This window comes from Grampus griseus, assembly GCF_964374135.1.
Source record: "Grampus griseus genome assembly, chromosome: 5".
In the NCBI taxonomy this organism is placed as follows: domain Eukaryota; kingdom Metazoa; phylum Chordata; class Mammalia; order Artiodactyla; family Delphinidae; genus Grampus; species Grampus griseus.
Window position 1 is genome coordinate 37,262,244 of NC_138998.1, and position 72,089 is coordinate 37,334,332.

The following is a 72,089-nucleotide window of genomic DNA, read 5'->3' on the forward strand; positions in this document are numbered from 1 at the left end:
CACAACATTGTAAATCAACTATACTTCAATTAAAAAAAAAGCTACTTGAGAAATGGAAGAATCAGTGTACCGACGTTGGTCTCCCACAGAACCACCCAGAAGGGGTACATTGCTCATTTGGAATTTCTAATCCTTATGTGTGATTTGTAAAAACAGTTCCATTAATTCATAACTTGACACCTCAGCCCACCATGCTGCTGATGGCTGCCTTATGCCTGGCTCTGCAGGGACAGCTGCCTCTGAGGTTCTGGGGTCCCAGGAGCACACACCCCTCAAACCTCTCAGATCTAAAGGTCAAACCTCTGCTGGGAGAGAAGCCAGACTCTTCCCAGATTAGCTACTTTCAGGAAGAGCATCCAAAGGAGAGCCTCTGATATTCTTTGCAACTCATTTTAGTCTTGGCAGGGCTGGTCATCTGTAGCTGAAAGTGTAGTGGTTCATGCAAAGAACCTCAGTGCGAGAGGATCAAAAGACTAGATTCTAGTCTTAGCGCTACACCAGCTAGCCTTTTCAATGTCATTTCTTCTCTCTGGCTGCTGAGCTGGTGATTCTCCATTGATCTCCACCTAGCTTTGCTCTCTGCCCTTCTCTGCCCTCCTGTGGTCCCTGGGAGCTGACTCCTCTGGTGGCTTTCTAACCCTCTGGCTTCTTGTTTGGTTTGGCAAAAGAGAATCACCTGTAGAACATCAGAGAGTGCAAAGAAAGAGGTTGGGGTATTAATCCTACACATTTTCCCTGTCTCTCTCCCTCCCTCTCTCCCTCTCTCTCTCTCTCTCTCTCTCTCTCTGTCTCCCCCCCTCCCTCTCTCCCTCCCTCCCTCCCTCTCTCCCTGTCTCTCTCCCTCCCCCCCCCTCTTTCTCTGCCTCTGTCTCTCTCCCTGTTTCCCTCAGGGGCAGTGGTTTGCCAGAAGCTGTGCTTCTCTATGCTCGCTGCTCCCATTAGATAACTCCATCCACAGCTTCCGTTCTTGCCAGGTTCCAGTAACAGCGCCCTGTTTTGCCCCTTAAGCCAAGGAATGGTTAAAGCTCCCCATTGTTGTTAGTCCCAGAGTGCTTCAACACCCCTACTGTGCCCAGACCTCTGAAATAGTTCCTTAAGCCTTCTACGTCCTGTGGGGTCATGTCTGATGGGGTTGTCTAATGCGTGTATAATAAAGGGTTCAGACAATTTGAACCTCAAGGTCCCTTTAAGCGCTTCTGTTCCTTGACCACACTGTTTGCTGATTGAAGCAGGGTAATTTTACAACCACAGACTTGCTCAAAGAACAGTAAACCTGCTTTTCTAAGGAGGCCTTGACACTCAATTTTATTATTTTTAAAGTCAACCTAAGATGGCTTAGTCAGTAGTCATCATCAGTTCTAGGAAAACGCTTATTCAAAATATTTGTCTTGGAGTTGGCAAATAGACCCCAAAGTGACTTCTTTCTGTCCAGGTCTTATTTAAGAACCTCAGGATTAAAAAGCCTATCATTAATTAGGGCACCTTTTCTTTTGCCTGATTCATGAAGTCCACCTTGGCGCAGTCATGTCCCTGCTGACCTGTCTGCAGATTTGTCAGTCTGTCTCTCTGGCCCGCATCCATCTGGCCTATCTAATTGTAACCGCTGGGATGTAACTGGATACCAATGGCGTTCTCCTTCTTGAGTAATCGCATCAATGAGTTATATTAGCTGTCATATTAAAGTAGCTCTCTGCTAACCTCTGGTAATATGAGATCATAGTCACCATTAGCCTTTTTTTTCAGTTGGGTAATACCATCTCCCTAATGTTTTTGCCTTCTTAATCCAAACGAATAAAATCCAAGAAAAAGAACAACAATCTAAGGGAGTTTGGGAGTGAGTCAATATTTCATTTCTGTAGGTATTTTTTTTTCTCAAAATGCAAAAACAAACATGTTAAACAGAGATCTCATGGAGCACCCAGAATGGTGATTTCCTGCGAAAGTGATCACACATTTTTTTAGGAAGTATGGAAGGGTGATGTGGGCTTTGGGAACATCAAACTTAACTTGGAAATAACTGGGGTGGGATAGGGGAATAGGTATAATCATTCTGTCAATTTTACCATCTTGGGCCCTTCTCCAACAATATTAGAGCAGAATTAAAATAAATAGCAACAGCTTACTTAACTGCCATATTTTATTACTCATCCAGGATGAAAAAGTAAGTGGTTTCCAGTTTTTCATCTCTTGCAACATGGATTCAAAGTGGTTTTACTGGATTTTGAAGGTGTTTATAAAAATGCTTGGGATTTCTTTTTTTTTTCCTATTTAAAATGGATCAAATATACTTTGCTTTCAATGTCTCGTGACTCCAGTATATTTCTCGATGAGTGTGATTTGAAAATAACAAACACCGAGTTCATAAGCTGATGTCACCTGTCATCAATTCAAATTCTCAAACCTTGTTAAACTGAGACTTGCTACTTGGCATTGTCATGGCCCTGGACCATTTTTCTATACTTGCCCTGAAGGCAAGAAGATGGGAAACAGGAAAATCAAGCTGCGAACATAGATGGGAAGTGAAAAGAATTTGAGAGGACTTTGGTGTACAAAATTCAGAGTAGCAGTCCTCCGTTTATATGCACACTCACCTTCCCTCCCTGTGTGGCTCCAGCTATGGAGAAATGCTTAACAGTTTTAAGGAAGGGAAACAAACAGAATTATCCAGTTCAGTGAACATGCATCAAATCAAAAAGTTATAAATTTTGGTAGTTCTTTTCCTTTACTCTTTTTTCCTTTTCCTTCCTTCTGTCCTTCCCTCCTTTTCCTTTCTTTCTTTCTTTCCTTTCTTTCTCTTGCTCTTTCTTCCCTTCCTCCCTCCTTCCCTCCCTTCATTTTTATTCAGTAAAGTGGCCAATGCCAGAAAAATTAAAAACAACAGAGTTATATAAACAGTAACATTGAGATACAATTCAACTCCTTAAAAATATATTGATCAGATACTAATGACAGCATCTTAGATATTATCCCCTATTTTAAATGTTGAGAAAATGGTGACTATGTTTGGCATGACCTGCCTCTAGTATGTCCCTTTAGTATAAATACACTGATTGAATTTCTGCTTTTTTGGCAAACCACTTCTGCTGCTTTTAGCAGCAGCTGCTGTTCCTACCATGACTACACTTTGCTACTATCACCCCTGCTCTGCCTTTCTTGGTGGAAAGTCGGTTTGGTAAATTGCCAACTCCAGAGATAATTTCTATAGTAATAGGATGCCCAGGGCCATGGAATTACACATAGGATCGTCAACTTCTGTCTAAATTGAACAACTGTGATAACTATAGTAAAATAAAGTCTTCATAATTAAATGCTTAAGAACAGAGCCAAGCAGAGAAATGGAGGCGGCCAGAAATCTCCCTAATGAATGAAATTCTAATCACTTAATGTAGTTTTCTTACTTTCAGCAATCTATTTGTTATAAGCAGGACAAGGAAGTAATTCCTATTTTAGTCTTTTTATATTTGATAATATCTTTCTAACCACGTGCTTGAATATACCAAGCTGTTGTTTAAATTCCTAGTTTGAACCCAAGTGGGGTTTAGTGCCATTACAATGCGTATACTCATGGCATCATAGGATTGCAAGTGGTCTGAAGCAATCATTTGGCCCAAGAAAATGGGAAACTTCTAGAACAGAAACTCTTCCAGGTTTTTCTTGAAGGCCTCCAGGATTTGAGATTCCATAATCTCCCTCAGTGATGTACTCCAGCGTCACATGATCCTGGGACACATTACATCTTTTCTAACTTAAAGAGGGATCTATTTTTTTCCAAGAAATTGAAGACAATAACTTCATCTTAGCAGACATCATCTTCTCCTTTTTTCCTTAATGAGAAAGACTGATGAGATGATCTACAAATCCCTCTGCCTCAAAGATTCAGATTCCCTTGCACCGATATTTTGGCTTCTCTTGAAAAGCAAACAACCCTCTACTTGAAGATAGAAGGAGGAGCCTATCACATTGAAGGAGCCACTAATGTTCACTGAATGAATGAATGAACAATGCATCCATGCCTCTTCTAAACCCTGTGCTCTTGACCAAGTAATTAAATTTCTCTCCATTTTCTTCATGTTACTAATTTTTTGTCATAAAAACTAGGGAACTAAGGATGCATAGTAGAAAAAAAATGCATAGCCAAATGGGACCTAACCAAACTTATAAGCTTTTGCACAGCAAAGGAAACCATAAACAAAATGAAAAGACAACCTACGGAATGGGAGAAAATATTTGCAAATGAATCAACAGACAAAGGATTAATCTCCAAAATATATAAACAGCTCATGCAGCTCAATATTAAAGAAACAAGCAACCCAATCCAAAAACCGGGCAGAAGACCTAAACAGACAATTCTCCAAAGAAGACATACAGATGGCCAACAGGCACATAAAAAGATACTCAACATTGCTAATGATTAGAGAAATGCAGTGTTTGTTTTTCTCTTTCTGACTTACTTCACTCTGTATGACAGACTCTAGGCCTATCCACCTCACTACAAATAACTCAATTTCGTTTCTTTTTATGGCTGAGTAATATTCCATTGTATATATGTGCCACATCTTCTTTATCCATTCTTCTGTTGATGGACGCCTAGGTTGCTTCCATGTTCTGGCTATTGTAAATAGTGCTGCAATAAACATTGTGATACATGTCTTTTTTTGAATTAAGGTTTTCTCAGGGTATATGCCCAGTAGTGGGATTGCTGGGTCATATGGTAGTTCTATTTGTAGTTTTTTAAGGAACCTCCATACTATTCTCCACAGTGGCTGTATCAATTTACATTCCCACCAACAGTGCAAGAGGGTTCCCTTTTCTCCACACCCTCTCCAGCATTTATTGTTTGTAGATTTTTTGATGATGGCCATTCTGACTGGTGTGAGGTGATACCTCATTGTAGTTTTGATTTGCATTTCTCTAATGATTAGTGATGTTGAGCATCCTTTCATGTGTTTGATGGCAATCTGTATATCTTCTTTGGAGAAATGTCTATTTAGATCTTCTGCCCATTTTTGGATTGGGTTGTTTGATTTTTTAATATTGAGCTACTTGTATATTTTGGAGATTAATCCTTTGTCAGTTGCTTCATTTGCAAATATTTTCTCCCATTCTGACGTTTGTCTTTTCATCTTGTTTAAGATTTCCTTTGCTGTGCAAAAGGTTTTAAGTTTCATTAGGTCCCATTTGTTTATTTTTGTTTTTATTTCCCTTTGCAAATCAAAACTACAATCACCTCACAGCAGTCAGAATGGCCATCATCAAAAAGTTTCAAATAATAAATGCTGGAGAGGGTGTGGAAATAAAGGAACCTTTTTACACTGTTGGTGGGAATGTAAATTGGTGTTATGACTATGGAGAACAGTATGGAGGTTCCTTAAAAAACTAAAAATAGAGTTACCATATGACCCAGCAATCCCACTTCTGGGCATATATGAGAAAAGACAAAAACTATAATTCAAAAAGATACATGCATCCCAATGTTCATAGTGGCACCGTTCACAATAGCCAAGACATGGAAGCAACCTAAGTGTCCATCAACAGATAAATGTATAAAGAAGATGTGGTACACATATACAATGGACTATTAGTCATAAAAAAGAATGAAATAATGCCATTTGCAGCAACACAGATTATCATACTAAGTGAAGTAAGTCAGACAGAAAAAAAACCAAATATTATATGGTATCACTTATATGTGGAATCTAAAAAAAAATGGTACAAATGAACTTACTTACAAAACAGAAACAGATTCAGACGTAGAAAACAAACTTATGGTTACCAAAGGGAAAGCAGGGGGAGGGATAAATTAGGTGTATGGGATTAACAGATACACATTACTATATATAAAATAGATAAACAACAAGGATTTACTATATACCACAAGGAACTATATTCAATATCTTGTAATAACCTATAATGGAAAAGAATAAAAAAAGAATATAAATATATACAGATATCAGATATAGATATCCAAATCACTTTGCTGTATAACTGAAACTAACACAATATTGTAAATCAACTACATTTCCATTAAAAAAGAAAGAAAATGGGCTTCCACACCACATTGATAAAGTATACAAATTGGAACAAGTTGCTTAACCTCTTTGCAGCTCTTTTTCTTTGTAATATGGACTAAAGAAGCTGACCTCAGAATTGTTGTATAACGTATGTAAAGAGCCTGTTGCAAGTTGAAAAAACACAACAATTTTTTTTCCTATTCTCTAAAAGTCCTAAGTTACTCCATTCTTTTTAAAGGAGAGCATGGATGAGACTGCTATTTGCCTATCCCAATCTACATCCTTTCCTTCACTTCCCTCTAATAGAAAGGCCCTAATTTTGAGCTGGCCCAGCTAAAGATGACATTTGCTAGCCTCTCTTGCAGCTATATATAGCCATATGAAAAAGTTCTGCCAATAAATATAAGCCAAAGTGTCATGTGTCTGCTTTCAGAATGTCTCCTCAAAAGGAGAATGAGCCTCTTCCTTCCTTCCTTCCTTCCTTCCTCCCTTCTTTCCTTCCTTCCTTCTATCTGTTGCTTGGAACATGTATGTATAGCTGGAGCTTCTGCTTCCATCTTCAATTCCAGGGATGCAAGTCACACAGTAGGGATGGCAGAACAGAAAGCTGAAAGGGGTTTGGGTGACTCTTTGAGGTTCTATGAAGGCCTCACCTGCCTACATTCAGACTTCTTTTGTTGAAGAAATAAACTACCTGTTTAACTCATTGTTACTTGAACACTTTCTATTATATGCAGCCAGGCCCAGAAGATAACCTCAAGGGGATAAAATATATATTAAACTTTAATCTTAGCTAACAAATAATTAGTGTATATTCCTTAACCACTTATATATTATGTTTCCTTTCATCTCTGTTATCATGTTGACTCAGACTACAGTAAAACTACAGTGATGGTTCACACAACTTGCAATGTTTATATTTTTCCTTTAGTATTTATAATTAGCCTATGTTACCTTTTATGCTTGTTTTGGCCTCTTCTCCAACAGGTCAAGGTCATTTCCATTTGAATTAATTTTTTTCAGAGGTATTAATAATATTACTAATTCATAAAAATTTAGAAAACAATATGGCAGAGTTGAATGGCCTAGGATTTGTAGTTTGAAGGCTTAGACCAATCTCGGTACTAGCATCATTAATTGTGTGACCTTGAACAAGTCATTTAACCTCTCTGAGCCTCTGTTTTATCCACAACAAACAGGGTTAATAATAATCCTGTTTTACTGACTTACTGGAGTTAGTGAGAATCAGGTAGGAGAATATATTTGAAAGTACTCTGTAAGATAAAGCACCATAGGGATGTTGCTTGTTATGAATACTATCAGAAGATACACACTGTAAGATTCTTTATGCATACAGATATTATTATAGATAGAATTATCAGAGAGATAATTTTAACGATTCCAACATATGGTGGTTTCCAATCTCTTCTTTTTAGGGTAAAATAAATCTTCGATTTGAGATGTTACTGTAAAATATAAATGAATCAGAATAATGGTCATAGGCTATAATTTTTTTTTTTTTTTTTGGTTTAGAGTTGTTTAGGTACAGAAGGAATAAATATTTAAAATCTTGAATTCCAAGAAATGAATCTGAGGATCTTTGTACTCTTGGTTCTCTCTGGCTCCTTTCTTCCCTTACCACACTGGTATGGAACAGTGGAATCTGATCCATTGTCCTTGAAGAGCACAACAGAAAGGTCAAAGTCATTCTTTTATAGCTTGCCAATCTTTTGGGACAAAACTGAAAGGGTCAGTAAAAATCAAGGTAACTTACATCTGTTACTTCTTCATTGTCCAGGTGGACAATCATAGCAAGAATTATTCAAGCTCAATTTTCTCTTCAAAAGCTGTATTGATCGCTGCCTAATGTTTTCTGATGGTCCAAGGATCTTATGTTAACTCCCCAAATGAACTGGGAACACCCATTTGATTTTTACCAGTTAGGTGAAAATTCCAGTTACAAAGAAGGCTCTGATAATGAATATGCTTCAGTGGAAGAAATGAACTTAAAACCATACGTATTTATCTTGCACATTATGATTTTACTGACTCTGGTGCAACGATGCACCCTTTTAGGGTGATCACACATCTTGGTTTGCCTGGGACAGTCCTAGTTTATGTCTGCTCTCTCAGCATAATTATTAATAGTATCCCTTTTAGTTTCGAAAGCACTCTGATTTGGATGATAAATTATATGCTTACCCTATTTTAGAGACATTTTATTGTCCTGGTTGACTAATAATGGGATGTCCTTATAAATTCTAAGCAGGCATCATTCTTTTGTAAATAATCTGCCCTGCTGTGGAGCCTTTAAAACAACATCTCTGATAATCCATGTTTCCTTAGACCCATGAGCAAGACCACCTGACACTCTCCTTCAGAAAGAAAGGCTTTAAAATATCACCATTTCTGAACAGCTATATCAGGGGTTGACAAACCTTTTGTAAAGGACCAGATAGTAAATATTTCAGTCTTTTTGGGCCGTACAGTCTCTGTCTCAACTACTCAACTCTGCTGCTGTAGCATGAAAACATCCAGACAGTATGTAAGCCAATGGGCGTGGCTGTGATCCAACAAAACTGCATTTACAAAAATAAGAGGAAAGGATTTGGCCCATGGCGTGCCGACCCCACGCTAGTGTTCTAATATTTTCTCTTGACAACTGACAAAATGGAATTTATACTTTCCAGATTTCTTTTCAAGTGTTAAAAGGAGCAAAAGACAGACAGTTGGCCCTAGTTAGATTGTAACTAATATCATGGAAAGATGCTCTCATTTCTTACAAACAAAGCTCCCAAGCTTTCTGTCATCGACACATCTTGTTCAATCAAAAGAGTCACAGTGCACATTCAATCTAAAGAAGTACAATGAAGATGCTCCCTCTTTAAATGAGTCAACACAAATGTGTATCCTTCAAAGGCTATGGAATTGACGGGCAGCTATATTTGATTGTTTAGGTGTTTTAAACATTGTTTGTTTCCAACATCTATGACGAAGCAGTTTCAGGAAATTTTTATTTTATTTTGCACCTCCTTGTGTTTTCATATTATGGGGACAAGGTGTAAATCTACCTTTGAGAGAGACATCTGAAATGCTTAGAAAAACAAGCTTGCATCTGTAAAAGAGGAATTAGAGAGGGAGAGAATTGAATACATGCTAGTAGTTAAAACACAAGAGAAAAGTCCATTGCCCTTTAAATTGAAACAGAAGGAAAGACATGAAGGAAAGCCTCGAGTAAAATTAAATAAATGCTGAAAGTATACCCAGAAACACATCAAAGCATGGAATTGTTTTCTTGCTATGTTGAGAATTGTGATAATATGGTATGGTTCACTGTGTGTGTGTGTGTGTGTGTGTGTGTGTGTGTGTGAACAGGAATTAAAAATAGACAGCAACAAAATGTTAAGACCAAGATATTGGACATACTAAGCAAAGAAATGTATTCAGTCAAAGTAAATAGACAAAGTGTGACATGCTTTAAATGATGATGAGTTGATGAATTCTTTGCTGTCTGACCTGGAATATCAAGCCCCAATCAAAAATGAATGGACTGTCTCTCCTGGAGAGGTAGACACTAGTTGCAGCCTGGGGAAAGAGGAAACATAAAAGCAGATCTAGATTTGCCTTGCAATGACAGCTGCATATTAATCTAAAGAATTTCTAAAAAATCAAAAAGGCATTTTTCAGCAAAATACACCCCTAGAGCCTCAATCATAAAGCAGGGGAATAAACTTGAAACAGGATTGATTTCATCTTAAAGGGAATATTTCTTTGAACTGCTACCAACTGTAGTTGTCTTATTTGGTTTTCAATCCTATAACAAAATTGTGCCATATTGTGTCAAATAAGAAGATAATATAACAGCTTTAAACAAATTTTGTAATTATGGGTTCAATCAAAAGTGCATCAAATTTGTGTGTATTTGGGAAGTTATGCCATTGAATACTAAGTAGCTCTAAATATCAACCTTCATTTTTCACTTCAGTTTTAAGACCTTGACTCTTAAAGGGTTAGATTTCCCCAACAGAAGTTAGAGACTGGAAGAGATCCTGTGCATTTTAGTAGTTTGCTATTCTCTTAAGAAAATGCCAGGAGTGCCCTGGCAGAGACTGAAGATATTTAGGCATGAATGAGATGTCTGTGGTCTAATGCTCTTTAATCAGCCCCTAAGTACAGTTCTAACCATTGGGCATCTTCACGTTTCACTGGGACATTGTTTCCAGGTTCATGAAAAACTGGGTTTCTTGTGCTAAGAGAAGGCCTGATAATTGAATCCAATTTGTTTTGATTTTTATAGAACTATCTTTCCAGCATTTGGTGTCCTTTGAACGAAGAGGAAAAGAGATGAATAGGTTAGAAAGGCCTTATAGATTTTCAATGTGTCAGGCAGGCCTGAGTTCAGGTTCTGACTGTCTAGTTCTTACAAACTTGGGCAGGCTTCAGTTTCCACATCTGTAAATTGGGGGAAATTTTAGTACCTCTTTTCTAGGTTGTTGTATTATCTAAGATAATGTATACAAAATAAACAGCCTCAAGTCAGGCACATAATAATGGCTCAATAAAATAGAGCTGTTGATAAAGACCCTGAAGTCATAATTAACTGAAACTGTGTGGGTTTCTGAGTAAGATTGGCAGGAAATAAGTATGGAAGATATTCTCTTTAAGGCGATTTTCTTTTACCAGCACCAAGAGCAGGATTAATATCTTTGACTGGGCTTGAGAAGGCAGTGGATATGAGCACAGAGAATCAGATGACTCCATACCCTTCTATGCTCTTCTTTCCAGAACTTTCTTTTGTCACTGAGCTGTTGCACTTAAATATTTTCACTGAAGTCTCTTGGTATAAATTGGGTGTGTGCTTTCAATGCACAAGTTTAGAAAGTAGTACTGTATCAATGTACTTTTTCCTCCCTGTGCTAAAATGTTTCCATGGAAGAAAGTAAATTTTGGAGCTTTCTATTTTCTTTTTTCTGTTTATCAAAAAAGTTCCCTGCCTGCAAAGTTGCTGGCAAAGTTATCCTTTGTCTCTTAAGACTTGATTCATCTTAAACAAATCTTTTTAAGGAATGCACTGTAGCATAAAGAAAAGGTGCCTGACATTCATCACATGAGCATTACATGAACCTTCAGGAATAAAAAAAATCACTCAAAACTGCCCAGGGAAGGGACTTCCCTGGTGGCGCAGTGGTTAAGAATCTGCCTGCTAATGCACGGGACACGGATTCGAGCCCAGGTCTGGGAAGATCTCACAGGCCGCGGAGCAACTAAGCCCATGTACCACAACTACCGAACTTGCACTCTAGAGCCTGCGTGCCACAACTACTGAGCCTGTGTGCCACAACTACTGAAGCCCACGCGCCTAGAGCCTGGTCTCCGCAACAAGAGAAGCCACTACAGTGAGAAGCCCGCGCACCGCAACGAAGAGTAGCCCCCACTTGCCGCAACTAGAGAAAGCCCGCGTGCAGCAGCGAAGACCCAATGCAGCCAAAAATAAATAAATAAATTTATAAAAAATAAATAAATCAAGTGCGTGCCCCCATTTTATGGATGAGGACACTGAGAATCAGAGAACTGAGTAATCAGTCCAAGGTCATCTAACAACCAAGTGGCAGAACTGGAATTTGAACCCAGAGTTTACATCCCTTCTACCAGAGTCAAGTGCATCTATTCCATCTTGCAAAATAACAGTGTCTAAGGCTAAGTCTTTCCCTTGAGCTCCACTGGAAAAGCTGTGTTCCTGGAGTGGTGGGAACAGGAGAAGAAAAGAGCTTCTTTGAAGCAGTGCAAGTTCTTGGGCCCCATCCCAGACCTACTGAATCAGAAACTCTGGGGAGGGGCCAGCAGGCTGTGTTTTAACAGGCACTCCAAGGGATCCTGATGAGTGCTAAAGTTTGAGAACCACCACTCTATAGCTCTAGACAACCTGTCTTCAAAATAAGGTGCAAGCCACCTCCTTACTGTTTGCCCTGCCTTTTCAATCATGGCCAACAACTGAGCCCACCCTAGAAGGGCAGAGATGAGAAGAATTCTGTGAATGTTGAAAGTGTTTCCACATAGAACCCAATGTTAGCTTTCAGCTTCTCCAAAAAGTAGTACAAAACACACTTTGTCCATTCCTGACAACAGCATGGAAGCCTTTTAATTAGTCCACCCTAGAGGAAATAGAGATGAGCTCGTTAAGTAATTACTCTGATTACCGGTGGGCAGGGGTGTGCATTGTTTTCTGATGCATTTGTTTGCAATGAGCAGTGCTACCAAACTGAAGGCTTCTTACAGAGGGTGTTAACATAAAAGGACTCCAACAAGCTGTGTGAGGGAGAGGGAGGTGGCGTTGATGGCAGGAACAGTCACAGAGCCACACACACACACACACACACACACACACACACACACACACACACACACACACACACACACACACACACACACACACACACACACACACACACACATACCAGTTCACACTGTGCAGATTGATCAATGGCCTGTATCCCAGGAAAGTGAGCATTAATATTCCTGATACTCCCTAAAAGTTCAAAAGATATATTAAAGCCTGGTGCCTTCCTCCAAGTTCCCATTGCATGGGGTTAAATGTCTACATTTTAGTGAAGGTGACCCAGCCAGTGACAAGATGTAGAGATCCAGGTTATAGGAATATAAGAAATTGAAGTGAATACTGTTCGTAGAAATGTCTCATCTTACAACTCTGGGCATCTCATCCTAGCACACATTCAACTCTGGTAAGGAGTCTGAGTAATAGTACCCACACTCTCACAGCTGGAAAGGAATGCTGAGACTCTCCTCCAACTGCCTCTTCAATTAAAGAACTCTCTCTTCAATAACTCTGTTCCAGAATCATTCAGTATCATTTTTCTTTTTTTTGAATTAATTTTCATTGGCATACAGTTGCTTTACAATGGTGTGTTAGTTTCTGCTGTACAGCAAAGTGAATCAGCTATATGTATACATATATCCCCTCTTCTTTGGATCAGTGTCATTTTTCTGAAGCCACGCAAATAGAACCAGGGGAATTCTAAATAAACTGGCTTGGTAGGATTCTTTGTGAAAACTGGGCCCAGCAGGCCAAGGTCAAAGCCTAGCTGAGAAGCGGAACCTGACTAAAGTTTGGTCCAGGAAGGAATCCTTGTCATTTGTCACTGTAGCCTAGATTCTCTGTGCCACTGGGTTAGGAAACATTTCTTTTCTTTTGAACCCTGTAATCGTTTGTAAGAACTGCTATAACACAATACCACAGACTGGGGGGCTTAAACAACAGAAATTTATTTTTTCACAGTTCTGGAAGCTAGAAGCCCAAGATCAAAGTGTTGGCAGATGTGGTTTCTTCCGAAGCCTCTCTCCTTGGCTTGCAGATGGTCGTTTGTTGCTGCATCCTCACATGGCCTTTCCTCTGTGCACGTGCACCCCTGGTAACTTTCTCTGTGTCCAAATCTCTTCTCTTTATAAGGGCACCAGTCAGATTGGATTAGGGCCAAATGCCCTCATTTAAATTTAATTTGGGCCTGTACAGGCCCAATCTCCAAATAAGTCACATTTGATGTACTGGGTGTTAGGGCTTTAACATATGAATTTGGAGGGACAGAATTCACCCCACAACAAGCCCCAATTTTGCTCTCTTTCATTTTCCCAGACCGGCCCTAGTTCTGCTAATATTCCCCAGAATGTACTGAATGCTTTCCTGCTCATGCCGGTCCACCAAAGGTGGGACCTTCTTCTGATGTGGTCTGACCAGTGCTGAGGACCACACAACTCTTACTCCCCTTCTTCCAAACTCTGTTCTTCCATGGGCACGAGCTTAATGCCTGTGTCACTCAACTGGCTCTTCATGACCCTAGAACTTCTTTGGGGTGACTTTGCTGTTAAGTTAAATCTCCCTCATTCAGTTGATTTTCTGAACCCAAACACAGAAGTTTATATTTATGTTTGTTTCTGTTTATGACTTATTATCATTATATTTCCTTTTATTGTTTTTGACTTCCTGTTTGTGGCTTTAAAGTAGCTTTTGAATCTTAATGATGTCATCCTGTATCCTTAGTAGTCCTCTCAGCTGTACGCCCACTGCTGGTTTCATGAGGTTGCCTTCTCTGCATTTATCTAAGTTGTTGGGAGATATGCTTAACAGGAAGGTCCAACTAGGTCACACTTGGACAGCCCCCTGCAGGTTGACATCTGTCCATCAACTCAGGAGTGTAATAAACACCGGTGAACTCACCACCCTGCCCTGTATCCAGCCCACATTTGTCGTCAGGAGTTGCTTTTCCCCTGGGCCAAAGAAGCCCACGCCCGCACCCTCTCCATCTTGTTCTTGGGTTATTGTGCCAATGGTCAGCCCGCTAGGACTTGAGCCACGTCTTCTTGGCTGCTAGAGATTTGATTTTTCTGTTGGCTCTGACTTAAGGACTCCGTATGTTCTGGATCCTGGCAGCTCAGCAATTACTCAGCTGGATCTGCACCAGCAGAGCTTGCCCAAGGGGAACCCAAAGAGGGCACCCCTGGGTAACCCTGAAGCTTGGGTAAGCCTCAGTTCTGACAATAGGCTGAGCATTCTGAAGGGATTTCCCTTCATCAGGGGTCCTTGGTACTGTATTGTGGCCATTCTTAGATCCACGTAAATAGAATAAAAAACAGTCTCAATTTAATCTGCCACTCCAGCCCCTGCAAGGACACAGCTGGTGAGGGTGTGCTGACTTTATTCACAAGCCAGTCCCTTCTCTCCAGCCTTGCAATAATTTTGTTGTCTTTGTTATTCTATATCCTGCGGTGATTTCCCTGAGTGCAGTGAGTGATTAATTTAGCTGGTGTCACAGGCTACAACATGTTGATATAAAGGGAAAAAGAACGAGAAAAAGAAAAGTGTGGAAGGGGTGAAAGGCTACTGCAGCAAACACACACAGGACCCAAGCTCCAGCCCTCGTACAAGATGCTCCAATGGCCAAAATGACCCCACGACATTGTTTTTGTGAACAGGAGTACGAACTTCTGAATGGTTGAGTTCCGAAATTCAAAGCCTGAAACTCTCCCAGGGCTCTCTCACTTCCCACATTGCCTCTGAAACATCAATAGCTTCAGGAAATAATGAAAAGCAAATCAGAAATAAAATCAGAACTTGAAAACCCCTGGTTCTCTATGAAAAGGGCTTCTACTGTTCAAATTCTAGTTTACAAGAGAGTGAGATTTGGGATCTTGTGTTGAAAACAAACTCCAGATTTTTCTGCAGTTTTGATACCCAGTTTAACCCTTTATCCTTCTTGGCTCATGAAGCTTAAAGGACTAATGTGACTGCTGATTTGAGACCTTGTACTGTTTACCAGCCCTAGGTGGAAGCTTGTCTGTACATATGGTTGTTGATATTGGTGAGGGAGTTTATCAAGTGATAATTGTTTCTATACACAACATAAGGTAGTTATGGCGTAACTGTGAATAATACAGTTTTCCCCATGGTGACCCCACTCCTCCCTTGCCATTTTGTAACCTGGCTTTTAAACATTGGGTTAAGAAGTAACTTAAGAGAGAATAAATTTTTGTTTTCACACTAAGCCCAGATTTTGACATTTTTATCCTTAAAATAATTTTAAAAGAAATAGCAGTGATAATTTTCATTAAAAGTGATACAACTTCATTAAAGAAAACATAGAAAATATCTTAGAAAAAGTCACCTAAAATCCCATCATGCGGAGATGATCACTTTTAACATATTTTAGTATTTTCCAGGCACAAATGCATGTATGTGAATGTATATTTCTATACTTCATTCTAAAAATGAGAGAATTCTGGACATACTAGTTTGTAATCTATTTTCTCTACTTAATAAGTTGTAAACATCTTTTCTTGGTATTCAATCTTTTCTGCATTATTTTTAATGTCAGCACAGTATTCATTTCATTGGAGGGTGGGGGTAAAATGATACATACTCTGATTTAATCTTAAAATATAAGAGAGAAAATAAAAATTACTGGAAGTCCTCCTACTCAATAAAAACCACTGTAAATGTTTGAATGAGCAGCCTCCTGAGACCTCTCCTTGAACAATATTTTGTGCTCTCCATGGTGCTTTTCAATTTGCCTTTAAGCACTTGACAATGGATCAAGGAGAAACTCACATGTCTCAACTTATAGCTCTATATCATTATTTATTTATTTGTTTTTGGCTGCGTTGTGTCTTCATTGCTGCACACAGACTTTCTCTAGTTGCAGCGAGCGGTGACTATTCTTCATCGAGGTGCACAGGCTTCTCATTGTGGTGGCTTCTCTTGTTGTGGAGCACAGGCTCTAGGTGTGCGGGCTTCAGTAGTTGCAGCATGCGGACTCAGTAGTTGCAGTACACGGGCCCTAGAGCACACGGACTTCAGTAGTTGTGGCACATGGGCTCAGTAGTTGTGACACACGGGCTTAGTTGCTCCACGGCATGTGGGATCTTCCCGGACCAGGGATCGAACCTGTGTCCCCTGCATTGGCTGGCAGATTCTTAACCACTGCGCCACCAGGGAAGTCCCATCTATATCATTATTTTAAAGGTCTATATTACATCCCATTCTAGTAGGTTCCATTGTTTACATGATGAATACACCATCGACGAACATTTCAGTTGTTTTCTTTTTGTGTGTGTGTGCTATTCTAAACAACATTGTGACGGACATCACTGAGATTTATCAGCTTGAACTTGAGTGATTATGTCTTCAGAGTAAATTCTAAATGCGGAGTTGCTGGAACAAGTAGAACACACATTGTACATTTTAACTACTAAAGTGACTTTCAGAAAAAGCACCAATTTTCATCTCCACTAAATAATGTGTGAGAAAACTGATGCTCAACAACACTGAGTTATATTAACTTAAACAGTTAATTTTGTCCATCTTCTGGGTGAAAAATAAAATTTATTGTTTTAGTCACATTTTATTGATTATCAGCAGGTTGAAATCTTTTAATGCATTGAATGTTTTACTTCTATGAATCGTCTGTTAACGTCCTGTGCTTTTTTTTGTTATTGGTCTTTTCTTTATTGATTTGTAAGAATATTTAGTCAATAATATTTAGTTGTGATCTATCAGTTGTCATGTAAATATTTCTCCCATTTTGCTTGTTTTTCAACTTTGTTTATATTTTTAACTGAGCCAAAGTTTACTATTTGTAGTCAAATTGCTCAGTTTTTATGTATTTTCATTACATGATTAGAAGTTATTTCCTGATCCAACATTATAAAAAATTATCACCATCTTCCTCAAGAACATTAATGGTTTTAATTTTTTATTACTTTTAAAACTTTCATCCATCTGGAATTTATTTTGGTGTATCCAACTTTATTCTAACTGGCCATCCAGTTGTATCAATACTATCTATTGGATAATTCATTTTTTCCCTATTAATTTGAAGTCCTGCATTTATATATTATATGTAATAAATTCCCACCTATTTTTTAGAACTTGCTTTTATTATAAAAATAATATATGCACATGGTAAAAAAGGACACAGTCATCAAAAATTGTATACAATAATAAGTCTCCACCAACCACTGCTAGTTCCTCACTTCCCCTCCCTAGAGGGAACCATTTTCCAGAAGTGCTCTAGGCATACACAAGCATGAGAGGTGTGTCTGTGACACATGCATAATACATAGATATATACATGTCTGTGTATCCCATTTTATATTTACACAAATTAGAGCTTCCTACATGTATGGCTTATCACCTAGTTTCTTTTTTTAATTAAACAATATATCTTGGAACTCTTTATAAGATCAACAAAGCTCCTTCATTCTTTCTCATAATTGCATAGTACTCCATTGTATGTAGGTACTGTAATTTGTTTAAACAATCGCCTGCTTGTTGACAACTTTTTCAGTTTTTTTTCTATGACCAGCAATGCTATAATGAATATCTCACCTCAAATTTCTTGCACATGTGTGCATATAACGTGGGACAAATTCCCCAAAGTGTCAGCTGCTGAACCAAAAGGGTATATGCACCTTGTATTTGGTAGATATTACCAAATTTTCCTCTAAGGGGGACTGTCTTAGTCCATTCAAGCTGTTACGACAAAATACCTCAACTGGGTATAAACAACAGAAATTTATAGCTCACAGTTCTGAAGGCTGGGAAGTCCAAGATCAAGGTGCCACCATGGTCAGGTGAGGCCCTCTTCCTTGTTACAGACTTCTCATTGTATCCTCACGTAGCAGAAGGGGGCAAGGGAGCTCTCTGGGGCCTCTTTTATAAGGGCACTAATATCACTCAAGAAGGCACCACCCTCATGACCTAATCACCTCCCAAAGGCCACACCTCCTAATACCATCACACTGGGCATTAAGATTTCAACACATGAATTTGGGGAGGCCACAAACAATCAGATCACAACAAGTTCAAACCAGTTTTGTTCTCCCATCTATGTTGAAAGAGCTTGCTTAAGATCCTATCTCAAACATTTTTTTTTATCTTTCTCAATCTGAAAATTGCAAAACGTTGTCTAATTGTTAAAGTGGATTTTTTTTATTATTCAAACAGAAAGTCACAAAAATTATAATCATCCTCATCAGTTCACTCAGTCCCATGTAATTAATTTTTTTTTCATCTTGATCTTTTGTTAGCACTTTTATGAATTCATCAGTTTTCCATTAGAGTTCTGAAACTGCTTATTCATTCAGTTCAGCAGTATAGTCAGTTACCAGAAACCTGTACTTGTCAGAGTCTTTTCCATGAATTCCTTGAAGATGAAACCCTTTTATAGGAACATTTTTGCAAAAGCATCAGAGTACACCCAGAACTGTCTGTAAATGACAAAAGACTTAAAAATGACCACAGTTAAAGATTTGATGGAAGTTCATAATAATGCAATTGACAAGAAAATTTAGTTATTTCTGAGATATACATTTTAAAGTAATAACTAGAATTATGACTTATAACATTATACCAGAACATATAAGATTTTTAGAAATTTCATGTAATGTCTGAAACATTTATATTAACATATTTCCATACAAATAACCGAAAGAAAGTTTAGTATTAGTTGGTTTTTTTGTTTGTTTTTTTATACTGCAGGTTCTTATTAGTCATCAATTTTATACACATCAGTGTATACATGTCAATGCCAATCACCCAATTCAGCACACCACCATCCCCACCCCACCGCAATTTTTCCCCTTTGGTGTCCATGGTGTCCATGTTCTCTACATCCGTGTCTCAACTTCTGCCCTGCAAACCGATTCATCTGTACCATTTTTCTAGGTTCCACATAAATGCATTAATATACGATATTTGTTTTTCTCTTTCTGACTTATTTCACTCTGTATGACAGTCCCTAGATCCATCCACGTCTCAACAAATGACTCAGTTTCGTTCCCTTTTATGGCTAATATTCCATTGTATATATGTACCACATCTTCTTTATCCATTCATCTGTCGATGAGCATTTAGGTTGCTTCCATGACCTAGCTATTGTAAAGAGTGCTGCAATGAACATTGGGGTGCATGTGTCTTTTTGAATTATGGTTTTCTCTGGGTATATGCCCAGTAGTGGGATTGCTGGATCATATGGTAGTTTAAAGTAGATTTCTTTTATTATTAGTGAGAGTGGGAACATTTTCATGTATTTATAAATCATTTTTCTTTTTTTATAAAACATGAATTCCTGTTCCTGTTCCTTATAGTGTTGAGAGAACTCTTTATAGATTGAGAAAATTAATCATTTGTCAATAATATATGTTTTAAATGTTTCTCTTGTTGGTCATTTGTCTTTTGACTGTATTTATGATGGTATTTTCACTGTGCAGAAAATTTAAATTTTAGGTAGTGTAATTTATTAACCTTTAACTTTATGCCTTCTGGGTTTGTTTTCTTGCTTAGAAAGGCTTCCACCATTTCAAAATTACAAATGAACCTCATGTTTGTTTCTAGAATTCTTATGGTTTCATTTTTTTTTTAATGTTTAAATATTTGATTCATCTTTCTGTTAGGAGGAAGATTGAGTGTATTCAGTTTTAGTCTTTTCCCAGAGGTCTAGATAGCTGTCCCTAAAACTGTTTATTGAAAAATCAATTTTTCCCATTGATTTTAAATCATGGGTTTATCATATATGAAATTTTCATATAAAGTTAGCTCTAATTTCTCAAATCTGGTCCATTGGTCTAAGCTTTCTAGGCTGTGCTGACAGTGCACAGTTTTAATTATTATAGTTTTACAATACATTTTAATATATGTCAGGTCTCCATCAATAGTCTTTTCCTACTTTTTCTCACTACCCTTGACAAGTGCCAAAATAGACAAGAAATGCTCTAGAAAAATAAATTAATGCTAGTGGGATTTTTATTGCAATTGCATCAAATTTATAGAGTCCTTCTGCCTATTTACTAGGTCTCTTTTCATGTCCTTTACTAGTTTTTGAATTTTCTTTATATATTTCCTGTACATTTCTTATTGAGTTTAATTTGAGATGTGTAATGGTTTTTGCTGCTGTTGTGAATGGGACAATTTTTTCCATTAAAGTTTCTTTCAGATATTGTTTGTCTATTTAAAGCAAACTTAAACGAGACATTTTTCTTGTCTCAATTCAGTATTGATGTTCTTACTTTTATGGAGAATTCAGATACGTAACCATCACATTATCAAATAAGAGTTGTGTATATGACCCATTCCAAACCCCAACCGGGTGTGAAGTGATGAAGAAATGATAGGAAACACCAGGCAGATAATGGACAATCAATTTAATCTTCAGGTAATTGTACAGTTTTAGAGGGTTTTTATAATTTAACATAAAAGCAAAAGACTGTCATTCTTAGCAAAGGACAACAACTTCATATGAATCGATGCCGGTACCGTGTGTTATCATGACCAACACACTATGAACATTTTGTCACTGATTCCTGCCCCCTCTTCCCTTTCTTCCTGTCTGTGTCAGAGATGTTTTCTCTTAATGCATTCAAAAGGGCTATTTTGGGATTTGAGTCACCTTTTCTCCTTGTGTCTCTGCAACAGACACAATCCATCAACCTCCTATCATACACAAAAGAAAAAAATCCACTCTCCAAGATAGCAAGGCGGTCACTTGGTACCATGTGTTATCATAACCTGAACCCAGGTTCTCTGATGTTTCTGAGTGTGAATTCTCAGCCACCTCAGATGCCCGCATTTGGTGCCCTGCCTGGCTCAGTTTAGAACAAAACACTTTTCCTGACAAGTTGTGTGGTGCTAATTATATTTCAATTAGCAGTTGGTCAAAACCCTGCAGAAAACCAAAGAACAGCCCTTCACAGGTTCTGATAAGAAGTCATGAACTAAGGCATAATTATTGCATCATGGACAGAGGCTACACCCATGTCATAGATCTTTATATCAATAACTGAAGTCATAGATGCTAATTTGGCTGCGTTGGGAAGCAGACCTCACTAATCAACAGAGAATAAAGAAAAAGAGAACTTTGTGATTATTCAGCTGGCTGGAGGTGGCCTGCTATGATGATGAGAATCCTAAGAAACGCATGGTGCATGATAATTATTCTTTATGAAAAGGAAACATGACCTTTAACCAGTTGCTAAACCCTCTTTCCTTGTAGAAGCAGCTGCCCCACTCCTAATTTACAACAGCTCTATTGCCCAATACATGGGCGGATTGGAAAAGCATGGAGGTAAACCATAATGTCCCCTGAATTGCAGACTCATATGGCCAACCACCTACTTGACATCCATGCCCAGTTTTAATAGGACTAATGCTGAGCTTCCTTCTTCTCCCACACCTGCTCCTCCCATAGCCTCCCACCAAAAAAACACCCCTTCATGCTTGATGCCTCTCGTTCTCTCACAGCCCATATCTGGTCCATCAGTAAATCGGGGCAACTGTACCTTCAAACTCTCTCCAACATCGAACCACTCCTCATATCCACACTGCTATTACTTGTGTGAAGCCGCTATCATCTCTACCAGGCTGCTTCACTGGCCTCCTAAGTGGTCTATTCTCAACAAGCAGAGTGATCCTGTAAATGCTAAATTATGTCTGTTATTCCTCTGCTCAAAAGCCTCCAATGGTTCCCCATGACATTCGGAGTAAAAGCCAGTGTACTTACCATGGTCTACAGAACCCCCTGGGATCTGGCCCCCATCACCTCTCTACCACTGCACTCATCCACTACACTCCCCTCGCTGCCTTCACTCTAGACAACTCGCCACACTGATGTTCCTCACACACACCAGACAAACCCCCCCTCAGCCTTTGCACCTGACAGTCCCTCTCCCCCAGGTATCACATGGCTCACTCTATCACCTCCGTAAGGTTTTTTACTTAAAAGTCATTGTATCAGCAAATCTTTCCCTGGATATACTGCCTAAAAGTGCAACCCCACACTCTCACTTCTCCTTCTTCCTTTCTTTATGATTCTCCTCAGTTTTCAGCACTAACATATGTCCCATTTTATTTGTTCATCTATTGCCTGATGGAGTATAATCTCTTGGAGGGCAAGGGTTTTGTCTGATTTGTATCCCTTGCACACAGAACAGAGCCAAGCACATTGTAGGCTTGATAAATATTTGTTGAATAAGTGAATGAATGAATGGACAGTTGAGAGCAAGGGTACAATAAAATTTTTTAACATTGAGCTTTAACAATATACTACATTTTCATTTCTTAAATTAGATACTTGAAAGGCTCATTGATAAAGCATATGTTAATGCCATTTTATCACTTGAAAAAATATGATCAAAGCTTCAGAGTTTCAATGATCAACTGCTATCCTTTCCTGTTGTTTTATTTTTCCTTGAAGACTCTGACAGGCAAAGGAAGGTAGGTCTGTGTGGTCCTCAGCTTAAACTGAAGACTCCCCCATTCTCATTATAATTATGTTGTCATTGATGGAAACAACAGTGTTCAGTGTTGTTTTTTTCAGTAGGTAGGGACATGGGGAAGGCTCTCGTTGGGCCAATTTAACCCTGAATATAATGCTGTAAATCATAAAAGAAAAGTCCCAGCCATTGCAAATTAACCTGGTCCAAATGAAGTCACCCTAAAGAGAGACAGGTGTCAGGATGGTCAAAAGCATTTAGTACCAATTTGCAGTGATACTAAATCTAATGTAAAAAAAGAGACCAGAATGATGTAACTTAAGTATTTGCCTGGTGGTACATCTTAGGGATCTGGAGCCTACAGTGATACATAAAGCAACATTCTCAGGGTCTCTGCTCATCAAATCTTGGGGTTTGATCATCTCAGTCATTTGAAAATTTACCTCTTACTGTTTCTATTGATATGTCATGTACTCATTAAGTACACACCTGCGAGTGAAGTTTTGTTAAGTGAAAGCTAATTTATACTCTCTACACACACGGGCTGCTATTTTTATATAGCCAATTTGGGCTTTGTTTTATGTTGCCCGTCACCTAGTAGTTCATTTTGTAATGGACTTCTAAAGATTAGAAAACCAGCAACCCATATATAAAGCCAGGTTACTTTAATATTCAGCAGTAGACTATAACCATGCTACGAAAAATAAATTTTATTCTAAGGCTGACTAGTCACCGGAGAGCAGGGAGGGTTTGGAAAGGGTATTCCCAGATTAGATGCTGCACAACTCACTTCACATGTACTATATGATTTGGAGATGTGAATGGGACTTCGTACCTAGAATTTCTCTGCATAGAGCAAAAACACATATATAAAGTCTTTTAGTATGCCTGATTTGATTTTTCCCTTCTCAATAAAGCTCTCAACCCCAATTCCCATGTAGAAAGTCAGTACCTCTGTAATATCAAGCAAGTTCTGTGCAATGAACTATGGAGGCCTGCATATTTACACTGCAATATAAAAATCCAAGTACATATAATGTACATCCATGATTCATCCTACAAGAGTAATTTTCCAGTTTCACTGGTCCATGGGTCACTTTCTTAAAATAGTGGTATCTGAAGTATGAGATACCAATTGCTCACTTGGATGGGTGTGGGGAGATAGGGGGTATGGAGGACAGCTAATGAGAAAGGCATTCTGTTTCACAACTTATAAATGTTGGGGGAGATAAGGAGAAACATTCACCCAGCATCAGAGCTCTATGTTTATTTATGTCCTGCCTTTATTTTTAACAACATTTCAAGGCTGTTGTGTTGAAAGAGAAATGTTTGAACACTGTATCTCATCCCATGTTGAACCCTATACTACACAGGTGGTGTCATGGAACTCTGCTGTCTGTGGACAGAATATTTTTTATCTCAGGACCCCCTAGAAAGTGCTTTTAGGCAACCCAGATCCTTATCACTGTAAGCAGGGTCTCATTCTCTATCTCTAGTAATAACTAGTAGAATATTATATTCAGGCTTACAATCCAGAATAGCATTTTTCATTCTGCCAGACTGTGAAATTAATGTAGCACAACCAGTATTTTTAAGTGAAATACAATAGAATAGAAAATATCAAAGGGTAGCTTATATAACAGGAACAAGTATTGTTTTATAAGTTTGTGTGTGTGTGTATGTGTGTGTGTGTGTGTGTGTGTGTGTGTGTGTGTGTGTGTGTCTTGGGTATTGACAGGAAAGTGCTTGCTTACTGTAGGTTGTTTAAAAGCCATTTATGGCAAATTACAAGTATTCAACAATATTTCTATTTTCTCCTTTGAGGTAACATGGCTATATCATTTAAGCCTCTTCCGTAGTTAGATGAACCCATATGACTGAGTTTTGGCCAAGGGCATGTGAACAGAAGTACCATGCATTCCTTTCAAACTTTGCCCATAAAAATTTCCCAAACTTGATCCTTGCTTTTTCCCCACATATAACTGAATTGAGAGGACTCAGAGGAAGGTGGAGCCACGAGATGGGAGGAGTCTGGGTCCCTGAAGGTACATGTGGAAGGCTGCTTACTCATCAGTTCACACTGAACTGTAAAGGGGGTGAAAAATAAATCATTTGTCTTAAGCCACTGCAATTGGGAGTGTGTTTGTTATAACATCTAATTAACACAGGACTGATGAAAGGGTGAACACCGTGGCAAGGTGCTCTGCTCTCCTGCCTCTGGTTTTATTTCAGCTCCTTTAAAACAGGACACCCAACAAGCACTAAGCTCCACCTCCACGGAGCATGTATGAGGCTTAGATTTCCTCACAGCCTCGCTGCACTTCTGTGTTTTAACTATGACTAAATCTCCAGTTGGACCTTGGCTTTCTGCTCCATTATATTCAGACATTTGTCTCAATGTCTGTCAGCCACTGAGTCTCACCAAGCCCCTGGGACCTACCCCACAGCCAGTCCTTCCCCACCAGTCCCCTATAGATCCTTATCCATGATCTGTGATCTATTTCAGCCTTAGGATGTAGCTAATGTCTACAAATAAAATTTATTTCTGACACAAATTTTAATTTATACGAGAATATTCTCTAAGAAAAGAATTTGAATAATTTCAACAGTAACAATGAGTAACAATAGCTAGCGTGTACTGAATGCCTACCATCAGGCATATATTATCCCTAAATCTCACAAAAATCTAGTAGAGTCGATATTATTATACCCATTAAAAGAGGAAGAGATTGAAGCTCAGAGAGGCTGGGATTTGTCCCAGGTCACACAGCTATAATATGGACTTGAACTCACATTTGTCTGATGACCAAACCCACATTCTTTCGCCTTCCTGATGGCAAAAAAGGACAAATGTCTAACAGCAGGAAGTTTAGATGTCTATATACTGAAGAGGCTTCCTGTTCTTGGAGGTCCCACTGAGCACTGAGAAATGCTGAACTTTTAGCTCACTTGTGGTTTGTGGGAAACTGGGGAGATCAGAACTGAACTGAACAGCTCCATGGAGGCTGCAGCTGCATTTGCTGTGCATGTGGCAAAGGAATGCCACACTCCCAACTAAATACGCTTCCCGGCACAGCTCTCTGAAGTTTGGTCAAGGAGCTGGGAACTGACAGGAATAAACGACACCACTGGAGGCTTATTCCAGTATAAACAGAACTGGCCAGGTTGCGTCTTCAGACAAAAATCTAAACCAATGGTTTTTGAGGGGGATGCTCATGGCAATCCACTGGGGAATGGGAAGAAGATAGGAGAACTTCTCCTGGCATAGTGATTCCACTTTAAAATAAGACAGAAATTCAGTGTTTCTAACATCTAATAAACAGGCTGATACCGGTACTCTCATCTCTTCCTTATGTCACACCAGACAAGTAGCACCATGACATATCCTGAGGGAAAGTGAGGGTTCCATGTTCCATGGCACAGCAGCGTGAGAGCTGAGCCCTTACTCATTCTTTCACTTTCTTGTTTTGCAACCCAGTTCAGCTTACATGGCCCTGTTTAAGTACATTTATATGTTATGTTATCTGGCTGTATTATTTGGGGTTCTCCAGAGAAACAGAACCAACAGGAGATACAGAGCTATATATAAGGAGGATTATTATAGGAATTGCCTCATGGGTTATAGAGGCAGAAGAGTCCCACAATCTATTGTCTGCGAGCTGAAGAGCCCAGAAAGCTGGTGGTGTGTTCAGTCTAAGTGCAAAGGCCCTAGAACCAGGGGAGCCAATGGTGTAACTCCCAGTCCAAGGTCAAAAGACTTGAGAACCAGGGGGCTGCTGGTGTCAGTTCCAGAGGCTGAAGGCTTGAGAACCAGAGCCTCCAATGTCCAAAGGCAGGAGAAGATGAACATCCCAGCTCAAGAAAAGAGAGAGGGAATTCGCTCTTCCTCTGTCTTTTTGTTCTATTCTAGCCCTCAGTGGATTTGATGAAGCCCACCCACATTGGTGAGAGTGAATCTCTTTACTCAGTCTACTAAATCAAATACTAATCTTTTCCAGAAACCCTCACAGACATACCCAGAAGTAATGTTTTATGAGCTATGTGGGCATCCCTTAGCCTAGTCAAATTGACACGCAAAAATAACGATTACATTGGTTTTAATAAAACCAATTGCCACCTGGCTTTAACAAAATCAATCTTTAAAAACATAAAATGGTCATATGGCTTAAGATATTCCTGCCAAAGTATCTGAATGTTGAAGACAGTCCTAATAGGACAAGCACAGGTAAACATATTAGCTAAAGTACCACAAAAAGCATTCTAATCAGTTGGTTTCCTCTCATTAAATGTTAATTAGTTCATATAAGCTTCCTGTGTAGGAAAGTATCAAGTACTTAGCAAGCATTAGGGAAGAGGTGAGTCACAAGTGGAGTCTGACGGACAACAGACACTACTGGAGCAATGACACTGTTACCTTGCTGGGTGACATTTTTCTTTGAGGCATATGTGAGCTTCTTGAGGAGGATCCAGAAGGCCTGCCAGAAACAAACACAGATTAGAATTTTCATTCTGGTAATGAGTCTCTGAAACAACATTTGTTGAGTTTTAAAAAACATACTTAATGGGGGCTTCCCTGGTGGCACAGTGGTTGAGAGTCCGCCTGCCGACGCAGGGCACATGGGTTCGTGCCCCAGTCCGGGAAGATCCCACATGCCGCGGAGCGGCTGGGCCTGTGAGCCATGGCCGCTGAGCCTGCGCGACCGGAGCCGCGCCCGCTGAGCCTGCGCGTCCGGAGCCTGTGCTCCGCAACGCAAGAGGCCTCAACGGTGAGAGGCCCGCGTACCGCAAAAAAAAAACCAAAAACATACTTAATGGGATTAGCTCCTGAACCAAATACTATGATTATATTCCAGATACACTGGCTCACACCGTTTAAACCCACAGAACAGGATAATCATATCATATTAAATGGCCTTTTATTTAGATTGTTTTAGTATGCTGGCTTATAAGCCACTTTGGTAAAGTTATAAAAATAAGAGGAACAAAACTTAGGGGCTGTGTGGACCCTATCATTAAGTGATTTGGAAATGGGTCCCTGGGATCATACATGTTTGGGACGAGAAGGGACTGCAGCCAGTTCACACGAGCATAGCCACACCATGCTCGTGGTGGCCCCTGTTCTGATTGGCCAGTGCCTGGCCCCAAGCAGTTGCAAAATATCACAAATATCACTCCTGAAAAAGTCTAAAGCACTCATTTCACAGATAAAGACACAGTGACCCAGAGAGATAAAGTGACCTGCCCACACTACACATCTTATTAAGAGAAAAACAGAACTTGGACTTGAGCGTCATTCTACAGTGCTCCTTTGGCGTCCCCACACCACCCTCTTCCCCTGAAATTTGTTGCCATTTTTCTTTATAAACTGGTGATGCAACAACCACCTTTTGATAGAGACAAAGGCTGTTAAGCAGGTTGGGCAAATGCTTTGATAACAGGTAAAGGAGCTATAAATTGCTATCTTTCAAAAATAATGTCAAACATTTACTGAGTGCTTACTACATGACAGGCACAGATACTTCACTTGTTTATTAACTTGTTTAATCATTTACACAATATTACCTTTAATCTTTACAATAGCCTTATTGAGTAGTTATGATTATTGACTCCATTTAACACGTGGAAGAACTGATGTATAGCGAGACTGAGTAACTTGCTATGGAGGTGACTTCTAAGATGACCCCCAATTGATATTCACACTCTGTGTAATTTCCTCCCTTTGGCTGTGGGCTGGACCTAATGACTCACTTCAAATGGAATACAGAAAAAAAATTGATGGGATGTCACTTCCATGGCTAGGTTATAAGAGCCTGGGACATCTGTCTTACTAGAGACTTCCATTCTGCTGGCTTTGATGGCTACTCTGTTGGAAATGCCCATGTGGCAAGGAACCTGAGGGCAGCCTCCAGCCAACAGCCAGCAAGGAATTTAGGCTTTCAACTCAACAGTTGTCAGGGAACAGAGTCTTGCCAAAAACCACATGAGTGAGCGTGGAAGTGGATTCCTCCCCAGTCGAGCTTCAAATGAGATCCCAGACCTTGGGCCAATGCCTTGATTGCAGTCTTTGAGAGACTATCAAGCAGAGGACACAACTAAGTTGTTCCTTCATTCCTAATCGACCCAAACTATGAGACAATGTATGTTGTTTTAAGTCAATCATTTTAGCATAATTTGTTATGACGCAAAAGATAACTAGCACGGTTACCCAAGACTACATAGCTACATAACTCCTGGTATAGCCAGGAGTTGAACCCAAGAAGTCTGGCTGTTAAATCTATGCTTTTTTCCACTAAATCTACTCTTTTAACCAGTGACACCACACTACCTCTCAGAAGGGACACCACATTCTTCACGAACATCATCATCACCATCATCACCATCACTATTACCATCACCATCATCACCTCTGTCCCCATCATCATCATCATCACTACTACTACATACCAAATACTAGCTAAGTGCTTTATATAAATAATTTTATGTAATCCTCAAAATGATCCTGTGGGATATATCCAAAAATAAAAATAAAAACACCAATTCGAAAAGATACATGCACCCCAACGTTCATAGCAGCATTATTTACAATTGTCAAGACATGGAAACAACCTAAGTTTCTATTGACAGTTGAACAGATAAAGAAGATATAGTATATATACACAATGGAATACTATTCAGCCATGAAAAATAATGAAGTTTTGTCATTTGCAGCAACATGGATGAACTTGGAGGGCATTATGTTAAGTGGAATAAGTCAGACAGAGAAAGATAAATACTGTATGATATCACTCATATGTGGAATCTAAAAAATACAACAAACTAGTGAATATAACATAAAAGAAGCAGACTCATAAATGTAGAGAACAAACTAGTGGTTACTGGGGGGCGGGGGGCAACATAGGGGTAGGGGGAGTGGAAGGTACAAACTATTGGGTGTAAGATAGGCTCAAGGATGTATTGTACAACCCAGGGAATATAGCCAATATTTTGTAATAACTGTAAATGGAAAGTAACGTTTAAATTTTTGTATAAAATTTTTATTTAAAAAAATGATCCTGTGGTTCCAACTTTATAGTTTAAAAAAAATGAATCTCAGATAATAAAAGCAACTCACCTAGGGTCACATAGAAAATTCAGAACTTGACCCAGCTGAGTCCAAAACCAATGCCTTTCCAACTAAATTTTGCTGCTTCTCTGTAAACCAAAGGGCTGTATCTAACTGGTTAATGATGCCCTGATACATAATTTTTACAACATTGGAAAAAATGTATAACAATTTTTTTAGTAAATCATTGATAACAAAATCTAATTGCTGCAGATTTTTCTAACTTTACCACAGTTAACAATTCCATGGAGACTTTTAGGATGTGGGATGTAGGAGTGCCATGGAAAACTGGAAGCAAAAAAGAATGCTTTACTACATTGTATATAGCACTTCTTGTTAGCAAATATAATGAATTGAAGTTAACATCAATTGTATGATACTAAGTTTCTTTCAGAAATAAAAGTCATAAACCCTAAATCTAATATAATAACTTGCATTGCATATAAAACCTTGAATGATTCCTTACAGTACGGTGGATGAGAAAGCTCACACTCCTTGCCATAGCATTTTGGTCTGACCATCTTAGCCCAATTTTCAGCTTAATCCTCTACACAGATGTCACCTATGAAACTCAAGTCTGATCGTATCATATCAGGGCGTGAAATCAGACACCTAGATTTTTGCTTCCAGATTGAACACATTGCTTACCGAAGCACAGAAAGATTTTTGAGGGAGAACAGCAGGATGAGGGGAGGAAGGAGAGATGGGAGTACGAAAGGAAGGAAGGAAGGAAAGAGGGAAGGGAGAAGAGAGGATTTCACTCTTTTCACTTTAGCAATGAATCCTCAAATTCACTAAATATTCTAATTCCATCATAAGTGAGTCACAAAGTATCCTGACACACTTCAGTTTATAATAAAGTTCCCCTGCAGACTAAACAGAGAGAAAGCAGAAACGTTGGGTACATGACATCAAGTATTCTACCACAAGCTTTATAACCTCTGCTTTCTTCTGCATCCAGTTCACATGGTCATAAGATCCCTTCCAATTTTGCCTCCAAGGTTTTGAGTGTCTGAACCATATTTAAACAAAAAAGTACCATAGGTACTTTTTTAAAGCAACTAAGAACTCTGCTAAGTCCGATGTGCTTCTGGTGGAAGCAATGGAGTAATTAACTGCAATGAATTATAATGATCCTAATCATGTTCTTTAGAATATTGGCGGGGTTAGCTAGGAAGAAATGGCATGCACAAGACCGCCTAAATAATGGAGGAACCAGTAAGCATCATTTTAAATAGTGCTTGAGTTCACGTTGTAGATGGGATATTGGCATGGTCCCATTCACTGTCACTTCATTAACCATCAGTTCAGGGATTGCTTCTATTTCTGTATGAAGTCTCTGACCTGCTTTTTGGTAGGCTTGACAGAGTCCTTCAGACTTCAGCTGTCGGCCTTCGTCTTCCAAGCTCACACCCTCTTGTCCCTAATTGCATTAGAGTGAGGGAAAAGAAAAATGACCTCAATGGTATTTATTTGGCTCAGCAGGATGAAGACTTGGCTGGAAGAGGAAATGGTGAGGCTGCTGCTCTTAATTCCAAGGGGACGCCTTGAAGGCTGCTATGAAGCCTGCTGCTGTCTTATTGCTTAGGGCTCAAGTCAGGCTGAAAAGCTGAAACGGCAACTTTTCAGCATGTGATTGTACTTCTTTTCATTTTCCTTATAATTTGCCCACAACCGACTGTTTAAAACAATGTGCCTAGTGCTATGTAACGTTAGAGAATGCAAATACTATTGCCGACCACTTCTTGTTTCCATCTCCCCCTCAAACCCTCAAGGTTTTTAAATCCCTAAATGTCTCTCTCCTCCCAAGCATCCCTTGTTCACTCCCTACAAAGTGCCTTTTATGCCTTTTAGGCACAAACACTATTAGTGGCATCTTTTAAAACTTATTTGGATGGAAAGCTTTATAAAATAGATTATGACCTTCGACCCAGGGATGCCCCAGGGACTGTTAAGGTGTGTAGAACTGTCTGCCCCTTTACTAAATGGTCCCAGACGGCTGTACTTTTCCAGTTCTTATGTCTGTTTTCCATTATTTTCTGTCTCCTCTGTGCTACCAATTCATTGTGCCTACTTCATTTCCCACAAATTCTGACCCACCAAATATGTCTCCCAAAAATCAATTTTTGTTTTTAGAAATCAGAAATAGCTAGGATCTTAGCCATCACCCTTTACTTTCTGACCCAGGAGTTTAAAGTTCACACAGTGAGGTTCTTTAATAAGTATTTCAAGGGACTGAAGAAACATGGTAGTTTAAGATACAAAAGATAGTCACTCTAGGATTAAAAACAAAAGAAAATATTTATAATGATGGTCACCATCTATATTTGGCATTTTATTTCAAGAACCGACTTCTCTTTTATTCAGAGTTCTGAAAACAGCCAGATTCATGGGAGGTAGTTTTTCCTGTAGTCACATCTGCCTGACTTTATTGAATTTCCTTTTCTTAATGAATCATGAGGGTTGAGTTAAATGTTAAATATCGGTGTTTATACAAGGAACATGCATGTTTGCTTTTTCTTCAATTAAGGAAAAGCTGGTTGACCTTTGTGCCACTGAGTCTTGTGCTTGTTAACTGCGTGGCTTTCCCATCTAACAAGCCCTTCTTGTAAGACCAATCACACCATCTAATAGGCACTGTTGGCTTTCCACTAGGTGGCATCACAAAAGAACCTGTGCCCCAGAAACCGGAAGATGAAAAAGTAGGAAATGTCTTATTGTGATGCTGGGGGGGGGGGGGCGGGGGGGGGCTTGACTGCACAAATGTACACATTAGGAACCTGGGGATGATGAGAGGTTACTTCAAACACTTAACGTTGGAAAGCAACTCAGTATAAGTTTAAGAAACCCAGCTGCACTTACAATCATCTGGAAGGTCTCCTTTTTTCCACTGCTTTGACTCCTCTTCACCCATTTCTCCCACTCTCCACCCCCCACCTCTCTGGCAAACACCAATTTGTTTTCTGTATCTATAAGCTTGGGTTTTGTTTTGTTTTATGTTTTGATTCCACATATGAAAGAGATCACATGGTATTTGTCTGTCTCTGTCTGACTCATTTTACTTAGCATAATGCCCTCAATGTCCATCCATGTTGTCACAAATGGCAAGATTTCATTCTTTTTAATCGCTGAATAATATTCCATTGTATATAAATACCACACTTTCTTTATCCATTTATCCCCTAATGGACACTTAGGGGATATTTCCATTTCTTGGCTATTGTAAATAGTGCTGCAAAGAACATGAAAATAAATATATCTTTTCATTTTAGTGTTTTCATTTTCTTCTGATAAATACCCAGAAGTGGAATGGCTGGATACTATGGTAGTTCTATTTTTAATTTTTTGAGGAACCTCCATACTGTTTTTCACAGTTATTGCTCCAATTCACATTCCCACCAGCAGTGCACAAGGGTTTCCTTTTCTCCACATCATTGGCAACACTTGTTATTTGTTGTCTTTTTGATTAGGCATTCTGACAGGTGTGAGGTGATATCTCATTGTGCTTTTGATTTGCATTTTTCTGATGATTAATGATGTTGAGCATCTTTTCATGTGTCTGTGGGCCATTTGTATGTCTACTTTGGAAAAATGTCTATTCAGATCTTCTGCCCATTTTTTAATCGGATTGTCTTTGTTTGTTTTGGCTTTTTTTTTTTTTTTTTGCTATTTAGTTGTATGAGTTCTTTGTATATTTTGGATATTAACCTCTTGTCAGATATATAATTTGCAAATATTTTCTCCCATTCATCCCAAAGACAAAGTAGATTGCCTTTTTATATTTTGTTGGTTTTCTTTGCTGTGCAGAAGCTTTTTAATTTTATGTTTTTAGCTTATTTATTTTTACTTTTGCTGCTTTTACTTTTTGTGTCAGAGTCAAAAAGTCATCACAAAGACTTATGTCAAGGAGCTTACCACCTATGTTTTCTTCTGGGAATTTCATGGTTTCTAGTCTTATGTTTAAGTCTTTAATCCATTTTGAGTTAATTTTTGTGTATGATATAAGATAGTGGTCTAGTTTCATTCTTTAGTATGTGATTATCCAGTTTCTAAGCACAATTTACTGGAGAAACTGTCCTTTCCCCATTGTATATTCTTGGCTCCTTTGTCATAAATTTATTGACCATATGTATGGGTTTGTTTCTGGGCTCTCTATTTTGTTCTGTTGATCTATGTGTCTGTTTTTATGCCAATACTATTCTGTTTTAATTATTATAGCTTTGTAATAGAGTTTGAAAGCAGATTGCATGATGCTTTCCAGCTTTGCTTTTCTTTCTCAAGATTGCTTTGGCTATCCAGAGTCTTTTGTGGTTCCAAACAAATTTTAGGATTATTTGTTCTATTTCTGTGAAAAACGTCATTGGAATTTTGATGAGGATTGAATTTAATTTGTAGATTGCTCTGGGTAGTATGGTCATTTTTAACAATATTAATTCTTTAAATCCATGAACATGGAATATCTTTCCATTTATTCATGACTTCTACAATCTCTTTCCTTAAAGTCTTGAAGTTTTGAGTATGCAGGTCTTTCACCTTTTTGGTTACGTTTATTCCTCAGTACTTTTATTCTTTTTGATGCAATTGTAAATGGGATTGTTTTCTTAATTTCTTTTTCTGATAGTTTATTTAGTATATAGAAATGCAACAGATTTTTGTGTATTGATTTTGTATCCTGTAACATTACTGAATTTGTTTATTAGTCTAATAGTTTTTTGATGGAGGTATTAGGGTTTTCTGTATATAATATAATGTTATCTGCAAATAGTGACAGTTTTACTTCTTCCTTTCCAATTTGGATGCCTTTTATTTCTTCTTTTACCCTGATTGCTCTGGATAGGACTTCCAATACTATGCTGAATAAAAGTGGTGAGAGCGATCATTCTTGTCTTGTTTCTGATTTTAAAAGAAAAGCTGAGTTTTTTGCAATTGAGTATAATGTTAGCTGTGGGCTTGTCATACATGGCCCTTATTATGTTGAGGTACATTCCCTCTATACTCACTTTGTTGAGAGTTTTTAATCATAAATGGATGTTGAATTCTTTTGAATGCTTTTTGTGCATCTATTGATTGTACCATTTTTATCCTTCATTTTGTTAATGTGGTGTACCACATTGACTGATTTGCAGATATTGAACTAGCTTTGCATCCCTGGAATGAATCCCACTTGATCATGGTGTATGATGTTTTGAAGGTATTGTTGAATTCAGTTTGCTAGTATTTTTTTGAGGATTTTTTCTTCGGTATTCATCAAGGATATTGGCTTATAATTTACTTTTATTGTGGCATCCTTGTCTTGTTTTGATATGAGGGTAATGCTGGCCTTGTAAAGTAGGTTTGAAAGAGTTCCCTCTTCTTTTTTTTTTTTTTTTTAAAGAGTTTAAGAATGAGTCAAATTAATTCTTCTTTGAATGTTTGGTAGAATTCACCAATGAAGGCTTCTTGTCCTGGACTTTTGTTTGTTGGGAGATTTTTCATTACTGATTCAATCTCCTTGCTAGTAATCAGTCTGTTCAGATTTTCTATTTCCTCAATTCAATGTTATTAGGTTGTATGTTTATAGGAATTTATCCATTTCTTCTAGGATGTCCAATTTTTGGTCATGTAAAAGACTCTTGTGATCCTTTGTATTTCTGTGGTATCAGTGGTCATATCTCCTTGATTTTCATTCCTGATTTTATTTATTTGAGTTCCTTTTCTTTTCTTGGTGAGTATAGATAAAAGTTTTTCAATTTTGTGTATCTTTTCAAAGAATCATCTACTACTTTGACTGGTCTTTTCTATTATCTTTTTAGACTTTATTTTACTTATTTCTGCTCTAATTTTAAGCTTTGTTTATTCCTCTTTTTCTTGCTCCTGGAGGTGTAAAGTTAGGTTATTTATTTGAGACTTTTCTTATTTCTTAAGGTATGCAATTATCACTATGAACTTCCCTCTTAGAACTCCTTTGGCTGCAGCCAGTAAACTTTGGTGTATTTCCATTTTCACTTGTCTCAAAGTATTTTTTGATTTCTCTTTTGATTTCTTCTTTGGCCCACTGGCTGTTCAGTAGCATGTTGTTTAATCTTCACAAGACTTACAAAGTCCTTCATGATCCACCCCACGCTCACCTCTTTAGCACTCTCTCTGACCTCTCCCTTTGTGTATTCGACACTGGTGCTACTCAAAGTGAGGTCCACAGGCTGGCAGCATCAGCATTACCTGGGAGCTAATTGGAAATGAAGAATCTCAGACCCCACCCAGACTTTTAGAATCAGGATCTGCATTTTAACTCATTTATGTGCACATAGGGCTTGAGAAGCACTGCTCTTCTACACATTAGCTCTGTTTTAACTTTTGAGCCTTCAAAACTACTGTTTCTTCCTCCTGAGATATTCTTCCTGGTCTCACATCCTAAAGTCTTTTCTTATTAACACTTTTGGGTGCCCACATAGATGTCATTTCCTAGAGAAAGCCTCCTGTAATGTTTCATGACTGAGTTAAGTGACCTCTCAAATATATTGGGTTGGCCAAAAAGTTCGTTCGGGATTTTGGCCAACCGAATACTTCCCTTGTACCTTCCACATTGTTCCATAGTCAAGTCTGTGTCATTAGTTTCTTAAGAAGCATCTTCTCTACTGTCATATCCTCAGTGTCTAAAACATAGTAGATTCCCAATAAGTATCTGCTGAATTAATGTTAAATAAATAGTAGGTGCTCATTAAACATAAGTTCCAAACCTCTCACCAAAATCCAGATGTGCTATGATCCTAGCCTTTCCCTGACAATGTTAGACTAGAGACCCTCCTACAAGAGAAAATGAGGTTAGGCCAGTGTTGTTTGTTTTTCATAAGCTATTTCTGGACCCTAGTGATCATCTCTTCCCTTTCTCAATGCTCAAACTCCAAGTCTGGATGAGCTTACAGATTCAGACCTGTTAGAACACAAAGCGGCCATGGAATTCATGTGATTCAACCTCTGAGTCTATAAGTGAGAAACCTAGGACCCAGGGTTTGGTTTTCACAAGGAAGTACAGAGAGGTATATCGAGTATGCACAGGAGCCCACAAGTCCTCCTCCTTTTGAAAAGGCATATTTGTTTATTCCTAGTGTTAGTCTCTTCACACCCTTGTTGCCATTCACAATTCCTCCAACCTACTCAAGAGTCTCTCAGTTCCCTAAAACATATTTAGTCCAAGTACAGATACTTTAATTCATTATTAACACTCAAAATGATCTCTTCATAGTTTATCACATACTTTGCCTTCAAATACCTTATACTAAAGTGAGATCTAACCATACCTGCTGGGTAATAAGTTTCATAAAGGATAGGATGTAAGTTAAAAAAAATTGTTGAGGAATACTAACATTAAATTTTCTTCCCATGTCAGCAGGTTTGTGTTTTCTTTCTTACCCTCCTCACTCTGGACATGGCTTTAAAGACTTATTTTTGTCATCTCTGACATTTTTACAATCATCTTCTATATATTTGCTGTCCAATAAGGTGGCCACTAGCCACTATTAAGCACTTGAAACATGGCTAGTGCAAATGAAGATGTGCTGTAAGTCTAAAATATACCCTCGATTTTAAGGATTTGATGAAGAAAAGAATGCAAACTATCTGGTTAGTAATTTTTTATATTGGTTACATGTTGAAATGATAATATGTTTGATATGTTGGGTTAAATAAAATATGTTATTAAAGTTAATCATCCTCTTTCTTTTTGCTTTTTTAATGTGGTTACTACAAAATTTTAAACTGCCAGCGGGATTCACATTGCACTTCCATTGGACAGTGTTACTCTGGCTTTAGTCATCAAGAGTGTCCTCACAGTTTTATACTCCTTTAAAAAAAACCTTTCTTTTGCAATATGTTCTTCATATTTTGTAAAAATTCTACTAAACGGGATTTAGTCAGGAGCTTCCACTGTTGTCACATTGAGCTCGCACTTCCCTCTTCACTTAATTTTTCATGAGCATCCTTTGCTTGGGGTTTGCCAGAAATTCATTTTGAAATGCCTCCCCAAATTCTCAAGTCATTTTCCCTTGGCTTGATAATGAAACACCATTACTAAGAATCACACAATAATGCTAATAATAATATCAATAATTTGTTGAGGTATTACTATGTGTCAGGCACTGTGATAAGTACTTTACATACATTACCTCATTTAATATTTACAATAACCAAATAAGGTAACTGTTATCATGTCCATCATACAGATGAGAAAATGGATGCTCAGTGAGGTTATGGCAAAGACTGGCTAGCTCTTTCCAAACCTCTTTCTCTTTCCTTCTCTGCTCATAGCAATGCTCTCTTTCCCAGTTGTGACAACCAAATGTGTCTTCAGATATTGCCAAGTGTCCCCTGGAAGGCAAAATTGCTCCCCTTCCCCCTGTTGAGAACCACTGGTGTAGAGTAGAAATTGTCTTTGTTGTTTCCTTTAAATTCAGGGGATGAAAATCTTGGCACCTTGTGTCAAGGCTTTAATCACTACACTCTTTAGGCAAATGAGACTTCTTGCGTATCCCCAATAGTTTGCAATCTAGCCTCTTTGTCCCTGTGCCAGCTTCAGGCTCTACCTAGTGTCCACTTAATTTTTCTGGCTGGTGAGTCCATATAAATAATCCCTCACAGACCTCACACCACTGTTGTTTCCTCTTTTCCCAAACACTCTCCAGGGAGATTGCTAGTCCAGAAGTCATAACTGTGAATGATTTTCCTGCCGCACCTCTATCCCCGGGGCAAGAACCAGCCCAGAGATTTTTTTGGTTTGCAAAAGTGCTGGATTTCTGATGAGTGCATGGAAGAAAAGGTCAAGTGACACCTGTATTAAACAAACAAACAAACAAACAAGAAACCCTCTCAACAGGCATGGATGGAAATTTGTTCATTGTATTTAGTTCAAGACTTTATCACCCAGTCCTTTTATTTACCCACTTCCTCTAAAGCTAGGTGGTTACAAAAGAAAAATAATTCCAGTGCTCATTCAAATGACTTGGAAACCAGCTAGAATCTATTTCTCAGTCTTTTACATAACAATTACTGTTTTGAAATGCATGGTACCTGTGTCTGTTTCCCATAAAGCATTACTTTTCCCTTCTCTCCAGCTGAATCCTGGAGCCCAGTCACATGACCCATGAACAGATTGCTTGTTCGAGCCCCTTCCCTGAGAATCATATCAATCTGAACCTTCACTGGCAAGTCCAGCACTCTTTTCACTCACAACACAATATCATGATCTGGTTAACATTAAGTTATAAGCTCCACAAAGCAAGGATGATTGTGTGTATGTGTATGTTCATGTGGGCGTGCATGTGTGTGAATGTGTGTTAAAATATTGACTTTTTAACGGTAAACTTGGAGTTATATCTCCTTTGCTGTTTTTGATTCCTAAGATATTTGGTGTAGACAAAGAGGGATCATTTCCTTTCCCTCACTCCCTTTCAAATCAGGTACAGTTTGGAAGAAAAGTAATGATATTTTTTTAGACCATTTCCTTTCCAATAATAAGGACAAATATAGAAAGGTCTCCTGCTGCTTCATGTAGAATTATTTTAAGGCTGTTAAGTTGGTCTATCTATCAGGTGCAGATGAGCACTCACTGAGCTGTGCATTCTGAAATTTCATTGCTCCTACACAAACTCACTGCCTGGAAACAAGGAAGCCTGACACTTGGAGGGCCGTGCTGTCTGACAAACCAGATTAATAATGAATGAACCCATATTGTATAATCAGGAAGGGGAGAAATGCTACAAATTAGAAATAAGCATGTTCTTCATTATGGGTGGCAGCAGGATACTGCTTAGGGTATCACTGATGCTCAAATTAGCTGCGGGGCACACGAACCACTTGCTGCCTCTCACTGTTCCTTACTTTCCTCTTGAGAGTCTCATTCTCAAGGGATTTGCAAAGTGAGAAATCCTCAAAATTCAAACTTGGGAGATGCATTTGCACCACATGAAAATGGCAACTTATTATTCATCGAGGATGTACAGATATTGTAAATGGGTTACATTTCTATCTTAAATTCAGTTAAAGTTGTCATATTTCCTATACAAATTAGATCAAAATTATGCCACGATGGGGATTTTTGCAAGATTTCTGGTATTCTCAAGAGATGCTTACTCTGAATATCATGTGCTTTCAGAGAAAATGAGCTGCAGTCTCAGAATCAGGGGAAACTTGCTGATGTTTGGCTGGAGCTTCTTTTAACATAGTCTAGCAAGGACTAGCCCTGGTAATAGCGTTGTGTGCATGTGTGCACACCAAAACCTGAGCAGGTACAAAAATGAAACAAAGTGAAAGATCTCAGGAAAGGTGCAAGGGAAAGCCAGTTAATATCACTACATCAGCCAAATCTAAAAACGTATTTCTATAGTGCAAAGGGTGGACAGCCTGTACATGTCAGCACCACAGATATCTCATAAAATATCACTGATTCAAGAATGCTCCTTGGGGCTGAGATAAACTGACAACCTGCCTAGATCTCCAGGGGTGGGTGGGTGTGGGCGGAAGAATTCCACTAACCTGTGGCTCTGACCCATTTACTTGTCATGGTTCCACAAGTCCCATTTACTTGTCATGGTTCCATCTGGGTTCTCCTATACCGTGAAGGTCTCTTGTGCTGAGGTGAGAGCATATTGAGGTCAGTCTCAGTGGCCTGGAAGTCCGTAACCTTTAAATCAATGGAGAGAAAGCATGGAAGTCCCACGGCTACTTTCCGAGAAAAGTCTATGCTGGGTCAAGGTAAGGACCAATTGCTATAACTAATGTGATAGTTCCAGGTCACAATAAAACATGCTGACTATCAGGGGAGATACTGTTCAGACATAATCAAAGTAGCCCCTTATTTGTCCACCTATTGGCATCTAGTATGTGGATGACAGTATCAGTTTGGTTCTGGAGACCTTGAAAAAGGTCAGCCCAAATCAGGACAGCATCTATAGCAGCTGATAGATTGGGGAATCGGAGGGTTTGAGGGATGAAAGACTTCAAGAAAGAAAGAGCAGATCATATGTGTGGCAGCAGAGAGCCTTTGCAAGGACAGAAAGTGGCACCCTAGTGAGGGTAGCCCAACTGTGGTTGATATATGCTCTGGGGATAAGGGCAGGTCTATGGAGAAACTCCAAGTCACACTGACCTACATTCACTCATGTGGTCCATCCTGACCATTGCTCATGCACAGCCCTCATGAGTAGCTATCACTGAGCTATGCTTTCAAAACCCTATGTATGGTAGGTAGAATAGTGCAAGATGTCCATGTCTATAATCCCCAGAACCTGTGAATAGGTTACATTACATGGTAAAGAGGAATTAAGGTTGCAGAAAGAATTAAGGATTCGGCTGACCTTAGACGGAGAGGTTATCCTGGATTCTTCAGGTGGACCCAGTGTCATCACATGAGTCTTTATAAGTGGAAAGAGGCAGAAGAGAAAGGACCAGAAAGATGGCAGAGACTTGATAAGCCATTGCTGGCTCAGAAGATGGAAGACGGCTATGAGCCAAAGAATGACGGCAGCCTCTAGAAACTGGAGAAGAGGAAAAAATTGATTCTCCCCTAGAGCGTCCGGAAGAACACAACCCTGCCAACACCTTGATTCTAACCCAGCAGACCCATTTCAGACTTCTGAGCTCTGGAACTCTAAGTCAATAAATTTGTGTTGTTTTATGCCTCTAAGTTTGTAGTAATTTGTTAACAGCAGCAATAAAAAAAGAAATCAATTACCACCACCACCCCAAAATGACTTGTAACATATTCTTAAATATTTTTGGAACTTGTGTTAGAGGGAATGACACAGGCAAGATGGGCCTCATGGCAAAACCTCAGATGGATTGGGGGCAAGGGGAGGTGAGTAAGACCGCATATGATGTTTGTCATGGCTTTTGTTCCCCGGGGAGGAGCTCTTGGGGGCTACAAAGTAATAATTGAAATAATTGTTTTCAGTAAAACCACCATAAAGCAGCAGGCACAAAGAAGCATTGCTTTGGAGCCCTGCTAGCAGGGTATAACGCAGGAGGGCACACAGACGGTCTGCTTTGTGCTCCAGCCATGGAGGGGGCTGCAAAGGGCTGTGGAGCCTCAGGAATGCTGCAGACTATCTGGCAGTGACTTGGGCCATGGTGCCCAGTGTTTGTGGCAGCACAGCAGGGCGAACCCAGAAGAAATGGTCATTTGCATAGTCAATACAACAGGAAACCTTACAAGGAACACAGTGATATGAGGTCCTGAAGAGGCAGCCGTGCCCACCAGATGCCCTGTTGTTATTCATGAACAGAGCTGAGCCCTCCTGGAAATCATCGAACAGAATTTCATTGATGGCTTGTCACCCAGAACAGGTGACAGTCAAGGTTGTCATCCCTCATGCGACCCTCTTATAACCCTAGGCTGGGGTGGCCTGGGGTCCCAAAGTTTATCTTATAGTACCCAAAACTGTATAAATGATAGGCACAAAAGAAAAGGGAGAATTCACTGATAGTATCGGGATGTGGCAAAATTTTCCAAGGAACGTTGTGTCTGGGACTTCTGAAAATTTACTACGTGGTATCTAAACCAGATTCAAGCCTAAGGCTAGGCAGCTGTGAGGCAAATATTCGAAACTGCTTTGTTACCAATTGTTAGCAGAGAATTTTTCATTGACTATGCCATCACTGATGTGGTATCAGCCCAACAAACTCATATTGGCAAATAAAAGACATAACATTCTAACTTCGAACCTATATCCTGGAGAATTCAGATGTTTAACATGAAAAGAGGATGTGTTCTTATTTTTGTCTGAGAGCAGTTTCCAATAAAAGGGGATTAAAAGAAGAGCACCCTCAAAGTTCTCTCTAGCTTTACACACTCCATACGAAAGAGCACACGGAGGGAGGGGGTCTTGCCCCGCCTGCATCTGGGAAGAGCCCCGTGGATGCCTCTTTCTGAGTTCCGTGTTAGTGTCATTCTGCTACGAGGCACCAAGAGGCCAAAGCTTATCTCCTTCAAAGTGTTTTCTCAGTTGATATTGCCAGTGTTGCTGATGATTTTTCCTCTAGTCCTACATGTACAAATTGACTGTCCTCTTTGTTAGAAGCGTCTCTGGATTCATTCCTGGAGATCTCCTGCCCTCTCTATTTGGTTTGCCATGTGTGTTAAGTAAAACCCCTGCTATTTACTTTGATGAGATTCAAGTGTTCCTCTCACGGAGGAAAGGAAAGCCTCTTATAGGACAAGATGAATAGGAAAGAGCTGAGACTGGTCGCATACAATCAGAGCTCACAAAAACCCCAAGCAAAATGAAGCTGAAAATACCCCTTTAAACTGATTCAAAGTCAAATTTAGTTATAAGCTCAGGGCAGCTGCAAATCCCAAATCATGAACCAAGGCCCTTCTCCATGAGCTCTTCCACCAGCTTGAACCTAAATATAAGTAGTTGTTTAGAGTTTATTTTCTTTTTGTTAAGGTATAGGCCAGTGGTTCCTTTAATTCAATTTCACAGTCTTTTATTGCAGTAGAACAAGGCAAGGAAAAATTAGAATGTGGAGTCAAAAGACTAGAACTCAAGTTTAGAAACTACCAGTTCCTAGTTGTGTGACCGAAGATAAATTGCTTTATCTTTCTGAACCCCAGGTTCTGTTTCTGCAAATTAGGGAAATCACTACCTGTTTTACTGCCCTCACAAGACTGCTGTGAGGCACTAATGAAGAAAGGGTTTATGAGTGCGATGCATTATAGAATGCTCTGTAAATGTCGTTGTTGTTGTTGTTGTTATTATTGGCTAGAGTCTGTGAGGGACACAAATATGTACAAGTCATAGTCCAGACTCTCAAGGAATTTATAATCAAAGTGAAAAATCAGAGGTATATACAGCTGACTATAAAATACAGCAGAATGTGATCACTGCCCAGGGAGCCCAAAGGACTCCGAGACCCGGGGACATGGGGAGATTATGAAAAACGGCACTGAGGTCCATCCCAAGTGATGGGTGGCATTCCAGAGGGATGGGGAGAAAAGCACTTTGGCAGAAGGAGCAGCATGACTCGTGCCCAGACTCGTGCCTGAGGAAGACCTGCTTGCAGGAGCAGAGGTGCTTGGCGTGGAGGGTCCGGGCCATCAGGAGAATTCTAGAACTGGAGAACGAGTTATTTCTACATGAGTGTAAGCACGAGCCACATGGTTCTAATGTCCCAGCACAGAGCTTGAGCTTGATCTGGGAGGAAAGTTAATAAAGCATTGATTTTAACCAAGTAAAGAGCCTGGTCCTTACTTTAAAACTTTCCCACAGGGCTTCCCTGGTGGCGCAGTGGTTGAGAGTCCACCTGCCGATGCAGGGGACAAGGGTTCGTACCCCGGTCCAGGAAGATCCCACATGCCGCGGAGCAGCTGGCCCCATGAGCCATGGCCGCTGAGCCTGCGCGTCGGGAGCCTGTGCTCCGCAACGGGAGAGGCCACAGCAGTGAGAGGCCCGCGTACCGGAAAAAAAAAAAAAAAAAAAAAAAAAAAAAAAAAAAACCTTTCCCACATACAGATTCTCTTCCACAAAGCTGATCCTTAGTTGTCTTTTCTTTTTCCCCATTAATGAAAGAGGATGAGCCTTCTCAACTAATTCTTCTCAAAAATCTTACTGGATTTTTGTGCTTTCTTCACATCCTTCACCAGATTCCAGCTGAGGAAAGTTTATACTTTAAGGAAAGCCCCAGATGAACTGTAAATATTGCAAAAGTCACAGTCTATTATCTTTTCTGCAGCTTCTAAACAATGCGAGCTAGCTGATTTCCCTGGCCTACACGGGCTCTTTGGTACTGAGTATCCCTGTGGCCAAATGAGGCTTTGCAGTGTTCTTGCAGCTGAGAAGTGAACCGCACAGTGCTCTGTGATAAGTTGTATTTTTCTTGCACTCGCATCTCATTTTCTTACACATCTGTGTGCAGAACTGCACCCGCCCACCGCCACATACATACAAGCTTACTCTGGGTCCGTCTTCTATACTATGGCGTCACTGGGTCCCATTCCTTGGCCGCCTTTGTAGTGTCATCATGGGGAAACTGACTATCAAATGTTAACTTACCCAAAGTGATTACTATAAAATCTGAAGAAAGGTGTTACTTGTGTATGTTTTAGAGACATCTTACTCTTTCCAGAACTGTTTCCTTTCTCCAACACCCACTATTTACTGTCCCTCAAATATTTTGGTATGATTTTTCTATTTCTCCTATAGATAGCACTTTAATGTTTTAATGTAAAGAAACCTTTACAAACTCTAGGGTCAGCTATTTTCTCCCCAACTTGTTAAAAGATGCCCTGTGTGGTTCTTCTAATAACTGTATGCTGACTTAAACACATTTTTTTTAAAGCTCTCAGTTATATTCTTGAGCAGTGTTTAAAATCTTAAGCACAGCTTTTATTATTAGAAGTAATGAGAACTTTAGCTTAGACAATGTGTAGTTTATATAGCAAAACTACAAATTTCCCAAGCTTTGTTTGCTTCATGTGTTACAAATATGGTAAATACAGATCTGAAAAAGGCAATGATTATTTTTAGGTTTATCGGTCAATTAAAATAAAATACTATAAGAATTATTAAGTGTAAGAATTTTAAAATCATAATTTAAATTTTATATGCTTTAAAATGAATATTTAGGAAATTATTTTCTGAAAAAAATTCTTTCATAGCCTCTAATCTTTACTTCCATGAATATGGAATATGTAGTAAATTGAACAAAAAATTACAATATTACGTAGAAAACTTTCAAGTATTTGAAATAATAGTTTCTAGATTTTATTTTCATTGCTACATATGATGAAATTACTATAGAGTTCAGATATCCAACACCCTCCATGCCTTCGCCCTCCAAATTTAGTCAATTCAATGAGAAAAAAGGTCCAAACATCAAAATAGCTATTTGGCACCAAATGAAAGACTTTTATCAACATTTCAATTGACAATATCAATTAACATAAAAGATCTGACATTCTTGTCACTTAAAATAAAGATAAAATAATGATGTTGATTAATGAAACACTCTCTGTGACTTGACTGACTGACAGGATCTACCTAAAATATTTTAATCGCTCTTAGAGATGGGAAGTCTCAGCGTGTGAGCCCTTCTGTTTTCCATGGTATAGGGTGCAATAATAGTTAAGAGTAAAATGCTGCAAATAATGACATTTAGCTTAACAGATCTAGGACAAAAAGTAAAGAAAGAAAGCCAAGAAGGAAGCGTTCTGGCTGAAACTACTGCCTGCCAAACAACATGAGAAGCATGTTTTCAAAGAATTGCTTAACACCTCTAGATGAGAAGTCCTGTGAGGCCAATAAATGATTCTATCTTGTTCATTACTGTGTTTCCTGTGTTTCCTAGAAAAGCGCCTGACAAATGCTTGGTGATCAGTAAATGCTGAATGAGTGAATGAAAAAAAATCAGGTGAATGAAGTAACGTTATTGCTGAGAAATATGTGAAGAAAACATAAGAAAGTAAGAAACTATAGTGAGATTAAACCAGATGATTTAATATACTTATTAAAGTTCATATACTTATTCATTCAACAGTTATCTATTAAACTCCTGTTATATTCCATGTCCTGCTGTGCCCTAATGATAGAAATGTTCACAGTCTAAAAAAAAGAGACACAAATGATTAACCAAATGCACTGGGAAAACTACTGTGATTGGGGTCTGTAAAATAATCAATGAGAATATGGATGAGAAAAGTGTTAATTCTGCCTAAAAAGAGAGGTCAGGGGATGTTTCCCAGAAAAGGTGATATTTGATTTGGGGTAGAAGGATGAGCAGTTAGGTAATTTGGAGGACCATCAGAAGAATGTTGTTGTTGGTAAAAGGAAGAACATGGGCAAAGCCCACGAAACATGAGAAAACATTGAGAATTATAATATTGCTTGACAATCGCATGTATGAGGTGGGGACTGGCCCAGAAACATTGGCATGATCCAGAGCATAAAGGATATCATCGGCAATGCTACTCCATGTATGCCAGATCTGCGGGCGGTGGCGAGCCTTCGAAGTATTTTAAGGCAAGGGAGATATGTATGAACTGTGTTTTTAAACAGTATGTTCCAGTTTCAGAAGACTGACTCATAACACATCAATCTTTTTGTCAAGAATAACTAGAGGGCTTCCCTGGTGGTGCAGTGGTTGAGAATCTGCCGGCCAATGCAGGGGACACGGGTTCGAGTCCTGATCTGGGAAGATCCCACATGCCGCGGAGCAACTGAGCCCGTGAGCCACAACTACTGAGCCTGCGCGTCTGGAGCCTGTGCTCCACAGCAAGAGAGGCCGCGATAGTGAGAGGCCCGCGCACCGCGATGAAGAGTGGCTCCCGCTCGCCACAACTAGAGAAAGCCCTCGCACAGAAACAAAGACCCAACACAGCAAAAGTAAATAAATAAATAAATTTATTAAAAAAAAAAAAAGAATAACTAGAAAAGATAGATTTAACATTTTTTAAAAAGTTTTGGACACACTGTAGAGCTACCAAATCACCCAGGACTTGAAGAACCAAGGTGTCAGAAAGAAGGGAAACTGTTGAAGTAAACATGATGTTCTACACTTCTTTTTCCCTCAAGGAACTTCCAGTTCATAAACATCTTGGGTGGAGAGGGAAAAGCAGATGCTAAAAGACAAAGAAACTAAGTACAGCTTTCAAGGAATCTTATAGGTTTGGAGAGATGAAAAATTGGAGTTCAGGGGTACCAAGGCAGTCAAGACTTGAGGGGTCAAGATTCTGGAAAGAAGGGAATGGAAGAAAAGTGAAAACAATGGTCTAAAATCCTTTCTTATCAAGTTTTTTATTTTTTTTTTCGTACGCGGGCCTCTCACTGCTGTGGCCTCTCCCGTTGCGGAGCACAGGCTCCGGACGCGCAGGCTCAGCGGCCATGGCTCACGGGCCCAGCCGCTCCACGGCATGTGGGATCTTCCCAGACCGGGGTACGAACCCTTGTCTCCTGCATCGGCAGGCAGACTCTCAACCACTGCGCCACCAGGGAAGCCCATTATCAAGGTTATTTGATGGTCTGCAAGCTATGTAGGCAGATAATTTTTAAAGCTAAGCAGAATCATAGACCTAAATGTAAAACAAAAACTAAAAAATTTTGAAGGTAACAGAGGAGAAAATCTACCTGACCCTGGGTTTAGGGATAATGTTTTAAGATACAATACCAAAAAGCATGTTTATGAAATAAAAAATTGATAAGTTGGACTTCATTAAAATTAAAAACTTTGTGAAAGACACTGTTAAGAGAATGAAAAGACAAGCAGAGATTGGGAGAAGATACTCACAAAACATATATTTGATAAAGGACTGATACCCAAAATACATAACAACTCTTAAAACTCTATAAGAAAACAAACTATCTAATTTTAAAAGGGGGAATTTATTTGAAGAGACACTTCACCAAAGAAGATATATAGATGGCAAATAAACATATGAAAAGATGCTCATTATCACATGTCATTAGGGAATTGCAAATTAAAATAATAATGAGATACCACTAAATACCTATTTAGAATGGCAGAAATCTGAAACATTGACAACACCAAATGGTGGCTAGGATGTAGAGTAATAGGAACTCTCATCATTTATTGCTGGTGAGAATGCAACATTGTTCAATCACTTTGGAAGACAGTTTGGCAGTTTCTTGCAAAACTGAACGTACTCTTACCATACAACCCCTTACCATACTCTTACCCAAAGGAGTTGAAAACTTACGTGTACACACACACACACACACACACACACACACACACACACACACAACACGGTACACAAATGTTTATAGCAGTTACTAATACCCAAAACTTGGAAGCGACCAGATGGTCTTCAATGGTGAATGGATGAACAAACTGTGGAACATCCATAGAATGGAATATTATTAAGCAAATAAAAGGAAATGAGCTATAAAGCCATAAAAAGACATAGAAGAATCTTAAATACGTATTGCTAAATGAAAGAAACCTATCTGAAGAGGCTACATACCATATGATTCCAACTATATGATATTCTAGAAAAGGCAAAACTATGGAATCAGTAAAATGATAGTGGTCGGCAGGAACTTGGGGGCAGGGATGGAGGGATGAATAAATGGAACACAGAGGATTTTTAGGGCAGTGCAACTATTCTGTATACTATAATGGCTATATGGCAATATACACTTGTCAAAACCCATATACTATACAATGAAAAGAGGGACTCCTAATGTAAACTATGGATGTTAGTTAATAATAATGTGTCAATATTAGCTCATCAATTGTAACAAATGTACCATACTAATGCAAGATGTTAATAATAGGGGATGCTTTATATGTATGTGAGAGTAAGGGTATATATGGGAACTCTCTGTATTTGCCACTCAATTTTTCTGTAAACCTAAAACTACTCTAAAATATAAATTCTGTTATTAAAAAAAGCTAAACAAAGTGTCAACTAAGAGGCTATCAATTGTCTTATGGTGCTGGAGATATATTGGCTTAGCCAAAAAGTGCCTTCGGTTTTTAAGTAAACATAAAAACACATTTTTCATTTTCACCAAGAACTTTATTGAACAACGTATTCACCCTTTTGTTCTACTACCTTCTGTCATTTTTCAGGCAACTTCATAATTCCATCTTTCCAAAACTTTTTTATCTTTTTGAGCAAAGAGCTGTTCCAGGTGCCTTTTATAGTCTTCCAGGGAATCGAAATTTTTTCCATTAAGAGAATTTTGTAAAGACTGAAATAAATGGAAATCCAAAGGTGCTATGTCTGGTGAATACAGTGGATTAATCAGAACTTCCCAGCCAAGTTGTAACAGTTTTTGCCTGGTCATCAAAGAAACATGTGGTCTTGCGTTATCCCGATGGAAGATTATGCATTTTCTGTTGACTAATTCCGGACGCTGTTAGTCGAGTGCTGCTTTCAGTTGGTCTAATTGGGAGCAGTACTTGTTGGAATTAATTGTTTGGTTTTCCAGAAGGAGCTCGTAATAGAGGACTCCCTTCCAATCCCACCATATACACAACATCACCTTCTTTGGATGAAGATCAGCATTTGGTGTGGTTGGTGTTGGTTCATTTCGCTTGCCCCACGATCTCTTTCATTCCGCATTATTGAACACTATCCACTTTTCATCACCCGTCACAATTTGTTTTAGAAATGGAACGTTTTCATTACGTTTATGTAGAGAATCACATGTGGAAATATGGTCAAGAAGGTTTTTTTCGCTTAACTTATGTGGAACCCAAACATCAAAGCGATTAACATAACCAAGCTGGTGGAAATGATTTTCAATGCTCGATTTGGATATTTTGAGTATGTTGGCTCTCTCCCACGTGGTATACTGTTGACTGTTCTCAATGAATGTCTCAATTTGATCGCTATCAACTTCAACTGGTCTACCAGACCGCGGAGCATCGTCCAGCGAGAAATCTACAGCACGAAACTTTGCAAACCACTTTTGACACATTCAATCAGTCACACACCTTCTCCATACACTGCACAAATCGTTTTTTGCGTTTCAGTTGTGTTTTTACTTTTCTTGAAATAATAAAGCATGATATGCCGAAAATGTTGCTTTTTTCTTCCATCTTCAGTATTAAAATGGCTACACAAAAATTCTCCAATTTTGATAAGCCTTTTTTTAAATGCACACTGATAGGACAGCTGTCAAAATACAATCTATCAAAATTGTTTCTAATGAAGTTAAAGACAACTAAGCACTACTAGAGCCATCTTACCAAAAAAAAAACGAATGAAACTTTTGGCCAACCCAATAAAAATTGGAAGTGAAGGTTTGCTAAGTAGAGAGGGCATGGTAAAAATCAGACTTTTTGCTGGGATCCTACATTGATTAAACTCAAGAATAAGGCTGAACCAGAAATAAGTCACGACTTGTAAACACTGAAACTCAGCCTTAAATCAGGTCAATCACTCAATGGTTAAAGTTGCATGCTCCTGATGCCTGCTAGAAGCTAAAGAAAATTCTCTGGAGGAGAATTAGCCTGTACAAATTATCATACCCAATGTCTGTAACTCAGTCAAAACTTATCTGGTATAGTAAGGATTAAAAAAAAAAGGCAAAAATAGAAAAATAAAAACAAAGCCATAGGTAATCTGGAATTTAAAATAACTGTGAAAAGAGATGACATGATTATTTTATCAGAGATATGGAATTGACTTTTGAAAGAATCAAACAGGCATTTTATTATTTTTTTTAATATTTATTTATTTATTTTCTTTATTTTTTGGCTGCATTGGGTCTTCATTGTGGTGCACAGGCTTCTCTCTAGTTGTGGTATGTGGGTTTTCTCTCTCTAGTTGTGGCGCGTGGACTCCAGAGCATGTCGGCTCTGTAGTTTGTGGCATGAAGGCTCTCTCATTGAGGTGTGAGAGCTCAGTAGTTGTGGCATGTGGGCTTAGTTGCCCGAAGGCATGTGGGATCTTAGTTCCCCAACCAGGGATTGAACCGGCATCCTGTGCATTGGAAGGTGGATTCTTTACCACTGGACCGCCAGGGAAGTCTCTCAAATAGGCAATTTAGAACTTGAAACATAGCTGAGGAGAAAATTAATGACCTGAAATATAAATTAGCAAAAAGTGTGCAGCTTGAAGCAGTTTGAAGGCTAGAAAATACAGAAAAGAGGAGGAGTCGTATGAGACTTACTGAATATATCTAATATACATGTAACTGTAGTCCAAGAAGAATAGGATAGAGAGTATTTTTAAAAGCAATGTTTGAAAAGATAATGGGACAGAAACCATTCTGTGCTCATGGATTGAAAGAATTAATATTGTTAAAATGTCAAAAAGACAACAAGTAACAAGTGTTGGTTAGGATGTGGGAAAAAAAGAAACCCTCTTGCACTGTTGGTAGGAATGTAAATTGGTATAGCCACTATGGAGAACAGTATGGAGGTTTCTCAAAAAATTAAAACAGAACTATCAAAAAAAAAAGGATACAAATGAACTTATATACAAAATAGAAATAGACCCACAGACATAGAAAACAAACTTATGGTTACCAAAGGAGAAAGGGTGGGGGAGGGATAAATTAGGAGTTTGGGATTAACATATACATACTACTATATATAAAATATATAAACAACAAGGACCTACTTTATAGCACAGAGAACTATACTTTGTAATGACCTATAAGGGAAAAAGAATATATATACATATAACTGAATCACTTTGCTGTACTCTTGAAACTAACACAATGTTGTAAATCAACTATACTTCAATAAAAAGTAAAATAGAACTACCATACAATCCAACCATTCTACTTCAGGTATTTACCCAAAGAAAACAAAAACATATGCTCCCCTATGTTCATTGCAGCATTATTACAATAGCCAAGATTTGGAAGCAACCTAAGTGTACAAACACACACACACACACACAATGGACTATTAGTCATCCATAAAAAAGAATGAAATCTTACTATTTGCAGCAACATAAATGGATCTAGAGGATATTATGCTAAGTGAAATAAGTCAGACAAAGAAAGAAAAATACTGTACGATTTCATTTATATGTGGAATCTAAAAAACAAAAAAACCAGAACAAATTCATAGATACAGATAACAAATTGGTGGTTGCCAGAGGGGATGGTGGTGGGGGGTTGGGTAAAATAGGTGAAGGTGATTAAGAGGTACAAACTTTCAGTTATAAAATAAATAAGTCACAGGGATTTAATATACAGCACAAGGAATACAGTCAATAAGATTGTAACTATTTGGTATGGTGACAGATGGTTACTAGACTTAACATGGTGATATTTTCATAATGTATTTAAATGTTGAATCACTATGTTGTACACCTAAAACTAACGTAATATTATATGTCAACTATACTTCAACTAAAAATGACCTAAGTAGAGAGCTACACCATATTTCTGGATTAGAACACTCAATATTATTAAGATGTCCATTTTCCCCAAACTGATCTATAAATTCAACAAAATCTCCCCTCCTCCTCAAAACCCTGTCAATCCTTTAAATTTTTTTTCCTGCAGAAATTGTCAAGCAGATTCTACAATTTACATAGAAATGCAAAGGGCCTAGAATAGCCAAAACAAACTTGTTTTAAAAAATTGACGATTTGGGGATTTCAAGACTTACTGTAATGAGAATGCAGTGTGGTATTGGCATAAGGATAAACGTATGACATGGAACAGAATAAAGAGTCCAGAAATAGATGCACATATACATATGGTCAACTGATTTTCAAGAAAAATCCCGGAATAATTCAATGGATATATGATAACTTTTGCAATCAACGGTGTAGAATATTTGGATATATATGCGCAAAAATATAAATCTTGACCCTTACTAAACAACACATACAAAAATTAGCTTGAGGACATCCCTGGTGGCTCAGTGGCTAAGAATCTGTCTGCCAATGCAGGGGACACGGGTTTGAGCCCTGGTCCGGGAAGATCCCACCTGGCGCAGAGCAACTAAGCCTGTGAGCCACAACTACTGAGCCTGCGCTCTAGAGCCTGTGTACCACAACTACCGAAGCCCACACACCTAGATCCTGTGCTCCACAACAAGAGAAGCCACTGCAATGAGAAGCCTGCTCACTGCAATGAAGAGTAGCCCCCGCTCGCCACAACTAGAAAAAGCCAGTGTGCAGCAACAAAGACCCAATGCAGCCAAAAAAAAAAAACTTGAAATGCACAAAAACCTACATGTGAGAGCTGACGCTATGACACTCATGGAAAAAAGCTGACATTTAATTCAAGGATGCCCTTGAATCAAAGGTCAGAGATTTCTTGAATAAGAAACGAAAATATAAAACATAAAGGAAAAATTGATAAATTGGACTTTATCAAAATTGAAATTTTTGCTCTCAAATGACACTATTAAGAAAAATGCCAAGGCAGCTCAGACTAGGAGAATCTATCTGCAAAACTTACATCTGATAAAGAACTTATATCCAGAATACATTAAGAAAAAAACTCTTACAATGCAATAATAATAGAAACAACCCAATTTTTTTTCATAAATTTATTTATTTATTTTTGGTTGCGTTTGGTCTTTGTTGCTGGGTGCAGGCTTTCTCTAGTTGTGGTGAGCGGAGGCTACTCTTCGTTGCAGTGCGCAGGCTCTAGGAGCATGAGCTTCAGTAGTTGTGGCACGTGGGCTCAGTAGTTGTGGCTCATAGGCTCTAGAGTGCAGGCTCAGTAATTGTGGCACATGGGCTTAGCTGCTCCGTGGCATGTGGAATCTTCCCAGACTAGGGCTCAAACCCATGTCCCCTGCATTGGCAGGCAGATTCTTAACCACTGTGCTACCAGGGAAGTCCCAACCCAATTTTTTAAGTGGGCAAATGACTTGAACAGATACTTCAACCAAGAAGATATACAAATGGCAAATAAACACATGAAAAGTTTCTCAGCTTCATTAGTCATTAGGGAAATTAATTTAAAATCACAATGAGATGCTACATACCCACTAGATGGCTAAAATTTAAGACTGAAAATGCCAAGTGTGGGCAAGGATATGAAACAACTGAAGCTCTCATACACTGTTGGTAGGAGAGCAAAATTGTACAGCCATTTTGGAGAACAGTTTGGCAGTTTCTTAGATAGTTAAACATACAGGTACCATCAAACTCAACAATCACATCTTGTGTTTTTTACCCAAGAGGAATAAAAGCATATGTTCATTTTTTTATAAAGGGAAAAAAAAAAAACCTTGCAGGTGAATGATCATAGCAATTTCATTCATAATAGCCCAAAACCAGAAATATCCCAAGTGCCCATCACTTGGTAAATGGATAAATAAATTATATTATATAAAATTATAAAAATAAATGAACCAGAGATACACATAGCACAATTTTTAAAAAACTACTCATACTTAGCGATATAAAAAGGAGCATACTATTGATACATACAGTAACATGGATGACTCTCAAAGCATTATGCTAAGTGAAAGACAGATACTAGACTGTGTATTTTATGATTCTATATATATGAAATTCTAGAAAAGGCAAACTTAAGGGACAGAAAGCAGATCAATGATTGCTAAGGAGTGGGGTTGTGGGGAGAGGACTGACTATGGAAAGACACAAGGGAAATGGAAATGTTTTATATTGTGATTATTGTGGTGGTTATACAAATGCATATATCTGTCAAATCTCATTAAATTACACACTTAAAATTGGTGACTTTTATTGTATATAAATATACCTCATAAACATTGTCCCAAAAAAGGTGAAATAAAGTTAAAAACAATAAGACAAAAGTTGAGATTATTTGTCATTACCAGGTCCCACGTTAAAAGAAATATACAAAAGAAGTTCTTTAGACAAAAGGAGAGTTCTTCACAAAAAAAAAAAAAGGAGAATATGTTGCCACAATGGAATCACAAAATATTGGATGGATTAATGGAGTTAAAGAGTTCTCAGGTCCTTTCATTTTTTCAGGAAATGTAAAAAATATAATTTGTATTAAAATTTATAAGTTGAAGACACATGTAATTTTAAGATAAACTCCAACAAATCTTTAAGAAAAAGACAACACAGGAAAATGAGCAATACATTTGGAACTAGCACTTCAAAAAAAGATATCCAAATGGACAACAAGCATATGAAGAAGTGCTCAGCCTTGTGAGTCATCAGAGACATACCAATTAAAAACACAATGAGAAACAACTACATACTTACCCATCAAAATGGCTAAAATGTAAAAGATCAACACAGATCAAGGGTTGGCAAAGCCATGAAGTAAATGAAACATTCCTACACTGCTCGCTGGAGTGTAAATTAGGACAACCACTTTGGAAAAGTGGTTGACAGCAGGGACTAAATCTAAGCATATGCATAGCCTATGAATCAACAAGTCCACTCTAAAATATACATTCAGCAGAAATGTGAAAATAAAGTCAATACTACAGAGCTTTAGTCATAATAGACAAAAACTGCAATGAACTAAATGCTTATTAACAGAAGGATAAATTCCACAAAATGGAAACCTATACAGCAATGAAAATGAATCAGCTACACACATCAATATGGATGAATCTCGCAAAAATAATGTTGAATGAGAAACACCAGACGTAAAGGAGTACATACTGTGTGATTTGAGCTGTGTAAAGCTCAACAACAGGCACCAATCCAAGGTGCTAGACGTTGGGGTAGTAGTTATATTTAGGGAGGCATGGGTGGATTATAACCTGGAAGAGGCATAAAAGGGGATGTCTGGGAGCATTGGTAATGCTCCGTTTCTTATTCTGGGCTGCAGTTACTAGAGCATATTCACTTTCTGATAATTAATCAATGTAATAAACACTATTGGTTTCCCACACAGATCCCCTTTACTTAATGTATCCTTTCCTCAACTGCTATAAGTGGTGGCTACTAGCAGTTCACAGCTGCACCCTTGTTATGAGAATTAAAATAAGTGGTTTCCCTTGGAAATACTCCCAAGGTTGTACCTTCCTATCAGGGTGATCGACAGCCAAAGGTCAAGTGATATGGAAGTGCAAAAGGCCAGGCCCCTTGGGATCACAGTGAGGCTAGGCTTTAGCTGGACCTGCATCCTTCTGTGGGGAGACAATTCCCCAGATGTCTTTCAAATTTCTGCACCTCTTGTGAACCAGAGGCACTGACTGCCTTTGTTTTGCATGGTCCTCACAAGAATATCTGTGTAGTAATCATCCTTGAAAGGTAAAAATAGTATCTTCCTGGAAGAAAGGGTAGGTTTGTTTACTGTCCCATATGATAAATATAATATCTCCTTCCAGGGCAAAGTTCAGACAGGTTACTGCCCATTATAAAAGATTCAGTTTCCCTAAAGTTGTGCTCCTATCCTGTGACAACCCACTACTTGTGCAGTATTACCTGGCAATATTTGTATCATCTGATGGGAATTATGGCTCGGGGAACCTGTACAAATGCTGCTCCTCTGGCTGCTACTGTTGCTACTGTTAGCTTGCAGATAAAGTAAAATCTCAGAGCTTTCCCAGCTCTCTACAACTTCGTCTGCCACTTCTCCTCCTTCATCTGTTCTCTTACAAGTTTCAGCTGAGTGTACTCCTCAATAACTCACATACATAAAAATCCCTCTCTCAGGTTCTGCTTCTAGGGAACCTGTTCTAAAACAATACAGTTGTAGACTTACGATCTGTGCACTTTCCTATATGTACTCTATACTTCTACTTTTTAAAACTAGTTTATATAAATGTATTTTAAATTATAAGGATATAAAACAGTTTATACAAATATATAAAATATAATCTAAACTGTAGATCATGGATTAGAGTAGGAGGAGATTGGAGTAAAAAAGTCCAGTTGAAAGTCTATTACTAGAGAAAAAGTAAAGAATTACTAGCTGATAATCACCCTAAAAAATTAAAGTCTATTCTTAGAGTCTAGGTTAGAGGAAATGAAAATCTGACTGAGGTCAGTAGCACATCAATAGATATAAAGGGGCAGATTCAAAAGATATTTAAATGGTAGGATGCAGGGTTGCTATACAAAATATTTAACAAGTTGTAGACACGGATGTTGACCCATCATAATGGATACCAGCCATAAGCAACTGCTCTGGCAGAACTGGTGCCTGCAGGCAGAACATCACCAGGTCTGACAGGATGAACTCAATGAGTGAGAAATGAATTGAGATGCCTCCAAAGTTTTCAGCTTGGTGACATGGAGAATAATATTGCCTTTAATATGGGTAAAATCATTTCTATTTACATAGCCTCATTTATTTGATTTTTACACAAATGACCCCCAAATCTCTCCAACTCTTCTGAAAATCAAAATTATCTGAATATCTTATTCCACACACACACCATTTCTAATAAGATATGTTTTTCATCTTAAAAATATTTTGTAAATCATACCAATTAGAAGCCATAAAGAAAGGAATGTAGACCAATAAAGTAAGCCAGCTTGACAGATGATGTATCACTTTTAATCACACAGCACATGCGACTGCCAATTGCTGTTTTTTTCTGTTAAAGCGCACTTTACAAATCACTTGACTCTTCCTAAGGTAGCATAAAAGCAGCTGGATTTTATGGAGTGAAACTCTGAATTGCTAATTCACAGTCTTTTGCCATATATCCCCTTTTAATGCAAACAGCTCAGAATTAACTCTCCTTAAACGATTAAGAACCTATGGCTTTCCATCTTCCCTTCCCCATAATTACCAGTATCTTTAAAGGGGAAAGTGTGTTTTCTCTTCATTAATGGTAATACTACCTAGGAAGACCAATCAGTAAGTCCATGATCCGCCAGTCACTGTGGAAGTCAAATTACCCTCAACCAGGACAAAATCAATTAACACCACTAGGGATGTCATTATTGTCACATTATGTCACCTGATAGTCTCCAGGGCCTATAAGTGATTTAAATTTTTTTTTACTGCTATGATTCCTGTGGGGGGGTGGGATGGGGGAAGGGATAAACTTCACATTAACAAAGGAGATTTCAATTACAGGGAAATTAACTTTACAACATAGAAAAATGAAGCTACTGTTTTAGATCTTTGGGAGAAAATGGTTAAACACTAGGATAACTCTGAGGCCTAAATGATTCCTTGTACTGGGGTATATTTTAAAGGTCTGCTTAAACAAAAGCCGCGTTGGATGGAGTCATGAGGCACTTTCCTCAGGGCACAGTAGGCCAGGGACTGGAAATCTATCAAACCATGGCAAGCTACACTGCAGTCAGAAGTCCAAGAGGCCAAAGTTGTGATTTCCTTTCTAATAAAATCAACTTGTTTCCCATCATGAAAAATAATATAGTTCCAGTTCTGCAAAGTTAGACACTCATGTCAGAAAAGAGGGTGAAATAAGTATCTGAGAACCAGATCTCGTTTGGGAAGGCTGGAACTCGTGCTTGGAGTTGCACAGACATGTCCCAAGCAGGGTGTCTAGTCTTCTGCACCCTCAGAACTATTCCGGTTTCTTAGTATGAGGGGTGGTTGGCTCAGTAGCCAAGAAAACCACATCTGACATCATTCTCTTCTGACAGTTGTCTTTCTCTTCCCCATTTCCTTAACTTTTCATCACTAGCAGTGAATATTAAATGGGATCTGAGTCCGGTTTGTTTTTATTATTGTAGTTGCTGTCAGAAAGGAATACGAAATCCCCAAGTAAATTAAGTAGAATGCATTTAAATGGCTGGTTTCCTTTTTAAAAAGTAGACCCAACTTCTGCATTTTGGCCTCCATCAGGGGGTATTTAATTAAGTCTATTCTGTCTAACATGATCTGATGTCATTGTACAAGGATATGTTCTTTGTTAGCAGCACTCTTAGTTTCAGACTCCTCTGTGTATTTGAAACCATGGTAACAGAGCAGTAAGCTAAAGCCAATGAGATAATGAGATATTCTCATTGTAATTGTGTTTCATGAGGGCACAAGATCCCACGGGTGGTATCTGACTGTCTTACAACTGCTAACAGAATTTAAGAAGCAGACATATATTAGCATGGTACCGTTTTCCGTAACAGCCATGTAAACATTTGTGACATGGCATTTTTAGCTGTTTCCAGCATGTGAAAGTACGTAATGTGCATTTATGTCACAAAAAGCCACACAATTAATGAATATCAATATTTAAAAATCCTTGGAACTTCAAGGAACTTCAGATTTGAAATGCATCAAGCAGGCTGTGGGGATGCTGTTTTGCATTATAATTATGAGCTGAGCTATGGTTTATGAGGGGAGGAATCCATCAAAGCAAAGAAAAAGAGAGCGGCTAGCCCTTCTTCATCTCCCAAACAACCCACATGCACCTCCTAAAGGAGGGACAAAACTAACCCTAAGCAGGGTTCCCTGTATTTTTATGAGGAAAGCCAAATTGGGGATTTCTAAGAGCAGTTTACCTTCAAAAGAGAAAAAAATTTTGGAGAATAAAACCAAAATATTTACAAGCCTTTTCTTCTTCTGAACTAAAATCTGAAAGGGGAACACCTCACTTCTGAGCTCCTCCTCTTCTGTCAGTGTTTGAAGTTTCCCCACAGTTTTCATTTGAGTTGCAGATTTTATGCACAAGTCACTGAATCCATGTTCTCCATCCTGATGAGGTTGCCCTAACAGGCATTGTGGCTTTTAATAAATAATTTAAAACCGAAAAGAGAAAGCACAGTATAGAACAATTGGTTGATTTAAGCAGGGCTAAGACTTACACATTCTTCATGTCACCAGGGCCTCCCATCAGGAGCCCTGCTTTAGAAGAGAACCGACCTGAGAATGTGCATTTTGTCAGCTTTGTGACATGGGTGGCTCACGGGGCAGAGACAACCCAGTGCACTGGAACTTTCTAGACAAGGAAACTGCTTGCTTTCCCCTTCACAGACAAGGGGTGTCACCTTTTGGTTTTTAATACGTACTGCTACCATCTCTAAAATGTTTTGGCATAGGGAGCTAAATCGGTATGAAAACCATATTAATAGAGAAAAGGAATTTGGTTTTCTTGAAAGTCATTCAAGTGCCTACAGTGTTGGGGGGAAGATTTCTCTTTTAATCTGTCAGTAGTGCCACATTCATCTTTGAACGTCACTTAAAGACAGGCAGTTCTTTCTTATTCTGCTGTGTGTGTGTGTGTGTGTGTGTGTGTGTGAGATGCACATGTGTAGCTGAGAAATGAAATCTATGCCATAAGCGGTTACACAGAATGAACATGTCACAGCGCTGGAGAATATGGTCTTCGTCTCTGTGAGATAAGAGTGGCCTCATCACTCATGGCTGTTGCAGCAAAACTAGACCAGAAGTGGGTAATGAGGCCACCCCTACTGTGGGGAGATAACTTCCATATCTGAGCTGTCATGACCTGTTAGGTCCTCACTGCCTGTTCTTGGATATAATTCCCTGTCAGCCCTTTGGACTGTAGAGTCATTTTTATTATTATTTCTACCTCTGAAAGGGGGAGACCTTGTCTTCTTTAAAACCCCTCCCTCTTGTTCCTGACAAATAGGAAATGGTTGTCAGCTTTGAAAACGCCCTCTGGGCGCCATGTTGAAATGTTCAGTGAAGACTAGAATTGACAACATTGGCAAGAATTTGTTTAAAAATGGTCAAAATTTAAAAAGCAAAATAGCTTTACTTGTGCAGGCTTTGAAATGGGCTACTGTATTTTAATACAGATGGGGTTTATATGAGTTTTTTAGTTAGCTTACGCTATTCCTAGTTTAGAGGATGAGACAAGAAATATGAGATATATGTTTTTAAAATATTGGAATCACAAAAGTCTTGCTTATAAAACATATTTTGTAATGTACTTTCTTCAATTTCAAGTCTTTTAACCCCATAATTTAGCCTGAGAATAGCAGATGTCCACAGAAGTTGGTTCTGTTTTGTTTAAATGATAGCCAGAGGGTGACATTGATTTTTCCCCCCTTACATCCCTTGTCTTCTACCCTACTGGAGCCAACATTTCTAGGTTAAAAAAAAAAAGGTGGGAGGGGAGTGGGGAAGGAGATGTGTGTGTGTGTGTGTGTGTGTGTGTGTGTGTGTGTGTGTGTGTCTGTATGTGTGTGTGTGTGTGTGTGTGTGTGTTGGGGACAAAAATCTACATTTTACTGAGTAGAGTGAAGAAGGCAGAATGACATAAAGGAGTGACTCAGAAATTCGCAGTCCCAGGCCTATGGTTCCCAGGTCTCGCGGCGGAATGAAATGACGTTAAAGAAATGCACTCGAGGTGATGGGGGAGCAGTAAGCAATAATTGATTGCATATGGGTAAAAGCAGCAAAATGTCTGCCTTTGGTAAGAGAGGGATCAACCAGCACCCTTCCACGTCAGGCTGGGGGCGGCAGGGGCCAGGGTGGTGGTGCTATAGGTGAAGCATCCTCCCAGTTCCTTATTAAGTGGGAGAATCTGCCATATTGGCCGAATGTGCCTCCCACGCAGACACGCTATGACCATGACTGGGAACAAGGCCAGCTGTTTCTACAGACAGAGGTTAGTGGTACTTTGAGAAGAAACAGCCACCAGGGCCAGAACAAACAACGCTGGTCTTCAGTGGGGAAGGTTGGGGTAGCAGCAAGAACACTGGAATTTTAGGTCCAAAAAACCAAAGTACAAGGGCTTTGGATCCTGGTTTCCCTGCTTAAAAGCTGGGTGAGTCCAACTTGGGAAAACATAAATATACAAATAATACCTCCTTACAGCACTGCTGTAAGAGTTATATGAAAGAACACATATTTGAATATACATATGCCCAGAATATTTCTGAGTGGCTGGCACAATCCAGGGAGCATGTACTTGAACCTTTTCTTCTTTTCTTCTGGAGGAAAAAAAAAAAAAGGCAATAATGGAGCTGCTCCTATAGAGCTACTATAAGGGTCTAATGAGAACATGTGTATGAAGGACCTTGGGAATGGTAAAACACCCCATAAATTGTCATTCAAATAATCTCTAAATAAATTTAACATATACAAGTAGATAAATATATTTATAAAGATAAATGCTAAGCAGTATTTCAAATTTCCATTTCCTATCTTTCCATTTGAAAAAAAAGACCAAAAATAAATAAATAAACCAATAAATAAGTAAAACTTTATTTCCTAAACAAGGAGTGATTAGAGGAATAACCTTGGGATTCTTTTAGCCACCCTCCTTCAAGTCCATCACTGGGAGTCCAGCAACAGGGGCAGCAGATGTTTGCCCCTTTGAATGGTTCTTGGGGAGGCTTAAGGCAAAATAGTGAAAGAAAAGGGATGGGGGTTGGTTCTCAAACTCAAAGCACTTTTCATCCGGGGATTGGTCGAAAAAGCCACACTTTTTGATGCAGGGGGATCTGACAAAAACGATTACAGATGAGGCACGCTTTCCCAGTTTTAGAATGAAAAACATATTTCAATTCAAGTCAGAATTTGCTTTTAAGCTGTTAGAGTTTCTACTCAAAAGACTTAAGTAATGATTTTTCATGTGTGAAGAAAGAGAAGCTTCCAGAACTGCCCCCAGATGCCTCCACCTTTTCTCCCACTGAACACATCAGAACCTTCCCCTGTAGATTTATGAATTTTTAGAATAAGGCAATAATTGAGTAGAGCCCAAAGCCCATACCCTTTCCCTGGTCCTGGCTGAGTGTCCGAAATCCCCCATTACGAACTCATGTAGCCCACAGAGGGATTAACGTCACCTGGTAAAGGGAGACCTTACTCCAAGCCCGGTGTCTGCTAGTGACAGTGCAGGATGAGTAAGTTTATTTGATGCTTCCTATTGCCTAGCAAGATCTGGAACTGAGATACAGGGCACGTAAGGCTGGTATCGCGGAAAGGATGTCTGATCCAGGACAGCGCACCATATGATGCCACATGGTCGAGACAGCTGAAGGGGCGTGTTTGGAGAGTACCATGAGGAACTGATCACCAAAACTTGCTTCCCAATTTGTCCTGCTTCGCTCTCACCCATCCTTATAACAGAGGACTAAATACTTTGAGTATCCTACAAAACTATTCCAACTCCATTCAAGGATAATGTATATGTCACCCTATAATTGTCCTGCCCCTGACACATTCAAGTCTGCTAGGAGAAATAGCCATAACTGTGGTTTGCCAAGTCTTCCAAACTGAAAATTGAAAAGTGCTTCCTCAAACCGTAGCTTCGGCCGTTAAAGACCCCAGTGAGGCAGGCCTACCAGGAGTGCCTTATGCTCAGGGGAGGAGTATCCATTACTCACAGGAATACTTTTTGGGCGTTCTTGGAGGACTGCACCTGGTCAGCTAAGTTTCTCTCTGAGCAAGGCTAGGCATATAAGGAGCCCTCAAACGCACTTCTGAGAGTGGCCTTCCTAGCAGACTATATATAAGTTCCTCAAGGGCAAGGAGTGTGTCTGTCCACTGGTGTATCCTCAACGACCAGCACAGTACTGAGCACAAAGCTGGTGCTCAATTTGTTGAATGAATAATCAATGAATCAACAAGTGTCCTATCCTATGTTTCACTTTTTTCTCCTTCTTTTCTTGCAACTCCAATAACAAATTCAAGGTCTGCTATTATCTTACTACCTTTGCACCCATCTCTTCCTCCTTTTTTCAGTCCCAGCTTCCCTCTTGTCTTCTTTTCTGTGTGTGTGTTTCTTTCTCTCTCTCTCTCTCTCTCTCTCTCAAGAAACTGCAAGTGGAGCATGTGAGCCTAGCGGCGTCCTGCCTCGCTCAGCCTAACATTTCCACTGCAACACTGCTTCTGATCCATGGGGCTGAAACCATCACACACACGTCACCCATTATAGCTCCGTACACTGCACACCACATGCATCTTGTGAGACTTCAATCCCAGCCAGCTCCAGCAACCTAGGTGATTACAATGGCAAAGAAAATTATTTTCTTTAAGCGAAGGCTGGTTGACCACCACAGTGTGGTCAAAATCACTCATTTTTTTCCCCCTTAAGAAGCACTAACTCAAATAAGACAAGGACTTGTGCTCACACTCTGCCACCATTGTCGTTTCTCTGCCTCTAGCCTGGCCCCTGCAGGGAACAGGGCTCTCCAAGGTGCCTCTCAAATGCAAAGGCATTTGAAAATTCACAATCCTGTTCTCTTCAAGTTCTGCACCAGCACTATAATGGATACGAGTGTCCTGTTGTTGGAAAACCCACCAAAAGGGAGTTTGAGGAACATGTTGCCTTTTTAAAGTTCAAAACTAAAATTTATAAAAACAGTCTGTATTCCAGATTTGAGGCACAGAATAGATGAGCACTCAATAAATTGAATGCATGCATTAGTGACTCAAGAGACCATAACTGAAGATATGTAGCTTAATCTTCATGGTTTGTTTGGAATAAAAACGGAATTCTTAGGGAGAGAAAAGGCAAATTTTACCATTTAAGTTATGACTGAATGTAGAAATTTTGAAAAATTGGAGAAATTCATAAGTTCACAAATATTGAATTAGAGTTTATGTTCCTGCTTGATTTTTCTTTTAGAAACAGAATTCAAGGACAAATTTTTATTGGTGCAACATGTTTAATATCTTCCTGAAACGTAATAGCATCTAGTCAATTAAATAATATGAATTTTTAAACCAAAACTGTTCATTAGCTGAATATTTTGGAATTGAGTGTTAAAGAAATGCTTGATTATAATGATAAAGGACTGAAAGTCCTGTTGGGATATAGAGGCATATTTCAGGTTATCCTAGAAGAGATTTCTAGTCCCGGTATTATGAGTTTGTCTCAAGCATTTTTACAGTCATCTTGTGAAGAGCTGACTATAAATAGATTGCTCCTTGCAACTCTGATTCTTAGTACACCTTGAAGAAAGAGCATAAAATAAAAGCATAGAATTTTGGAGCTGAATGGTATATTGGAGGTCCTTTTGTTAAACGCTTTAATCTCACAGATGAGGGGATAAAAAAAGACCTAGAGAAATTAATGATTAAGTGACCAAGGTCATCCAGCTAATGAGTGGACTCTAGCCCATGTTTTCTGACTTTAGTTCCAACGAGGTTTAGAAATCACCATATCAAAACAAATATATACTAGTTTAGATTGACAGTTATTGTTCTTAGATATATTTAGAACATAAGGTAATACAATGAACATTTGTACTTCATTTTACAGTTTTCAAAATTTACTCAATATATTTTCATTTAATGCTTGGAATAATACTGTAGAGTATTTTCATTTAATGCTTGGAATAATACTGTAGAGTAGGAAATCTCTATTATATATGAGGAAAGTGAGACTCAGAGAGGTTTAGGGATTGCCCAATGACACACAGACAGTGCTAGAAAGGGACTGACCCTTGAGCAGAGGAATTTTAGTGAGCAAAATTTAATGCCTGGACATTTGGCAAAAGTGAAAATTTAGCCAGAACTGAGGATGTGACAGGTGCTGGGAGTTGTAATTGAAAAATAGATGCACTATGTGGCAGGGATAATTATAAAGGTGTTCCCCCCAAGCTTTCCATCCCTTGGTTTTTCAACCAAACACTAATTTAGGTACTTCTGTGAATGGACTTTGCAGATGGAATTAAGGTTACTAATCAGCTGATCTTAAAGTAGGGTGATTATTCTGGATCATCCAGGTGGACCCAGTTTAATCACCTGCCCCCTTAAAAGAAGAGGAAGGCAGAAAGATGAAGCAGAGGAAATGTGAGGCAAAAGGGAGGTCAGACAGATTCAAAGTATGAGAAGGATTCTACCTGCCACTGTTGCTTTGAAGATGGAAGCCATTAGATAAGAAATATGGGTGGCCTCTAGATGCTGAGAACAGCTGTGAGATGACAGCCAAGAAGGCAACAGGGATCTCAGTCCTACAACTTTATGGCACTACATTCTGCCAACAACTTGAGTGAGTTTGGAAGTGGGTTCATGCACAGAGCCTCCACAAAGGAAGGCAACTCTGCCGATACCTTGACCTCAGCTTTGTGAGGTCCTAAGTAGAGAATCAGCTGAACCACACATGCTGTGCCAGACTTCTGACCTACAGAGCTGTGAGACAACAAATGGGTAAATCTGTGGTGATTTGGTATGGCAGTAACAGTAACCTGATACAACTGAAATGCTGCTTTTAGTTTTGAGATTGCTTCAATTATTATGTTAGGAGTTTGGGGTGCTTCACCTCTTTTCCTCCAGGGGTTCTTACTGTTAGTGCAGGCGCCCAATGGTTGACAGCCACATGAAACGGAAAGTACTACTTTATGAATTGGGCCAAGTATGGATAATCCCCTAAAAGCAGGGTTCCTGGTAAGCTTGTATCCAAGAATGTAGCTTAGACCTGAGACCAACACGGACCATCTTACGTCCTCCTTCCCTGAATTGGAAATGGCTGGGCCTGCAGCTCTTCAGAAACTGGGGACAAGAGGCTAAAAATATGACCATGTCCCTGCTTAAGTGCGCTGCCAACAAGAGTCGCTACCCCCAAGGGCAAGAGGGACATGCAGCAACTGAGAGCACAGTGACACCACCCACTAGTAAAAGGTGACCCGATGAATGTTAGGCTCTTCCCAGTAAGATTAGGCATTTCTGTTCCACTAAGGAAAAGTGAATTATGGACGTGTGAGAGGAAGGATGGAAGTTTCTTCTATGAACAAGGCTGCAATATGAGGAGAGGTGGAAAGGACTCTCCCTACCACTTTACAGATTAAGTATTCTTTTTGGGTGGTCATGGGATGGGGAGGAGAACGTGAATAAGTACCATTTGGAATACTATGTCTGAATCTGGAAGAGTGAGTTCCTTTGAAGCACTAAATCCCAGATACTTTTGAAATAATTGTGATGACAGAAACAATCACTGGATATAAGAAAAGAAATAAAGAATTAGATCTTTCTCTAGAAGTCTAACCTTTTATTCTCACATGTGTTTAAAATTCCTGATTGATATAAAAATGGATCATTTGACAGGAGTCCTTTAGGATGGTATCAATATTCACTATTTTTGTCTCATGAATAAGAGTGAGGGGAAATTATATTGAGAGGTTTGATGCTGGGATCATTGGAAGAGTGCGGGTAATGGTTTCTTTAGGCACATAGAGTTTGAAGAGTTGAACCATCCAATATTAGTCTGAGAAGTACATGGATCTTACCAGTTAAGTTGAAGGGGAGAAGGAGGAAAGACAGAGGGGAAAGTGGAGTACAAGTATATTTACAACTATCTGAAGTGTTGTTGGCCCTGATATTTGTCCTAAATTTGAGAATGTAGCACAATGACTTCATCTCAAGAATTCACTTGAGTTTCCTCTCTTTGAGAAAGAAGTTAACTAAAGTCCCTCTTATCTACAGAGATGGGAATGTCACTTGGTCCTTATGTCTCCTTCTTCTTTGTACCTCTTAGACATCCAAGTGGAGATGTTGAGTAGGCGGTTAGATAAATAATCTAGAGCTGGTCTGGAGATACATATTTGAGATGTGTTGGTGTATGGAGGTATTAACGCCATGGAACTGGGAGAGAGGGCAGCTAGAGGAGCTTGCTGTGGTCAGAGCCCTGGGCCCTCCTACATGTCTGGTAGAAAAGGAGCAACCAACAATGGAGATGCAATAGGGCTTTCCCTAAGTAGGGAAAACCAGGAGAATGGTGTCACAGAAGCCAAAGAAGAGTGTTTCAAGGAGGGTGTTTTTAAAAAGAAGAGAGTGTTCAGCAAGGTCAGCTGCTACTGACAGACACAGTAAGATGAGAATCTTTTCTGAATTGTATTTTTGTGTGTCCAAATTGAAGAGTGATGAGAAAATTGCAGGCTGACTGTTGTAGTGTAAGGGTCTCCACTGATCCCCACATAAACACATAGTCATGGATTAGGCAGGGAGCATGCATTTTTTGCATTTGATAAACAAATAAATGTCCAGTTTTGCAGTCTTTGTAATGTATAAGAACTCTGATATAATTTAATGGAGATTATAACAGAACTACTAATATAAGGTATTTTAAAAAAACCATTGCCTTTCTACCCTTGAAATGAGTGACTGGTTGGCAAGGTTATTTGATTTGAAATAATTAGGTTTCTGGTTCCTGTAATTTGGGTCTTACCTGTCACTGGAATTTACCTAAATTGCCATATATACACACACACACACACACATACATATATATAATTGTGTCATGTCAATAAGACTGAAAATTTTTAAACGTTTATAGTCAAGGATTGTATTTATTTCCCAATAAGGAAAAAGTATAATATATTTGCAATATACTTGTGACAAAAGATTAAAAAAGGATATTTGCATAATTATTTTTACCGTGGGATATTGCTTATATCACACTTTGGTGGATATTGATTTCTTTCAAACTCTTATTTTTGTGGTTGGATTTTTCTTCTTATCAAAGAAATTTTAAAAGATCCTATAGCATACTATTAAGTAACTATAATATTGGGGGTGCAGAGATGTTTGAATCCTCAGTGACAGTGTGCCTTATAACCTTCCAGACCTTACTAAATCCAGATTTGACTGTAGGGAATTCATCTGATTCCATTATTTAGTTAAGTAAAATTTTATAGCCATTCAAAGCAAAGCAATAATTCCTTTCACTGAAGTTGAACATAAGACATTGTTTAATACATTTAATTACAACCTAATTGAGTCCTGGGACACTGCTAGCCCACTGATGGACTTCAAATGTTATTCTTAATTTAATAATAATTTTATTGAGTAGTTATTCCTTATTCTGTGCCAGGCACTCAACTATATACTCTACATACATTATCTTGTTTAATTGTCTAAATAACCATGAGAATTAAGTACTATTTGTGTTTCAAATTTACATATTAGGAAAAGAGGTTCAGAAAAGTTGTGCAACTTGCCCAAGATCACACAGTTTGTTATTAGAGCCAGAATTGCACTTGGGTCTGTCTCAGACCACATTATAATATACTGAAACAGAGAAATCCTCTCTCCTGAAACTGATAGCCCTGGAGTTAACATTTACTGTATGATAAAACCTATGCTTTTTGGTCCCTCCATCTCTAACCATTTGCTGAGATAAGAGGTGCTTATGGCCATTCTCTGTGGTATTCTTAATTGCTCTTTGCTGCTCAAAGGTAAAGGAGGGCCATCGCAGAACTGTCACTGCAGACATGCATGTGGGTATATAACATTCACTTATCCATCCAGTCATCTACTGTCTATTAAGCACCACTCTGTGCCAGGCACAGTGCTACAGTGTGGAACAAAACAGACCTGGGCTTCGTCCTCATAGAACTTTCTGTCAAATGGCTGAGACACACATTAAATAAATAAACTACAAATAAATCAATATAGAAGTACTTTAGAGGAGGAATATCTGGTTTCTAGGAAAGAGAATAACCACTCTGGTTATTTTATATTAGGCTGTCGGGGGAAGAAGGGGCATGAGAACTGAAGCTATTATAGGCATATCTAAAAAAGGGGCAGATGGAGAGGTTATGTGCACTCTCTCATTCAGCAAATATCTGCTGAGGGATTATTATCTGCAAAGCACTGTGCTAGGTGCGAGGACTATAAGACTACGATGGTGAGCAAGGCCAAAATGGTCCTATCACCTTAGAGTCTCTAGCCTTGTGAAAACGTCAAATATAATGTCTCACTGAAGATATAGGAAACTAGTATAGAAAAAATTAATTCAAAGAGAAAGAAGCCAGTAAATATAAATACCTGTATTAGTAAGTGGCTTCTTTTTTTTATTTCTGATCAGTTAAGAGCACTTGAGACCTATTCAGCCCCAAAACTATGAATCATAGTGTTATGCCCAGAAAGTGTTATTATAATTAAGTTCTCAAAAAACAAACAAACAAAAAAACAAAACTGTACTGAACACATTCTACTCATTCAATTCAGAAGTTAAGAAAAATAAATGATCAGGTTTCCAAGGACAAAACCTCCCTGGGTCATGGTTTCGTGCAGAACCCACACATAGCTCTCCTACAGGTGGTGCTGTGCAGCTGAATTATTTTAGGTTGACTTAAGTGGCGAATTCACTTCAAATTACAGGCATAGGGACATGTTGGCGAATCATTTCTGTCCGCCTAAACATTAACCGTCATTGGTAACTTTTCATAAAGTGCTGGGTTGGGCAGGGGTGGTCTTGTGATTGATGTCATATTTGTAGATATTGAGAAAAAGCTCAGTTAACTATTCATTTGTCCTGCAACTTCATTATTTCAGATGATATTTGATAGGTATCGTGAAATGCCTAGTCTCCAAATACCTGTTTCCTTAATTTTGTCTTTAAGAAAGAAAAATCCTTGCTTTTGATGATCATATAAAGCCAAGGGTTCACTTTCTCTCTAGAGATTAAATACAGACTATTTGCTTCAAACAAGGTGCCTCTGGCCTGTTAGTTGAGACAAAAATTGTTGATCAGCTCTACCTAGGCATCTTTGTGTCTTTGAAACAAATAAATAAACCAGCCAGATCAACAACAACAACAAAACACTCTAGAAACAAAGTACCGAAGAGCTATTAGGAAGCTGCCCCCTTCCTACAAAAACACTGGTCAGATGTTCTAATGTGAGCCCTGAGGAGACAATTCTCTCCAGCAGGGGGCAGTGTCAAGGCCCTGACATTGACTCTTAGATTTATCTCCTCCCCAGCTTACCATCTTGGGTATTTCTCCCTAATTCCTGCTGCCACCACAACCCTAATCCAAGGGAGTACTGCCCCTTTTAACACTCCAGACCAGGTATTGCCCAAATTTTCCCCTTAATGTCCACCTGAGACCAGTCCAGGGCATTTGAGAAAATATTAAACAACTAAGGGAAAGAGGTTGAGACAGAAACCAGATCATCCATCCAACTTGTAAAATATGGCCTTTTGTCTTGGGTTCAGGACCCATCCCACCCTAACCCTGTGTCTGCCACCTTGTGGTGGATGCCATCTTGGTACCTACCATCCCAGAACACATTCCAAAATATTTCAGCAGCTAAAAGAGGAAACCCCAGAGAGAAATACAGGAGGAGTGTTATCCAGTATTCTGGTGTCCAGTCTCAGACAAGGCCCCTTTCCTGGGACTGAAACCCAGATGACCACGTCCTTCAGAGGACAAGCTGCTCCCTACTCACAGGGTGAGGCCTAAACAGAACAACCATGTATGAATACACTCCAATAATGATCACACAAGCAACACTGGTAAAGAACAGCAGGAAGATCACTTCACCAAAAAAAGGGGGGGCCGTGAGATGAGGGAAGAAACAGACTGTTGGCACTGCGTATCTTCTGAGTGTGCACAAAGAAGAAAGGCTAGCTTTAAGGGAATGCCCTGGGCCATCACGGCCAATTTTCTGGTGAGGCTACTCTTTAGGTGGGGTGAGATGGGGGAAGGAGCCATCTGAGGGCCCCACCATTGCACAGCTTAGACAAGTAAACTTTTTTTTTATATAAATGTATTCATTTATTTTTGGCTGCGTTGGGTCTTTGTTGCTGCGAGCGGGCTTTCTCTAGTTGCAGCAAACGGGGGCTATTTTTCATCGTGGTGCACCGCCTTTTCATTGCGGTGGCTTCTCTTGTTGCCGAGCACGGGCTCTAGGCACGCGGGCTTCAGTAGTTGTGGCACACGGGCTCAGCAGCTCCGTGGCATGTGGGATCTTCCCGGACCAGGGCTCAAACCCGTGTCCCCTGCATTGACAGGTGGATTCTTGACCATTGCGCCACCAGGGAAGTCCCCAAGTAAACTTTTAATTTCAGTAAAAGCAGAAAATCTGGAGAAGGGCTCTTTGTGGCTCTCCAAGTCAGTGATGTTGGCTGATACAAGCATATGCTGCCCTACTCACCACCTCCCTGGCCATCATCACACAATCTGAAAAATTTGAGTAATATTGACTTTCAAATAAATCCCTGAACACAGCTAAAATTAACTCCAGAAAAGAGATCCTCTGGAAA